Source organism: Zea mays, chromosome 1 (genome assembly GCF_902167145.1).
Source record: "Zea mays cultivar B73 chromosome 1, Zm-B73-REFERENCE-NAM-5.0, whole genome shotgun sequence".
Classification (NCBI taxonomy): domain Eukaryota; kingdom Viridiplantae; phylum Streptophyta; class Magnoliopsida; order Poales; family Poaceae; genus Zea; species Zea mays.
In genome coordinates this window covers 303,972,876-304,043,630 of record NC_050096.1, presented here as the reverse complement: position 1 = coordinate 304,043,630, position 70,755 = coordinate 303,972,876, and the positions used below count along the sequence as shown (strand labels likewise).

Here is a 70,755-nt window from a genome sequence, read left to right as displayed (position 1 = left end):
AAAATGATGAATTTTTCAATTGATATCTTATTGTATTCAAAAGGGGAAGAAAGTAGTATTCTCAAAATTGGTATCTTAAAACCCTCTTGAACCTAAGAGGACGATTTTATTAAGGGGGAGTTTTGTTAAGTCAAAGGAAAAGCATTTGAAACAGGGGGAGAAAATTTCAAATCTTGAAAATGTTTCTCAAAATCTTATTCATTTACCTTTGACTACTTGTAAAAGGACTTTGAAAAGAATTTACAAAAGATTTTGCAAAAACAAAACATGTGGTGCAAGTGTGGTCCAAAATGTTAAAAATAAAGAAACAGTCCATGCATATCTTATGAAAATATTTATTGGTTCAATTCTAAGTAACCTTTGCACTTACATTACGCAAACTAGTTCAATTATGCACTTCTATACTTGCTTTGGTTTGTGTTGGCATCAATCACCAAAAAGGGGGAGATTGAAAGGGAATTAGGCTTTCACATATTTCCTAATTGATTTTGGTGGTTGAATTGCCCAACACAAATAATTGGACTAACTAGTTTGCTCTAGTCTATAAGTTCTACAGGTGCCAAAGGTTCACAATAAACCAATAAAAAGACTAAGAAAGGGTTCAAACAAAGAGAGCAAAAGACATCCCAAAAGGCACCCTGGTCTGGCGCATCAGACTGTCTGGTGTGCCACCGGACTGTGTCCGGTGCACCAGGGCACTCGACGCTGAACTTGCCACCTTCGGGAAAATAGGAGGCGGCTCCGCTATAATTCACCGGACTGTCCGGTGAAGCACCAGACAGTGTCCGGTGTGCCAGCGGAGCAACGGCTACTTCGCGCGCAACAGTCGACTGCAACCACATTCAATGCGCTACAGTGCGCGCCAGAGTCAGAGCACGCGCAGTTGGCGCACCGGACAGTCTACAGGACCTATCTGGTGCACCACCGGACAGCCTAGAGGCCCCACCTGTCAGAGCTCCAACGGTCGAACCCCAACGGTCTGCTGATGTGGCTGGCGCACCGGACAGTGTCCGGTGGCGCACCGGACTGTCCGGTGCGCCATGCGACAGCAGCCTTCCAACGGCCATAATTTGGTGGTTGGGGCTATAAATACCCCAACCACCCCACATTCAATGGCATCCAAGTTTTCCACCTCCAACACATTACAAGAGCTATAGCATTCAATTCTAGACACTCCAAAGAGATCAAATCCTCTCCCAAGTCCGGAATCACTCCAAATCAAACAGTGACTAGAGAGAGTGACATTTGTGTTCATTTGAGCTCTTGCGCTTGGATTGCTTCTTTTCTTTCTCATTCTTCTTGTGACAAACTCAATTGTAACCAAGGCAAGAGACACCAATTGTGTGGTGGTCCTTGCGGGGAGTTTGTGTCCCGTTTGATTGAAAAGAGAAGCTCACTCGGTCTAAGTGACCGTTTGAGAGAGGGAAAGGGTTGAAAGAGACCGGTCTTTGTGACCACCTCAACGGGGAGTAGGTTTGCAAGAACCGAACCTCGGTAAAACAAATCTTCGTGTCTCGCTCTTTATTTGCTCACGATTTGTTTTGCGCCCTCTCTCTCGGACTCATTCTTATTTCTAACACTAACCCGGCTTATAGATTGTGCTTAAGTTTATAAATTTCAGATTCGCCCTATTCACCCCCCTCTAGGCGACTTTCAATTACCCGGGGTAATATAAGTAGATTTGACACCAGTCTTGTCGCTCCTGTAGTTATCCTGTTCGTCGGCGTGACCCTTGGAAGAGAAGGCGGCACCATATTTCCCTGTCGGGACGGTCGACCGAGGCTGTCTCGGGTGTGGTGGATATTTCTCCCGAGGCCGAGGCCGAGGTAACTACAATTGTTATCCACGTTTGAGTGGTTGACACAGTGGTTGGAATGGGAGAATAGTGTCGGTATTCACGCCTTATTTGTCAGAACGGGCAATAAAAGTAGATTCGACCGGGGTCGCGTCGTACTTTGTTGACCTTGGTGCCCGCGGCAGGGTAAGTCGACAGGATAAGCGGTCATGCAACCTGCATTAAATGCGCACGTAATGCGGTCGGGGTGAGGCAGTTGGTCGAGGCAGGTACGCAGCAGAACTGCGCCCGAGCTGCCCTCGGGCGAGGCAGAAATGTGTTCCCCGCCCGAGGGTGGCCTCGGGCGAGTCACAAATCCGCGCAGGACCACTGTTTGCCCGAGGCTGGGCTCGGGCGAGACGTGGTCATGCATCTGGCATACGGGGCCTCGGGCGAACCGCAGTTCTAGCCCTGTACGACTTAAGGAAAGTTGTCAGCGCACTGGTTTTGTGTCAAAAGGCATTTTAGGTGTAATTAGGTACGTACTCTGGGTACCCCTAATTATGGTACCCGACAGTAGCACCCGAGCCTTCAAGGGAGTGCATGCACTCTCTTGGAGGTTCTGCTAGAGCTTTGCCGGGTAACAGAGAATTAGTAGAGTTATTCCGATGGGTGCGCACGAGCGCACCCGTCGGGTGTAGCCCCCGAGGCCTCAGAGGAGTGGTTTACTTCTTCGAGGTCTTAATGCTTTTCTTGTGGACTCTTGTTGGTCTTGTTGTCTCTTCGTGCAACCTGGCTGCAGCCTAGGCACATGGCAGCCCCCGAGTCTTCGTTGGTTTTGTTGATGCTATCAACAATTTAGCCACAGCCTGGGTGCAAGAGCAGCCCCCGAGACTCTGCACAAGGCGAGAGGATGATCAGGGGCTGTCCTGACTTTTTATAATACATCCCTTCGTCGCCTTTCCGCAAGGAGGAAAGGGGGGAAAGCGACATGCTACCCTCGGTGGGCAACGAGCATGACATTTCCGGTGAGCTGTTAACGGGTAATCCGAGTGGAGGCCTGAGCCTCATTCGATAAGGGTCGACTAGTGGCCTAGAGGCGCGCCCCAAAGTACCTGCAGGTGATTCGCTGGACCCGGACCCATTCGATAGGGTCCGAGGGCTCGGTGCCTCCCTCCGGTGGCATTCCATACGAATTGTTCCCACTGGTCTCGGAAATGTCATAGGGTACATCAGGATTGTAGCCCGAGCCTCAGCCATGTAACAGATGTACCCAGGGTCATCCCTGACTCTATGCTCTAGGGCGGTTGTTGAACCCTGCCGAGGGGGCAGCCTTCGAACCCCTGATCAGTAAAGGGCTCGGAGCCCGAGTGCTCTGGGGCGGTTGTTGAACCCTATCGAGGGGCTAGCCTTCGAACCCCTGATTAGTAGAGGGCTCGGAGCCCGAGTGCTATGGGGCGGTTGCCGAACCCCATGGGGCCAACCTTCGAACCCCTGATCAGTAAAAGGGCTCGGGGTCCGCTTCCTTTGTTAGGAAGGAACTCCAAAATATCCCCTTTCCACTCCTACAGTGAGAGGGGGCGAAGGAGAGAGAGAAAGAAATAAAGAAATATTGGCTTACCTTTTTAGGCACTCATCATGGGGGAGACGAAACGACGCACGTTGGTGAGCCGGATGGGACGCGTGGCCTGCAAGCGGAATTAATGCGATGGGACAGGAAGCCCGCAGGCTATCCGTTACGGCGCGCGTGCGTGGGAGTTTCGAGAAACAGAAATCCGTTTTAGATTTGATTTTTGAATGCACGGGGGCTCGGATAAAATCTCGGTGGACTCACTGGCGCCCTTTATATATTTGGGGAGGGGAGGACATCCTGGGTTCTGAAAGGGAATTAGGCTTTCACCTATTTCCTAATTGATTTTGGTGGTTGAATTGCCCAACACAAATAATAGGACTAACTAGTTTGCTCTAGTCTATAAGTTCTACAGGTGCCAAAGGTTCACAATAAACCAATAAAAAGACCAAGAAAGGGTTCAAACAAAGAGAGCAAAAGACATCCCAAAAGTCACCCTGGTCTCGCGCACCAGACTATCCGGTGTGCCACCGGACAGTGTCCGGTGCACCAGGGCACTCGACGCTGAACTTGCCACCTTCGGGAAAATAGGAGGCGGCTCCGCTATAATTCACCGGAAGCACCGGACAGTGTCCGGTGTCACACCGGACTGTCCGGTGTGCCAGCGGAGCAACGACTACTTCGCGCGCAACGGTCGACTACAACCGCATTCAATGCGCTACAGTGCGCGCCAGAGTCAGAGCACACGCAGTTGGCGCACCGGATAGTCTACAGGACCTGTCCCGTGCACCACCGGACAGCCCAGAGGCCCCACCTGTCAGAGCTCCAACGGTCGAACCCCAACGGTCTGCTGACGTGGCTGGCGCACTGGACAGTGTCCGGTGGCGCACCGGACTGTCCGGTGCGCCATGCGACAGCAGCCTTCCAACGACCATAATTTGGTGGTTGGGGCTATAAATACCCCTGAAAGGGAATTAGGCTTACACCTAGTCCCTAATTAATTTTGGTGGTTGAATTGCCCAACACAAATTATTGGACTAACTAGTTTGCCCAAGTGTATAGATTATACAGGTGTAAAAGGTTCACACTCAGCCAATAAAAAGATCAAGTTTTGGATTCAACAAAGGAGCAAGGGCTAACCGAAGGCACCTCTGGTCTGGCGCACCGGACTGTCCGATGTGCCACCGGACAGTGTCCGGTGCACCACCGGACATGTCCGGTGCACCAGAGGACTCCAACGCAAACTCGCCACCTTCGGGAATTTCCAGAGGCACTCGCGCTATAATTCACCGGACTGTCCGGTGTACACCGGACAGTGTCCGGTGCGCCAAGAAGAAGCGGCCTCAGGAACTCGCCAGCTTCGGGAAACTCCAACGGCTAGTCCGCTATAATTCACCGGACATGTCCGGTGTGCACCGGACTGTCCGGTGCAACTCCGGAGCAACGGCTATCCGGCGCCAACGGCTACCTGCGATGCATTTATTGCGCGCGCAGCGCGCGCAGAAGTCAGGCGCGCCCATACTGGCGCACCGGACAAGGAACAGTAGGTGTACGGTGTGCACCGGACACCCAGGCGGGCCCACAAGTCAGAAGCTCCAACGGTCAGAATCCAACGACAGTGATGACGTGGCGGGGGCACCGGACATGTCCGGTGTGCACCGGACTGTCCGGTGTGCACCGGACTGTCCGGTGTGCACCGGACTGTCCGGTGCGCCATCGAACACTTTTGGTGCCTCCCAACGGCCACTTTTGGTGGTTGGGGCTATAAATACCCCAACCACCCCACCATTCATTGCATCCAAGTTTTCCACTTCCCAACTACTACAAGAGCTCTAGTATTCAATTCTAGACACACCAAATAGATCAAATCCTCTCCAAATTCCACACAACGCCATAGTGACTAGAGAGAGTGATTTGCTTGTGTTCTTTCGAGCTCTTGCGCTTGGATTGCTTTCTTTGTTCTTGATTCTTTCATTGCGATCAACTCACTTGTAATTGAGGCAAGAGACACCAAACTTGTGGTAGTCCTTGTAGGAACTTTGTGTTCCAAGTGATTGAAAAGAGAAAGCTCACTCGGTCCGTGGGATCGTTTGAGAGATGGAAGGGTTGAAAGAGACCCGGCCTTTGTGGCCTCCTCAACGGGGAGTAGGTTTGCAAGAACCGAACCTCGGTAAAACAAATCCGCGTGTCACACTCTTCATTTGCTTGCGATTTGTTTTGCACCCTCTCTCGCGGACTCGTTTCTTTATTACTAACGCTAACTCGGCTTGCAGTTGTGTTTATATTTGTAAATTTCAGTTTCGCCCTATTCACCCCCCTCTAGGCGACTATCAATTGGTATCAGAGCCCGGTGCTTCATTAGAGCCTAACCGCTCGAAGTGATGTCGGGAGATCACGCCAAGAAGGAGATGGAGACCGGGGAAAAGCCCACTACAAGCCACGGGAGCACTTCATCGGAAGAGTCCCGCACCAAGAGGAGGGAGAAGAAGAAGAGCTCCTCCAACAAAGGGAAGGAGAAGAAATCTTCTTCTCACCACAAAGAGAAGAAAGAAAAATCTTCTTCCCACAAGCCGCATCGGAGTGGTGACAAGCAAAAGAGGATGAGGAAAGTGGTCTACTACGAGACCGACACTTCATCAACATCGACCTCCGGTTCCGATGCGCCCTCCGTAACTTCTAAACGCCAAGAGCGTAAGAAGTTTAGTAAGATCCCCCTACACTATTCTCGCATTTCTAAACATGCACCTCTACTTTCCGTCCCATTAGGCAAACCACCAACTTTTGATGGTGAAGATTATGCTAGGTGGAGTGATTTAATGCGATTTCATCTAACCTCACTCCACAAAAGTATATGGGATGTCGTTGAGTTTGGTGCACAGGTACCATCCGTAGGGGATAAGGATTATGAAGAGGATGAGGTGGCCCAAATCGAGCACTTCAACTCTCAAGCAACAACGATACTCCTCGCCTCTTTAAGTAGAGAGGAGTATAACAAGGTTCAAGGGTTGAAGAGCGCCAAGGAGGTTTGGGATGTGCTCAAAACCGCGCACGAGGGAGATGAGCTCACAAAGATCACCAAGCGGGAAACGATCGAGGGGGAGCTCGGTCGGTTCCGGCTTCGCAAAGGGGAGGAGCCACAACACATGTACAACCGGCTCAAGACCTTGGTGAACCAAGTGCGCAACCTCGGGAGCGTAAAGTGGGATGACCATGAGGTGGTTAAGGTTATTCTAAGATCTCTTATTTTCCTTAACCCTACTCAAGTTTAATTAATTCGTGGTAATCCTAGATATACTAAAATGACCCCCGAGGAAGTAATCGGGCATTTTGTAAGTTTTGAGTGCATGATCGAAGGCTCGAGGAAGATCAACGAGCTTGATGATCCATCCACATCCGAAGCTCAACCCGTCGCATTCAAGGCGACGGAGGAGAAGAAGGAGGAGGCTACACCAACTCGACAACCAATAGACGCCTCCAAGCTCGACAATGAGGAAATGGCGCTCGTCATCAAGAGCTTCCGCCAAATCCTCAAGCAAAGGAGAGGGAAAGACTACAAGTCCCGCTCCAAGAAGGTTTGCTAAAAGTGTGGTAAGCCCGGTCACTTCATAGCTAAATGTCCATTATCAAGTGACAGTGACAGGGGCGACGACAAGAAGGGGAGAAGAAAGGAGAAGAAGAGATACAACAAGAAGAAGGGCGGCGATGTCCATGTTTGTCGGGAGTGGGACTCCGACGAAAGCTCAAGCGACTCCTCCGACGACGAGGACGCCGCCAACATCGCCGTCACCAAAGGACTCCTCTTCCCAAACGTCGGCCACAAGTGTCTCATGGCAAAGGACGGCAAAAAGAAGGTTAAATCTAAATCCTCCACTAAATATGAATCCTCTAGTGATGATAATGCTAGTGATGAGGAAGATAATTTGCGTACTCTTTTTGCCAACCTCAACATGCAACAAAAGGAGAAACTTAATGAATTGATTGGTGCTATTCATGAAAAGGATGACCTTTTGGACACTCAAGAGGACTTCCTTATTAAAGAAAATAAGAAGCATGTTAAGGTTAAAAATGCTTATGCTCTAGAAATTGAGAAATGTCAAAAATTATCTAGTGAGCTAAGCACTTGCCATGAAACAATAGACAACCTTAGAAATGAAAATGCTAATTTGTTAGCTAAGGTTGATTCTCATGTTTGCAATGTTTCAATTCCCAACCCTAGAGATAATAATGATGATTTGCTTGCTAGGATTGAAGAATTGAACATTTCTCTTGCTAGCCTTAGAACTGAGAATGAAAATTTACTTGCTAAGGCTAAAGATTTTGATGTTTGCAATGCTACCATTTCTGACCTTAGAACTAAGAATGATATCTTGCATGCTAAGGTTGTAGAGTTAGAATCTTGCAAACCCTCTACATCTACCATTGAGCATGTCACTATTTGTACTAGATGTAGAGATGTTGATATCAATGCTATTCATGATCATATGGCTTTAATTAAACAACAAAGATCATATAGCAAAATTAGATGCTAAAATTGCCGAGCATAACTTAGATAATGAAAAATTTAAATTTGCTAGAAGTATGCTCTATAATGGGAGACGCCCTGGCATCAAGGATGGCATTGGCTTCCAAAGGGGAGACAATGTCAAACTTAATGCCCCTCCTAAGAAATTGTCTAACTTTGTTAAGGGCAAGGCTCCCATGCCTCAGGATAACGAGGATTACATTTTGTACCCTGCCGGTTATCCTGAGAGCAAAATTAGGAAAATTCATTCTAGGAAGTCTCACTCTGGCCCTAATCATGCGTTCATTTATAAGGGTGAGACATCTAGCTCTAGGCAACCAATCCGTGCTAAGTTGCCTAGAAAGAAAACTCCTAGTGCATCAAATGATCATGACATTTCATTTAAAACTTTTGATGCATCTTATGTTTTAACTAACAAATTCGGCAAAGTAGTTGCCAAGTATGTTGGGGGCAAGCACAAGGGCTCCAAGACTTGTGTTTGGGTACCCAAAGTTCTTGTGTCTAATGCCAAAGGACCCAAAACCATTTGGGTACCTAAAGTCAAGAACTAAACTTGTTTTGTAGGTTTATGCATCCGGGGGCTCAAGTTGGATACTCGACAGCGGGTGCACAAACCACATGACAGGGGAGAAAAAGATGTTCTCCTCATATGAGAAAAAACCAAGATCCCCAACGAGCTATCACATTCGGGGATGGAAATCAAGGCTTGGTCAAAGGTTTGGGTAAAATTGCTATATCACCTGACCATTCCATTTCAAATGTTTTTCTTGTTGATTCATTAGATTACAATTTGCTTTCTGTATCTCAATTATGCAAAATGGGTTACAACTGTCTTTTCACTAATATAGGTGTCACTGTCTTTAGAAGAAGTGATGATTCAATAGCATTTAAAGGTGTGTTAGAGGGTCAGCTATACTTAGTAGATTTTGATAGAGCTGAACTTGACACATGCTTAATTGCTAAGACTAACATGGGTTGGCTCTGGCACCGCCGACTAGCCCATGTTGGGATGAAGAATCTTCATAAGCTTCTAAAGGGAGAGCACATTTTAGGACTAACCAATGTTCATTTTGAGAAAGACAGGATTTGTAGCGCATGTCAAGCAGGGAAGCAAGTTGGCACCCATCATCCACACAAGAACATCATGACGACCGATAGACCACTAGAGCTCCTACACATGGACCTATTTGGCCCGATTGCTTACATAAGCATCGGCGGGAGTAAGTACTGTTTAGTCATTGTGGATGATTATTCTCGCTTCACTTGGGTATTCTTTTTACAGGAAAAATCTCAAACCCAAGAGACATTAAAGGGATTCTTGAGACGGGCTCAAAATGAGTTTAGCTTAAGGATCAAGAAAATAAGAAGCGACAACGGGACGGAGTTCAAGAACTCACAAATTGAAGGCTTCCTTGAGGAGGAGGGCATCAAGCATGAGTTCTCTTCTCCCTACACTCCACAACAAAATGGTGTAGTGGAGAGGAAGAATAGAAATCTATTGGACATGGCAAGGACCATGCTTGATGAGTACAAGACTTCGGATCGGTTTTGGGCCGAGGCGGTCAACACCGCTTGCTACGCCATCAACCGGTTATATCTACACCGAATCCTCAAGAAGACATCTTATGAACTCCTAACCGGTAAAAAGCCCAACATTTCATATTTTAGAGTTTTTGGTAGCAAATGCTTTATTCTTGTTAAAAGAGGTAGAAAATCTAAATTTGCTCCTAAGACTGTAGAAGGCTTTTTACTTGGTTATGACTCAAACACAAGGGCATATAGGGTCTTTAACAAGTCCACTGGACTAGTTGAAGTCTCATGTGACGTTGTGTTTGATGAAACTAACGGCTCTCAAGTAGAGCAAGTTGATCTTGATGAGATAGGTATTGAAGAGGCTCCGTGCATCGCGCTAAGGAACATGTCCATTGGGGATGTGTGTCCTAAGGAATCCGAAGAGTCTCCAAGAACACAAGATCAACCATCCTCCTCCACGCAAGCATCTCCACCAACTCAAAATGAGGATGAGGCTCAAGTTGATGAAGAAGAAGATCAATCAAATGAGTCACCTCAAGATAGTGGCAATGATCAAGGGGGAGATGCAAATGATCAAGAAAAGGAGGATGAGCAAGAACCAAGACTGCCACACCCAAGAGTCCACCAAGCAATCCAACGAGATCACCCCGTCGACACCATCCTCGGCGACATTCATAAGGGGGTAACCACTAGATCTCGTGTTGCTCATTTTTGTGAACATTACTCTTTTGTTTCCTCTATTGAGCCACACAGGGTAGAGGAAGCACTACAAGATTCGGATTGGGTGATGGCGATGCAAGAGGAGCTCAACAACTTCACTAGAAATGAGGTATGGCATTTAGTTCCACGTCCTAACCAAAATGTTGTAGGAACCAAATGGGTCTTCCGCAACAAGCAAGATGAGCATGGTGTGGTGACAAGGAACAAAGCTCGACTTGTGGCCAAAGGATACTCCCAAGTCAAAGGTTTGGATTTCGGTGAAACCTATGCACCTGTAGCTAGGCTTGAGTCAATTCGCATATTATTAGCCTATGCTACTTACCATGGCTTTAAGCTTTATCAAATGGACATGAAAAGTGCCTTCCTCAATGGACCAATCAAGGAAGAGGTCTATGTTGAGCAACCTCCCGGCTTTGAAGATAGTGAGTACCCTAACCATGTCTATAAGCTCTCTAAGGCGCTTTATGGGCTCAAGCAAGCCCCAAGAGCATGGTATGAATGCCTTAGAGATTTTCTTATTGCAAATGGATTCAAAGTCGGAAAAGCCGATCCTACGCTCTTTACCAAAACACTTGAAAATGACTTATTTGTATGCCAAATTTATGTTGATGATATTATATTTGGGTCTACTAACGAGTCTACATGTGAAGAGTTTAGTAGGATCATGACACAGAAATTCGAGATGTCTATGATGGGGGAGTTGAAGTACTTTTTGGGATTTCAAGTGAAGCAACTCCAAGAAGGCACCTTCATTAGCCAAACGAAGTACACTCAAGACATTCTAAACAAGTTTGGGATGAAGGATGCCAAGCCCATCAAGACACCCATGGGAACTAATGGACATCTCGACCTCGACACGGGAGGTAAGTCCGTGGATCAAAAGGTATACCGGTCGATGATAGGTTCTTTACTATATTTATGTGCATCTCGACCGGACATTATGCTTTCCATATGCATGTGTGCAAGATTCCAAGCCGACCCTAAGGAAGCTCACCTTACGGCCGTAAAACGAATCTTGAGATATTTGGCTTATACTCCTAAGTTTGGGCTTTGGTATCCTAGGGGATCCACATTTGATTTGATTGGTTATTCAGATGCCGATTGGGCGGGGTGCAAAATCAATAGGAAGAGCACATCGGGGACTTGCCAGTTCTTGGGAAGATCCTTGGTGTCTTGGGCTTCAAAGAAGCAAAATTCGGTCGCTCTTTCCACCGCCGAAGCCGAGTACATTGCAGCAGGCCATTGTTGCGCGCAATTACTTTGGATGAGGCAAACCCTGCGGGACTACGGTTACAAATTAACCAAGGTCCCTTTGCTATGTGATAATGAGAGTGCAATCAAAATGGCCGACAATCCCGTCGAGCATAGCCGCACTAAACACATAGCCATTCGGTATCACTTTTTAAGGGATCACCAACAAAAGGGAGATATCGAGATTTCTTACATTAATACTAAAGATCAATTAGCCGATATCTTTACCAAGCCTCTTGATGAACAATCTTTTAACAAACTTAGGCATGAGCTCAATATTCTTGATTCTAGGAACTTCTTTTGTTAAAATTGCACACATAGCTCATTTATATACCTTTGATCATACCTCTTCATATGCTATGACTAATGTGTCTTCAAGTCTATTTCAAACCAAGTCATAGGTGTATTGAAAGAGAATTGGAGTCTTCGGCGAAGACAAAGGCTTCCACTACGTAACTCATCCTTCGTCGTCGCTCCAAGAGACTCTCCATTCTTGGGGGAGAAAAAGCATGAGCATCAAAGAAGAGGACTTCGTCTTTGGGGGAGAGAGTAAGAGCCCAAAGCAAAAGGACCGAACTTCGTCTTTGGTATAATCTCAACTCATTTATTTATGACCAAAGGGGAAGAAAGCAATTCCAGGGCTCTAATGACTCCGTTTTTGGCGATTCATGCCAAAGGGGGAGAAAGTATTAGCCCAAAGCAACAGGACCGCACCACCACCAATTTCAAAAAAAAACTTTGTGTTTTAAAGAATATTATCAATTGGTTTTCCTATTGTGTTCAAAAAGGGAGAGAAAGTAGTATTTCAAAATGATATATCAAAACCCTCTTGAACACTAAGAGGAGGATCTCATTTAGGGGGAGTTTTGTTTAGTCAAAGGAGAAGCATTTGAAACAGGGGGAGAAAATTTCAAATCTTGAAAATGCTTTGCAAAATCTTATTCATTTACCTTTGACTATTTGCAAAAGAACTTTGAAAAGGATTTACAAAATAGTTTGCAAAAACAAAACATATGGTGCAAGCATGGCCCAAAATGTTATATAAGAAAGAAACAATCCATGCATATCTTGTAAGTATTTATATTGGCTCAATTCCAAGCAACCTTTACACTTATATTATGCAAACTAGTTCAATTTTGCACTTCTATATTTGCTTTGGTTTGTGTTGGCATCAATCACCAAAAAGGGGGAGATTGAAAGGGAATTAGGCTTACACCTAGTCCCTAATTAATTTTGGTGGTTGAATTGCCCAACACAAATTATTAGACTAACTAGTTTGCCCAAGTGTATAGATTATACAGGTGTAAAAGGTTCACACTCAGCCAACAAAAAGATCAAGTTTTGGATTCAACAAAGGAGCAAGGGCTAACCGAAGGCACCTCTGGTCTGGCGCACCGGACTGTCCGGTGTGCCACCGGACATGTCCGGTGCACCAGAGGACTCCAACGCAAACTCGCCACCTTCGGGAATTTCCAGAGGCACTCGCGCTATAATTCACCGGACTGTCCGGTGTACACCGGACTGTCCGGTGTACACCGGACAGTGTCCGGTGCACCAAGAAGAAGCGGCCTCAGGAACTCGCCAGCTTCGGGAAACTCCAAAGGCTAGTCCGCTATAATTCACCGGACATGTCCGGTGTGCACCGGACTGTCCGGTGCAACTCCGGAGCAACGGCTATCCGGCGCCAACGGCTACCTGCGATGCATTTATTGCGCGCGCAGCGCGCGCAGAAGTCAGGCGCGCCCATACTGGCGCACCGGACAAGGAACAGTAGGTGTCCGGTGTGCACCGGACACCCAGGCGGGCCCACAAGTCAGAAGCTCCAACGGTCAGAATCCAACGGCAGTGATGACGTGGCGGGGGCACCGGACATGTCCGGTGTGCACCGGACTGTCCGGTGCGCCATCGAACAGACAGCCTCCCAACGGCCACTTTTGGTGGTTGGGGCTATAAATACCCCAACCACCCCACCATTCATTGCATCCAAGTTTTCCACTTCCCAACTACTACAAGAGCTCTAGTATTCAATTCTAGACACACCAAATAGATCAAATCCTCTCCAAATTCCACACAACGCCATAGTGACTAGAGAGAGTGATTTGCTTGTGTTCTTTCGAGCTCTTGCGCTTGGATTGCTTTCTTTGTTCTTGATTCTTTCATTGCAATCAACTCACTTGTAATTGAGGCAAGAGACACCAAACTTGTGGTGGTCCTTGTAGGAACTTTGTGTTCCAAGTGATTGAAAAGAGAAAGCTCACTCGGTCCGTGGGATCGTTTGAGAGAGGGAAGGGTTGAAAGAGACCCGGCCTTTGTGGCCTCCTCAACGGGGAGTAGGTTTGCAAGAACCGAACCTCGGTAAAACAAATCCGCGTGTCACACTCTTCATTTGCTTGCGATTTGTTTTGCACCCTCTCTCGCGGACTTGTTTCTTTATTACTAACGCTAACCCGGCTTGCAGTTGTGTTTATATTTGTAAATTTCAGTTTCGCCCTATTCACCCCCCCCCCTCTAGGCGACTATCAACCCCAACCACCCCACATTCAATGGCATCCAAGTTTTCCATCTTCAACACATTAGAAGAGATATAGCATTCAATTCTAGACACTCCAAAGAGATCAAATCCTCTCCCAAGTCCAAAGACAACTCCAATCAATAGTGGCTAGTGAGAGAGTGATATTTGTGTTCATTTGAGCTCTTGCGCTTGGATTGCTTCTTTTCTTTCTCATTCTTCTTGTGAACAAACTCAATTGTAACCAAGGCAAGAGACACCAATTGTGTGGTGATCCTTGCGGGAACTTCGTGTTCCGTTTGATTGAGAAGAGAAGCTCACTCGGTCTAAGCGATCGTTTGAGAGAGGGAAAGGGTTGAAAGAGACCCGGTCTTTGTGACCACCTCAACGGGGAGTAGGTTTGCAAGAACCGAACCTAGGTAAAACAAATCTTCGTGTCTCGCTCTTTATTTGCTCACGATTTGTTTTGCACCCTCTCTCTCGGACTCATTCTTATTTCTAACGCTAACCCGGCTTATAGATTGTGCTTAAGTTTATAAATTTTAGATTCGCCCTATTCACCCCCCCCCTCTAGGCGACTTTCAATTGGTATCAGAGCCCCGTGCTTCATTAGAGCTTAACCGCTCGAAGTGATGTCGAGAGTATCCGCCAAGAGGGAGTTCGGGACCGGCGAGAAGCCCGCCACAAGCCATGGGAAGGCTCCATCCGGGGAGTCCGCCAACAAGGTGAAGAGATCACCTTCACACAACAAGTCGCGTCGGAGCGGTGACAAGAACAAGAAGATGAGGAAGGTGGTCTACTACGAGACCGACTCTTCGTCGTCATCCACCTCCGGCTCCGACATGCCGTCCGTAACTTCTAAGCGCCATGAGCGCAAGAAGTTCAGTAAGATTCCCCTACGCTACCCTCGCATTCCAAAACGTACTCCATTACTTTCCATTCCATTAGGCAAACCACCCATGTTTGATGGTGAAGATTATAATATGTGGAGTGATAAAATGAGGCATCATCTAACCTCACTCCACACTAGCATTTGGGATGTTGTTGAGATTGGAGTACAGGTACCATCACCGGGGGATGAAGACTATGATTCGGATGAGGTCGCCCAAATCCGGCACTTCAACTCCCAAGCCACCACTATACTCCTCGCCTCTCTAAGTCGAGAGGAGTATAACAAGGTGCAAGGATTAAAGAGCGCCAAAGAGATTTGGGACGTACTCAAGACCGCGCACGAAGGAGATGAGGTGACCAAAATCACCAAGCGGGAGACGATCGAGGGGGAGCTCGGTCGCTTCCGGCTTCGCCAAGGGGAGGAGCCACAAGACATGTACAACCGCTTGAAGACCTTGGTGAACCAAGTGCGCAACCTCGGGAGCACAAAATGGGATGACCATGAGATGGTCAAGGTTATTCTAAGATCCCTCGTTTTCCTTAACCCTACGCAAGTTCAATTAATTCGAGGTAATCCTAGATATACACTAATGTCTCCCAAGGAAGTAATAGGGAATTTTGTGAGCTTTGAGTTGATGATAAAAGGCTCAAAGAAAATCATCGAGCTAGATGGACCCTCCGCGCCCCAAGCGCAACCGGTTGCATTCAAGGCAACGGAGGAGAAAAAGGAGGAGTCTACATCAAGTAGACAACCCATAGACGCCTCTAAGCTCGACAACGAGGAGATGACACTCATCATCAAGAGTTTCTGCCAAATCCTCAAGCAAAGGAGGGGGAAGGATTACAAGCCTCGCTCCAAGAAAGTATGCTACAAGTGTGGTAAGCCCGATCATTTTATTGTAAAATGTCTATTATCTAGTGAAAGTGACAGGGGCGACGACAAGAAGGGCAAGAGGAGAGAAAAGAAGAGGTACCACAAGAAAAGGGGCGGCGATGCCCATGTGTGCCGCGAGTGGGACTCCGAGGAGAGCTCCACCGACTCCTCCTCCGATGAGGACGCCGCCAACATCGCCGTCACCAAGGGCCTCCTCTTCCCCAACGTCGACCACAAGTGTCTCATGGCAAAGGACGGCAAAAAGAAGAAGGTGAAATCTAAATCCTCCACTAAATATGCATCCTCTAGTGATGAAGATAATGCTAGTGATGAGGAGGATAATTTGCGCATCCTTTTTGCCAACCTAAACATGCAACAAAAAGAAAAATTAAATGAACTAATTAGTGCTATTCATGAGAAGGATGAACTCTTAGACTCCCAAGAGGACTTCCTAATTAAGGAAAATAAGAAGCATGTTAAGGTTAAAAATGCTTATGCTCTAGAAGTAGAAAAATGTGAAAATTTATCTAATGAGCTAAGCACTTGCCATGATACTATTGCCAACCTCAGAAATGAAAATGCTAAACTAATTGCTAAGGTTGATTCTAATATTTGTGATGTTTCAATTCCCAATCTTAGAGATGATAATGTTAACTTGCTTACTAAGATTGAAGAATTAAATGATTCTCTTGCTAGCCTTAGGATTAAAAATGAAAAATTGACTGCTAAGGCTAAAGAGTTAGATGTTTGCAATGTTTCTATTTCCGATCTTAGAGATAACAATGATATTTTGCGTGCTAAGATTGTTGAACTTAATTCTTGCAAACCCTCTACATCTACCATTGAGCATGTCACTATTTGCACTAGATGTAGAGATATTAACATTGATGCTATTCATGATCATATGGCCTTAATTAAACAACAAAATGATCATATAGCAAAATTAGATGCTAAAATTTCCGAGCATGACTTAGAAAATGAAAATTTTAAATTTGCTAGAAGCATGCTCTATAGTGGGAGACGCCCTGGCATTAAGGATGGCATTGGCTTTCAAAAGGGGGACAATGTCAAACTTAATGCCCCTCCTAAAAGATTGTCAAACTTTGTTAAGGGCAAGGCTCCCATGCCTCAGGATAACGAGGGTTACATTTTGTACCCTATCGGTTATCCCGAGAGCAAAATTAGGAGAATTCATTCTAGGAAGTCTCACTCTGGCCCTAATCATGCTTTTATGTATAAGGGTGAGACATCTAGTTCTAGGCAATCAACCCATGCAAAATTGCCTAAGAAGAAAACTCCTACAACATCAAATGATCATAACATTTCATTTAAAACTTTTGATGCATCTTATGTGCTAACCAACAAATCAGGCAAGGTAGTTGCCAAGTATGTTGGGGACAAACACAAGGGCACCAAGACCTGTGTTTGGGTACCCAAAGTTCTTGTATCTAATGCCAAAGGACCCAAAACCGTTTGGGTACCTAAAATCAAGAACTAAACTTGTTTTGTAGGTTTATGCATCCGGGGGCTCAAGTTGGATCATCAATAGCGGGTGCACAAACCATATGACAGAGGAGAAGAAGATGTTCTCCTCCTACGAGAAAAACCAAGATTCCCAACGAGCTATCACATTCGGGGATGGAAATCAAGGTTTGGTCAAAGGATTGGGTAAAATTGCTATATCTCCTGATCATTCCATTTCCAATGTTTTTCTTGTAGATTCTTTAGATTACAATTCGCTTTCAGTTTCTCAATTATGCAAAATGGGCTACAACTGCCTTTTACAGATACATGTGTTACTGTCTTTAGAAGAAGTGATGATTCAATAACATTTAAGGGAGTGTTAGAGGGTCAGCTATACTTAGTAGATTTTGATACAGCTGAACTCGACACTTGCTTAATTGCTAAGACTAACATGGGTTGGCTCTGGCATCGCCGACTAGCACATGTTGGAATGAAGAATCTTCACAAGCTTCTAAAGGGAGAACACATTTTGGGACTAACAGATGTTCATTTTGAGAAAGACATGGTTTGTAGCGCATGTCGGGTAGGGAAGAAAGTTGGTGTTCATCATCCACACAAGAACATCATGACGACTGACATGCCACTCGAGCTCCTACATATGGACTTATTCGGCCCGATAGCTTACATAAGCATCGGTGGGAGTAAGTACTGTCTAGTTATTGTGGATGACTATTCTCGCTTCACTTGGGTGTTCTTTTTGCAGGAAAAATCTCATACCCAAGAAACCTTAAAGGGATTCTTGAGACGGGCTCAAAACGAGTTCGGCTTAAGGATCAAGAAGATTATAAGCGACAACGGGACGGAGTTCAAGAACTCTCAAATTGAAGGCTTCCTTGAGGAGGAGGGCATCAAGCATGAGTTCTCTTCTCCCTACACGCCACAACAAAATGGTGTAGTGGAGAGGAAGAATCGAACTCTATTGGACATGGCAAGAACCATGCTTGATGAGTACAAGACTTCGGATCGGTTTTGGGCCGAGGCGGTCAACACCGCCTGCTACGCCATCAACCGGTTGTATCTACACCGAATCCTCAAGAAGACATCGTATGAACTCCTAACCGGTAAAAAGCCCAATGTTTCATATTTTAGAGTCTTTGGTAGCAAATGCTTTATTCTTGTTAAAAGAGGTAGAAACTCAAAATTTGCTTCTAAGGTTGTAGAAGGATTTTTACTAGGATATGATTCAAACACAAGGGCATATAGAGTCTTTAACAAGTCCTCTGGACAAGTTGAAGTTTCTTGTGACATTGTGTTTGATGAGACTAACGGCTCTCAAGTAGAGCAAGTTGATCTTGATGAGATAGGTGATGAAGAGGCTCAGTGCTTCACACTAAGGAACATGTCCATTGGGGATGTGTGTCCTAAGGAATCCGAAGAGTCTCCAAATGCACAAGATTAACCATCTTCCTCAATGCAAGCATCTCCATCAACTCAAGATGAGGATGAGGCTCAAAATGATGAAGGAGAAGATCAAGGAGTTGAGCCTCCTCAAGAGGAGAGCAATGATCAAGGGGGAGATGCCCATGATCAAGATGAGGAAGATGAACAAGTTCCAAGACCACCACACCCAAGAGTCCACCAAGCAATCCAACGAGATCACCCCGTGAACACCATCCTCGGCGATATTCAAAAGGGGGTAACTACTTGATCTCGTGTTGCTCATTTTTGTGAATATTATTCTTTTGTTTCCTCTATTGAGCCACACAGGGTAGAGGAAGCACTACAAGATTCGGATTGGGTGGTGGCAATGCAAGAGGAGCTCAACAACTTCACTAGGAACGAGGTATAGCATTTAGTTCCACGTCCTAACCAAAATGTTGTAGGAACCAAGTGGGTCTTCCGCAACAAGCAAGACGAGCATGGTGTGGTGACAAGGAACAAAGCCCGACTTGTGGCCATGGGGTATTCACAAGTCGAAGGTTTGGATTTCAGTGTAACCTATGCACCCGTAGCTAGGCTTGAGTCAATTCGCATATTACTTGCCTATGCTACTTACCATGGCTTTAAGCTTTATCAAATGGACATGAAAAGTGCCTTCCTCAATGGACCAATCAAGGAAGAGGTCTATGTTGAGCAACCTCCCGGCTTTGAATATAGTGAGTACCCTAACCATGTTTACAAACTCTCTAAGGCGCTTTATGGGCTCAAGCAAGCCCCAAGAGCATGGTATGAATGCCTAAGAGATTTTCTTATCACTAATGGCTTCAAAGTCGGAAAGGCCGATCCTACTTTATTTACTAAAACTCTTGACAATGATTTGTTTGTATGCCAAATTTATGTTGATGATATTATATTTGGGTCTACTAACGAATCTACATGTGAGGAATTTAGTAGGATCATGACACAAAAATTCAAGATGTCAATGATGGGGGAGTTGAAGTACTTCTTGGGATTTCAAGTGAAGCAACTCCAAGAGGGCACCTTCATTAGCCAAACCAAATACATTCAAGACATTCTAAACAAGTTTGGGATGAAGGATGCCAAGCCCATCAAGACACCCATGGGAACCAATGGGCATCTCGACCTCGACACGGGAGGTAAATCCGTCGATCAAAAGGTATACCGGTCGATGATAGGCTCTTTACTCTATTTATGTGCATCTCGACCGGATATTATGCTTTCCGTATGCATGTGTGCAAGATTCCAAGCCGACCCTAAGGAAGCTCACCTTACGGCCGTAAAACGAATCTTGAGATATTTAGTTCATACTCCTAAGCTTGGGCTTTGGTATCCTCGGGGATCCACATTTGATTTAATTGGTTATTCAGATGCCGATTGGGCGGGGTGTAAAATTAATAGAAAGAGCACATCGGGGACTTGCCAGTTCCTGGAAAGATCTCTGGTGTCTTGGGCTTCAAAGAAGCAAAATTCCGTAGCTCTTTCTACCACCGAAGCCGAGTATATTGCCGCAGGTCATTGTTGCGCGCAACTACTTTGGATGAGGCAAACCCTTAGGGACTATGATTACAAATTAACCAAAGTTCCTCTTCTATGTGATAATGAGAGTGCAATCCGCATGACGGATAATCCCATTGAGCATAGCCGCACTAAACACATAGCCATTCGGTATCATTTTCTAAGGGATCACCAACAAAAGGGGGATATCGAGATTGCATATATTAACACTAAGGAACAATTAGCCGATATCTTTACCAAGCCACTAGATGAACAAACTTTTAACAAACTTAGGCATGAGCTAAATATTCTTTATTCTAGGAATTTCTTTTGATGTTTTGCACATAGCTCATGAATATACCTTTGATCATATCTCTTTTATATGCTATGACTAATGTGTTTTCAAGTATATTTCAAACCAAGTCATAGGTGCATTGAAAAGGAATTGGAATCTTCGGCGAAGACAAAGGCTTCCACTCCACTCCATAAACTCATCCTTTGCCGTCGCTCCGAGCAACTCTCCAACTTTGGTATAATCTTCACTCATATTGTTCGCCAAAGGGGGAGAAAGTAGTTAAAAGGGCTTATATTTCACTCAAAGTATTAGCCCAAAGCAAAAGGACCGCACCACCACCAATTTTCAACCAATGTTCAAAATTGAAGTTAAGAAAAGGTTTTAAAATGATGAATTTTTCAATTGATATCTTATTGTATTCAAAAGGGGGAGAAAGTAGTATTCTCAAAATTGGTATCTTAAAACCCTCTTGAACCTAAGAGGAGGATTTTTATTAAGGGGGAGTTTTGTTAAGTCAAAGGAAAAGCATTTGAAACAGGGGGAGAAAATTTCAAATCTTGAAAATGCTTCTCAAAATCTTATTCATTTACCTTTGACTATTTGTAAAAGGACTTTGAAAAGAATTTACAAAAGATTTTGCAAAAACAAAACATGTGGTGCAAGCGTGGTCCAAAATGTTAAAAATAAAGAAACAATCCATGCATATCTTATGAAAATATTTATTGGTTCAATTCTAAGTAACCTTTGCACTTACATTACGCAAACTAGTTCAATTATGCACTTCTATACTTGCTTTGGTTTGTGTTGGCATCAATCACCAAAAAGGGGGAGATTGAAAGGGAATTAGGCTTTCACCTATTTCCTAATTGATTTTGGTGGTTGAATTGTCCAACACAAATAATTGGACTAACTAGTTTGCTCTAGTCTATAAGTTCTACAGGTGCCAAAGGTTCACAATAAACCAATAAAAATACTAGGAAAGGGTTCAAACAAAGAGAGCAAAAGACATCCCAAAAGGCACCCTGGTCTGGCGCACCAGACAGTGTCCGGTGCACCAGGGCACTCGACAACTTGCCACCTTCGGGAAAATAGGAGGCGGCTCTGCTATAATTCACCGGACTGTCTGGTGAAGCACCGGATAGTGTCCGGTGAAGCACCTGACTGTCTGGTGTGCCAGCGAAGCAATGGCTACTTCGCGCGCAATGGTCGACTGCAACCGCATTGAATGCGCTACAGTGCGCGCCAGAGTCAGAGCACGCGCATTGGCGCACCGGACAGTCTACAGGACCTGTCCGGTGCGCCACCGGACAGCCCAGAGGCCCCACCTGTCAGAGCTCCAATGGTCGAACCCCAACGGTCTGCTGACGTGGCTGGCGCACCGGACAGTGTCCGGTGGCGCACCGGACTGTCCGGTGCGCCATGCGACAGCAGCCTTCCAACGGCCATAATTTGGTGGTTGGGGCTATAAATACCCCAACCACCCCACATTCAATGGCATCCAAGTTTTCCATCTTCAACACATTACAAGAGCTATATCATTCAATTCTAGACACTCCAAAGAGATCAAATCCTCTCCCAAGTCCAAAGACAACTCCAATCAATAGTGGCTAGTGAGAGAGTGATATTTGTGTTCATTTGAGCTCTTGCGCTTGGATTGCTTCTTTTCTTTCTCATTCTTCTTGTGATCAAACTCAATTGTAACCAAGGCAAGAGACACCAATTGTGTGATGATCCTTGCGGGAACTTCGTGTTCCGTTTGATTGAGAAGAGAAGCTCACTCGGTCTAAGTGACCGTTTGAAAGAGGGAAATGGTTGAAAGAGACCCGGTCTTTGTGACCACCTCAACGGGGAGTAGGTTTGCAAGAACCGAACCTCGGTAAAACAAATTTTCGTGTCTCGCTCTTTATTTGCTCACGATTTGTTTTGCGCCCTCTCTCTCGGACTCATTCTTATTTCTAACGCTAACCAGGCTTATAGATTGTGCTTAAGTTTATAAATTTCAGATTCGCCCTATTCACCCCCCCTCTAGGCGAATTTCAGGTTCTTACCTTGCTCTCGCATTCTAGCCTTAGCCTCCCCTGCTTTTTTGGCCGCGGACAAAGACTGAGATAGGAGTAAGAACTTCACGTACCTCGCCGTCGCCGCCGCTGTCCCCTTGCTTCGTCATGGCCGAGAGGGTGACCGTCCTTCCACTGTGCAACCCGTGGCCTTTCTCCACCGTGACCGTGGAGGAGCTGCAGTAACTCATCTCTGAAGGCCTGCTTCGCCCCTGCTCCATCGGTCCACGCCCCAAATGGATTGCACCTGGGGATGAGGATGAGCCGACCCCGCCCGCGGGTTATATTGTCAGCTTCATCCCGTTCCACGAGCACGGGTTCGGGGTGCCTGCGAGCCACTTCATGCGAGCGCTCCCGCACTACTACGAGGTGGAGTTGCACAACTCCAACCCCAACTCCATCACACAGGTGGTGATCTTTACGGCGATCTGCAAGGGGTACCTCGAGATCAACCCCCACTAGGATCTGTAGCTCCACCTCTTCCGCACAGAGCCATTCTCCGCGTCGACGGAGGTGAAGAGGGTCGGCACTGCGGTGCGGGCCAGTGGCTGTACGCTCCAGCTGTGGTCAGACTGGGTGCATCAGTACATCTCAGCGACCCTGACTTCTTCGAACAAGGGATGGCAGAGCCGTTGGTTCTACCTCCGCAATGATGACGAGAGGTTGCCCCCGTATACCAAGCGGGTTGTGATCGCCGCAGGGGACAACTGGTGCTGGGGGGCTATGCGTGAGAGTCAGTCCAAGATACAGCCCCTCCTTAATGCCCTGGAGAAGCTCCGGGACTGTTCTCATCGCTGCCGGGGTTGTCGCCGCCTTCCACCGCCGGAGGGTGCTGCCTTTGGTGGAGCGGCGGCTGCGGCTGCACGAGATGATGCCGGAGGCCGAGGTGGAGAGCTCGCGGATGCCCTCGGCCACCCTTCCCACTGATGACCTCCTCAAGCAGGTCACGGTTACGGTAGGGAAGGCTGACCTCTGCATCCTCTCCCAGGCCCCGATGCGCCCCGATCAGGGGTATGTGTCTCTGGTAAGTCGTCGAGCCTTCTCCTGTCCAATACTTGTTTTTTGCATTTTGGTCTGACCATCTGGGCTTCCTACTTGTCCTCAGGAGCTGAGGAATTACAATACTTCCTTGCCTCCGATCCCAGAGGACATGGCAGATCGGGCGGCATGCAGGCTTGCCACGAAGCCAAAGAAGCAGAAGAAGGATGCAGAGAAGAGGCGAGCCCACGACAACAGGCGGGCTCGTGATGAGCTGGAGAAGCGTCGCCGGATTCAGGAGAGGGAGGGACTGCCATGGGAGGTGTCCCCGGACTCGTCTGCCGTTGACAACGACGATGATGGTGATGACGAGGGGATGGAGGCCTGGCTTGGCTTCAGCCCCAAGGTGGGGACTCGGCCGGAGCCGTCCTCTGCGGGGGCATCGAGCCAGCCCCCCTATGGGCTGGAGGCGCTGGCGCCCGAGTCTGAGGCGTCGGGGCCTCGGCCTGAGGTGCAGACGTTGACAGAGGGGGTACTTGACCCCCTCGGCCATGGCCGGTGGGGCGCTGCCAGGGCAAGCCACCCCACTGGCTCCCCGTGTGTCCGAGGCGGAGGTGCCAGTGCTAGCCGAGCGGGTGGTGGACCCCTCGACCGACGTTGGTGGGGCAACATTAGGGCAGATGACCTTGTTGGCTCCCCGCGCCTTAGAGGTAGAGGTGGCGCTGAAGCAGGCCACTGACCAACCCCTGGCGCCATCCACGGGATCCAGGGGCCCGAGGGGTTCCGCGCCGAAGCGGAAGATCGTGCCTCGGTCTGGGTAAGTGTCACGGGTGACGTAGAAACTGGTTTTCTTCGAATTCTGCGTGATTTTTGTTTTTGTATGTCCCTTTCCTCAGTAAGAAGCATAAGGCGGGCGCACCTGGCCTGGCACCAACAAAGGCCCTCAAGACGGGCGCGGCCTCGACGGCCGGAGCCACGGCTCAGCAGACCTCATGGGTCGATGCCGCACGGGGTGCTCTCCAACGGGGAGCCGAGGTGGCCATGGCTGAGGTGCCGCCAGCTCCGACATCCTCAGTCATCGTCATCCCCGATTCCCCAAGCATGGACCGGGGTAAGGGGGTGGTTGGCGACGAGGGAGCCGGTGCCGTGGAGCAACCCGAGGCCCCAACCGTGGAGCGCGCCGAGCCCCAGCTCGGCGAGGGGAGGAGCACCATCGTCCCCACGCACCGTAACCCCAACGAGTGGGGAGGCCCGCGGCTTATGTGGTGAGCTCCCGCCGCCTCGGAGCCTGCGTTCACCCTCGACGACGACGAGGAGATGGGGCTGTGGCAGGTCTTCAATGACCTTGGCCAGGCGGTGGAGAAGTTGCTCCTGACGGCGACGCACACCCTCACCCAGAACATGGCCGCAATTTCCAAGGTAAGGGCTCCTGGTCCTTGTCCTGCGCTGTCAAGTGATTGAGGGTGTGTTGGTGACATTTTCCCCTTTTTCAGGAGCTCGTAGCGAAGAGCACGGCTAAGTCCATGTTTCTTCACCGTGAGAGCGGCCTCTGGGAGTCGCTGCGGCACTAGAAGGGTTTGCTTGCCTAGGCCAACGAGCGCCTCGCTCAGCAGAGCACCGAGGCGGCGGACCTTCGGACGCTCTGCGCGGAGCTGAGGGCGGACGCTGCCTCGACATGGGCAGAAGTGGCTCCCTTGACCGTGAGGGTGCAGCAGCTGAAGGAGGAGCTCGACAGGGTCACCGACGAGTGGGACCAACTCTAGGATCAGGCCGTGGAGGTCTCTTCCCAAGCCGAGACCTTGGCCGGGCAACTAGCCGAAGCTACTGCCAAGGCCGGGACCCTTGCCGCGGGTCTGGTTGTGGCCATGGAGGCGGCTCAGTCGTCCCAGGCTGAGGCCTCGAAGCAGAAGGCTCGGCCGGACGGTATGTTCTCGCTTGACCGTGTCTTACTTGTCAGGACTTCTCCTCAACTGTGCTTATGTGTTGTTTGATTGTTTTCAGAGTTCGGGAAGGACCTTGATGAGTCCATCAAGAACTCCGAGACGCTCGTCTGGGCCGTCGGTCAAAAGGATGTCGAGTGCACCACCATGTCCAAAGCAATCTTTGCCTTCTGCGGACCTTCGGATTCGAAGACATCCCCTCGGGCAGCTTCCCACGGAGCCGCATGCGCCCTGAGTGGCCACGTGCGGAGTGAACTCCGTGGGGTGCTGCACATCGGTGTGAAGTGGGCGTTGGCCGTCGTCTCCTCTCACTATGAGGTCTACCTCGAGCAAGTGAGCGATGGCTACGTCCTGCCCGAAGACTAGGATGTTGTCGAGGCAGAGGTCCAGCGGCTCGAGGATATTGCCGAGGGGCCGGGTGCGATGCTGGCGTCACATTTTGATGAGGAGGTGGTTCCACCCATGTCTCCGCCTGACGCTGGATCTCATTCTGAGGCCACTCCTGCCAGCGAGGCTACCTCGGCCGCGGCGGGTGGACCTGACTCTGAGGATGCTGCTTCTCATCTCGATGCCTGAGTGGCTGGCCCTACGGGTCTGTAAAAAACTTTTTAAGTATTTTTGAAAGGGAAATGTTCCTTTGGGCCATTTCTAAGTATTTTGGTGATTGAGTGCAAACACAAGTGCTTAAATGTGAAAATGTGCCCATGGTTGAACAAAGTGCAAATCACAAGTAAAGGTATGTTTCTAAGCCTTAGTACATTGGTTTTGTGTACTAATATCTTGTCTAAGTGTTAGAAACAGGAAGAAGCAGAAAAGAAAAGAAGTGGAAGAGTGGCTGTGTACAGCCAAAGGCTGTTTCGGGCTGGGGCACCGGACTGTCCGGTGTGCACCGGACAGTGTCCGGTGCGCCAGACCAGCGCGGGGCAAACCAGCCGCTCTCGGGTTTTTCTCCGGCGACTTCGGCTAAAATTCACCGGACTGTCCGGTGTGCACCGGACTGTCCGGTGAACCAACGGTCGGCCGGGCCAACGGTCGGCCGCGCGATCGGCGCGCGACACGTGGCCGAGCCAACGGTCGGAAAGGTACACCGGACTGTCCGGTGTGCACCGGACATGTCCGGTGCGCCAATTGTGCGCAGATCTGCATCAGAAAGCAACGGTCGGATGAGTTTTTTATGGAAACAAATCGGGCACCGGACAGTGTCCGGTGTGCACCGGACTGTCCGGTGCGCCACGAGACAGAAGGCAAAGATGGCCTTCCAGATTTGTTCCCAACGGCTCCTAGCTGCCTTGGGGCTATAAAAGGGACCCCTTGGCGCATGGAGGAGATAGCTAAGCAACCTTAGAGCATCTTGATCATCCACACTCAGTCTTTGCGCATTTGTTTGTCATTCTAAGTGATTCGAGCTCCGTTCTAGTGAGAATTTGGAGACAGTCTTTTGAGCTCGATTCTTGGCCGTGTGTGTGCGAAATTTGCTGTGGATTTGTGTGTGTTGCTAATCCCTCCCTTGCTCCATGATTCTCTGTGAACATCTTTTGTAAGGGCGAGAGGCTCCAAGTTGTGGAGATTCCTCGCAAACGGGATTGAGAAAAGAAAAGCAAGAACACCGTGGTATTCAAGTTGATCATTGGATCACTTGAGAGGAGTTGAGTGCAACTCTCGTCCATTGGGACGCCACAACGTGGAGTAGGCAAGTTTTGTACTTGGCCGAACCACGAGATAACCACCGTGTCATCTCTGTGATTGATTTCTTGTGGTTATTATGTTTTGACTCCTCTCTAGCCACTTGGCCATAATTGTGCTAACACTTAACAAGTTTTTGTGGCTTAAGTTTTGAAGTTTTACAGGATCACCTATTCACCCCCCCCTCTAGGTGCTCTCAATTGGTATCGGAGCCATTCTCTTCAAGAAAGGGACTAACCGCCCGAAGAGATGGATCCTAAGGGGAAGGGAATTGTGATCAACGACAAGGAGAAGGAGTCCCTCGTCAACGAGCCAAGGGATGACAAGTCCAATGACTCGGGCTCGGGCCACAAGCGAAAAGATGGGAAGAAGAAGAAGACAAGACGCATCAAGGAGATCGTCTACTACGACAGCGATGAGTCCTCTTCTTCCCAAAAGGACGACGACCACGACAAACAAAAGACGGTTAACTCAAACTTTTCTTTTGATTATTCGCGCATTCCATATAGCTCAAATGCTCATTTGCTCCCCATTCCACTTGGCAAGCCTCCTCACTTTGATGGAGAGGACTACGGATTTTGGAGTCACAAAATGCGTACTCACCTATTTTCTCTCCATCCAAGCATTTGGGAGATTGTGGAAAGTGGAATGAAATTTGATAGCTCGGATAGCCCTTCATTCATTAATGAGCAAATCCATAAGAATGCACAAGCTACCACTGTTCTTCTAGCTTCATTGTGCAGGGATGAATATAACAAAGTGAGCGGCTTGGATAACGCCAAGCAGATCTGGGACACCCTCAAGATCTCTCATGAAGGGAATGACGTTACCTTGCTCACCAAAACGGAGTTGGTGGAAGGCGAGCTTGGACGGTTCGCGATGATAAGGGGCGAGGAGCCAACTCAGACATACAACCGGCTCAAGACCCTTATCAACAAAATAAGGAGCTACGGAAGCACGCGATGGACGGACCACGACGTCGTCCGACTAATGCTCAGGTCCTTTACCGTTCTTGATCCTCATTTGGTGAATAATATTCGTGAGAATCCTAGGTACACCAAAATGTCGCCCGAAGAAGTCCTAGGAAAATTCGTCAGCGGGCGAATGATGATCAAGGAGGCAAGGTATGTGGACGACGCCTTGAATGGACCGATCAACGAGCCGCAACCTTTTGCTCTCAAAGCCACAAGGAACAAGGAGGCGCTACCCGGCAAGGTGGCGCAAATTGAGGCAGCCGGTCTTAATGATGAAGAAATGGCCCTCATTATCAAGAGATTCAAGACGGTGCTAAAGGGTCGCAATGGACAGCCGAGCAAGACTAAGACCAAGGGGAAGCGATCATGCTTCAAATGCGGTAAGCTTGGTCATTTTATTGCTAACTGTCCTGATAATGAAAGTGACCAGGAAAAGGGGAACAAAAGGGAGAAGAAGAAGCACTACAAGAAAGCCAAGGGCGAGGCGCATATAGGCAAGGAGTGGGATTCGGATTGCTCCTCCTCCGACTCGGACAATGAGGGACTCGCCGCCACCGCCTTCAACAAATCGGCCCTCTTCCCCAACGAGCGTCACACGTGTCTCATGGCTAAGGAGAAGAAAGTAAGTACTCGAAACTCTACTTATGCTTCTTCAAGTGATGATGATTCTAGTGACGATGATGAAATAGACTATTCTAGTTTATTTAAAGGTCTAGATAGAATTACGATTGGCAAAATTAATGAATTAATTGATGCATTGAATGAGAAGGATAAACTCTTAGAGAAACAAGAGGATTTATTGTATGAAGAGCATGATAAATTTTTAGAAGCTCAAAAATCTCATGCTCTAGAAGTTAAAAGAAATGAAATGCTTACTTGTGAATTATCTTCATGCCATGAGACAATTTCAAAATTAAAGAGCATTAACGATGAGTTGAATGCTAAGATAGAAATAACTAGTAAATCAACAACTTGTGTAGAAAATGTTGTTATTTGCAATAGATGTAAAGACTTTAATATTGATGCGTGTAGTGAACACATAGCTTCTATTGCAAAGTTAAATAATGAAGTGGCTAGTCTTAATGCCCAACTTAAGACTAGCAAAAGTGAATTTGAAAAACTAAAATTTGCAAGGGATGCCTACACTATTGGTAGACACCCCTCAATTAAGGATGGGCTTGGCTTCAAGAGGGAAGCCAAGAACTTAACAAGCCATAAGACTACCATCTCCACCAAGGAGAAAGGGAAGGCTCCTATGGCTAATAGTGTTAAGAAGAATCATGCTTTCATGTACTATGATAGGAGATATTCTAGAAATGCTTTTAGAGGTCATGATGTTTTTGATTCACATGCTTATGACTCTTATGCTATGACTGCTTCTAGTTCTCATGTTATGCATGGTAGAAATGTGCCTAGGAGAAATGTTGTTCATAATGCTCCTAGGAAAGTAGTGAATGAACCTTCTACAATTTATTGTGCTTTAAATGCTTCCTTTGCTATTTGTAGAAAGGATAAGAAAATTGTTGCTAGGAAGTTAGGGGCAAAATGCAAGGGAGACAAAACTTGCATTTGGGTCCCTAAGGATATTTGCACTAACCTTGTAGGACCCAACATGAGTTGGGTACCTAAGACCCAAGCCTAAATTTGCCTTGCAGGTTTATGCATCCGGGGGTTCAAGCTGGATTATCGACAGCGGATGCACAAACCATATGACGGGGGAGAAGAAGATGTTCACCTCCTACGTCAAAAATAAGGATTCCCAAGATTCAATTGTATTCGGTGATGGGAATCAAGGCAAGGTAAAAGGGTTAGGTAAAATTGCAATTTCAAATGAGCACTCAATTTCTAATGTGTTTCTAGTAGAGTCTCTTGGATATAATTTGCTATCTGTTAGTCAATTGTGCAACATGGGGTATAACTGTCTATTTACAAATGTAGATGTGTCTGTCTTTAGAAGAAGTGATGGTTCACTAGCTTTTAAGGGTGTTTTAGACGGCAAACTTTATTTAGTTGATTTTGCAAAAGAAGAGGCCGGTCTAGATGCATGCCTAATAGCTAAGACTAGCATGGGCTGGCTGTGGCATCGCCGCTTAGCACATGTGGGGATGAAGAACCTTCACAAGCTTCTAAAGGGAGAACACGTGATAGGTTTGACTAACGTTCAATTCGAAAAAGATAGACCTTGTGCAGCTTGTCAAGCAGGTAAACAAGTGGGAGGAGCGCATCACAGCAAGAATGTGATGACCACCTCAAGACCTCTGGAGCTGCTGCATATGGACCTCTTCGGACCCGTCGCCTATCTGAGCATAGGAGGGAGTAAGTATGGTCTAGTTATTGTTGATGACTTTTCCCGCTTCACTTGGGTGTTCTTTTTGCAGGATAAGTCTGAAACCCAAGGGACCCTCAAGCGCTTCCTCAGGAGAGCTCAAAATGAGTTTGAGCTCAAGGTAAAGAAGATAAGGAGCGACAACGGGTCCGAGTTCAAGAACCTTCAAGTGGAGGAGTTCCTTGAAGAGGAAGGGATCAAGCACGAGTTCTCCGCTCCCTACACACCACAGCAAAATGGTGTGGTAGAGAGGAAGAACAGGACGCTCATCGACATGGCAAGGACGATGCTAGGAGAGTTCAAGACCCCCGAGTACTTTTGGACGGAAGCCGTGAACACGGCTTGCCACGCCATCAACAGGGTCTACCTTCATCGCCTCCTCAAGAAGACGTCGTATGAGCTACTAACCGGTAACAAACCCAATGTATCTTACTTTCGTGTATTTGGGAGCAAGTGCTACATTCTAGTGAAGAAGGGTAGAAATTCTAAGTTTGCTCCCAAAGCTGTAGAAGGGTTTTTGTTAGGTTATGACTCAAATACAAAGGCGTATAGAGTCTTCAACAAATCATCGGGTTTGGTTGAAGTCTCTAGCGACGTTGTATTTGATGAGACTAATGGCTCTCCAAGAGAGCAAGTTGTTGATCTTGATGATATAGATGAAGAAGATGTTCCAACGGCCGCTATGCGCACCATGGCGATTGGTGATGTGCGACCACAGGAACACTTGGAGCAAGATCAACCTTCTTCCTCAACTATGGTGCATTCCCCAACTCAAGACGATGAACAGGTTCATCAACAGGAGGCGTGTGATCAAGGGGGAGCACAAGATGATCATTTGATGGAGGAAGAAGTGCAACCGGCACCTCCAACCCAAGTTCGAGCGATGATCCAAAGGGATCATCCCGTCGACCAAATTCTGGGTGACATTAGCAAGGGAGTAACTACTCGGTCTCGATTAGTTAATTTTTGTGAACATTACTCCTTTGTCTCTTCTATTGAGCCTTTCAGGGTAGAAGAGGCCTTGCTAGATCCGGACTGGGTGTTGGCCATGCAAGAGGAGCTCAATAACTTCAAGAGGAATGAAGTTTGGACGCTGGTGCCTCGTCCTAAGCAAAATGTTGTGGGAACCAAGTGGGTGTTCCGCAACAAACAAGACGAGCACGGAGTGGTGACGAGAAACAAGGCTCGACTTGTGGCAAAAGGTTATGCCCAAGTCGCAGGTTTGGATTTCGAGGAGACTTTTGCTCCTGTGGCTAGGCTAGAATCAATTCGTATCTTGCTAGCATATGCCGCTCATCATTCTTTCAGGTTGTACCAAATGGATGTGAAGAGCGCTTTCCTCAACGGGCCAATCAAGGAGGAGGTGTATGTGGAGCAACCCCCTGGCTTCGAGGATGAACGGTACCCCGACCACGTGTGTAAGCTCTCTAAGGCGCTCTATGGACTTAAGCAAGCCCCAAGAGCATGGTATGAATGCCTTAGAGATTTCTTAATTGTTAATGCTTTCAAGGTTGGGAAAGCCGATCCAACTCTTTTTACAAAGACATGTGATGGCGATTTGTTTGTGTGCCAAATTTATGTCGATGACATAATATTTGGTTCTACTAACCAAAAGTCTTGTGAAGAGTTTAGCAGGGTGATGACGCAGAAATTCGAGATGTCGATGATGGGCGAGCTGAACTACTTCCTTGGGTTCCAAGTGAAGCAACTCAAGGACGGCACCTTCATCTCCCAAACGAAGTACACGCAAGATCTGCTAAAGCGGTTTGGGATGAAGGATGTCAAGCCCGCAAAGACTCCGATGGGAACCGACGGACACACCGACCTCAACAAAGGAGGTAAGTCCGTTGATCAAAAAGCATACCGGTCAATGATAGGGTCTTTACTTTATTTATGTGCTAGTAGACCGGATATTATGCTTAGCGTATGCATGTGTGCTAGATTTCAATCCGATCCTAAGGAATGTCACTTAGTGGCGGTGAAGCGAATCCTTAGATATTTAGTTGCTACGCCTTGCTTCGGGCTCTGGTATCCAAAGGGGTCTACCTTTGACTTGGTTGGATACTCGGATTCCGACTATGCTGGATGTAAGGTCGATAGGAAGAGTACATCGGGGACGTGCCAATTCTTAGGAAGGTCCCTAGTGTCATGGAACTCTAAGAAACAAACCTCCGTTGCCCTATCCACCGCTGAGGCCGAGTATGTTGCCGCAGGACAGTGTTGCGCGCAACTACTTTGGATGAGGCAAACCCTCAGGGACTTTGGCTACAATCTGAGCAAAGTCCCACTCCTATGTGATAATGAGAGTGCTATCCGCATGGCAGAAAATCCTGTTGAACACAGCCGCACAAAGCACATAGACATCCGGCATCACTTTTTGAGAGACCACCAGCAAAAGGGGGATATCGAAGTGTTTCATGTTAGCACCGAGAACCAGCTAGCCGATATCTTTACCAAGCCTCTAGATGAGAAGACCTTTTGCAGGCTGCGTAGTGAGCTAAATGTCTTAGATTCGCGGAACTTGGATTGAATTGTAGCATACATGTGTTTATGCCTTTGATCATGTTCATTCTGCATTTTGTTGCTTATTGTGGTGCTCAAGTTGTACAAATACTCCCTGGACCTCACAAGTCCGTTGCACAATGATGCACATGTTTAGGGGGAGATGTGTTACAACTTGACCCTTTGAGACTAACCATATGCTTGAGTGTGCTTGCTTTAGTCTCGAAGGAGAATTGAAATGGAAAAGGTGGACTTGGACCATGAAAGACTTCCACTGCACTCCGATGAGAGGGTAACTTATTCCAAGTTCATCTCATGAACTCTTATTGCCATTTGCTCTTAATTGAAGATTTTGGTGAGGCAATGGGGTTAAGGGGCCAAGATTGATCCCGTTTTGGTGCTTGATGCCAAAGGGGGAGAAAATAAAGGCCAAAGCAATAAATGGATCAGCTACCACTTGAGAGATTTTGAAAATAGTAGAATAGAGTTTTTGTTTTGTCAAAACTCTCTTAGTGTCTCTTTTGTCAAAAGTTGGTTTCTTGTGGAGAAGTATTGATTATGGGACTTAGGGGGAGTTTTTGAAATCTTTGATCAATCTCTTTTGAAATGACTCTCTTTATGCTTCAACATGTGTGTTTGACTTAGAGATAGAGATTTGAGTTTGATTTCAAAAACAAACCAAGTGGTGGCAAAAGATGATCCATATATGCCAAAATTGGATAAAACTCAAAGTTAGTTCTTATTTGAAGTGATTTTGCACTTGTTCTAGTTGCCTAATGTTGTGTTGGCATAAATCACCAAAAAGGGGGAGATTGAAAGGGAAATGTTCCTTTGGGCCATTTCTAAGTATTTTGGTGATTGAGTGCAAACACAAGTGCTTAAATGTGAAAATGTGCCCATGGTTGAACAAAGTGCAAATCACAAGTAAAGGTATGTTTCTAAGCCTTAGTACATTGGTTTTGTGTACTAATATCTTGTCTAAGTGTTAGAAACAGGAAGAAGCAGAAAAGAAAAGAAGTGGAAGAGTGGCTGTGTACAGCCAAAGGCTGTTTCGGGCTGGGGCACCGGACTGTCCGGTGTGCACCGGACAGTGTCCGGTGCGCCAGACCAGCGCGGGGCAAACCAGCCGCTCTCGGGTTTTTCTCCGGCGACTTCGGCTAAAATTCACCGGACTGTCCGGTGTGCACCGGACTGTCCGGTGAACCAACGGTCGGCCGGGCCAACGGTCGGCCGCGCGATCGGCGCGCGACACGTGGCCGAGCCAACGGTCGGAAAGGTACACCGGACTGTCCGGTGTGCACCGGACATGTCCGGTGCGCCAACTGTGCGCAGATCTGCATCAGAAAGCAACGGTCGGATGAGTTTTTTATGGAAACAAATCGGGCACCGGACAGTGTCCGGTGTGCACCGGACTGTCCGGTGCGCCACGAGACAGAAGGCAAAGATGGCCTTCCAGATTTGTTCCCAACGGCTCCTAGCTGCCTTGGGGCTATAAAAGGGACCCCTTGGCGCATGGAGGAGATAGCTAAGCAACCTTAGAGCATCTTGATCATCCACACTCAGTCTTTGCGCATTTGTTTGTCATTCTAAGTGATTCGAGCTCCGTTCTAGTGAGAATTTGGAGACAGTCTTTTGAGCTCGATTCTTGGCCGTGTGTGTGCGAAATTTGCTGTGGATTTGTGTGTGTTGCTAATCCCTCCCTTGCTCCGTGATTCTCTGTGAACATCTTTTGTAAGGGCGAGAGGCTCCAAGTTGTGGAGATTCCTCGCAAACGGGATTGAGAAAAGAAAAGCAAGAACACCGTGGTATTCAAGTTGATCATTGGATCACTTGAGAGGAGTTGAGTGCAACTCTCGTCCATTGGGACGCCACAACGTGGAGTAGGCAAGTTTTGTACTTGGCCGAACCACGGGATAACCACTGTGTCATCTCTGTGATTGATTTCTTGTGGTTATTATGTTTTGACTCCTCTCTAGCCACTTGGCCATAATTGTGCTAACACTTAACAAGTTTTTGTGGCTTAAGTTTTGAAGTTTTACAGGATCACCTATTCACCCCCCCTCTAGGTGCTCTCAATTTTGCGGATGGTGATGTTCCAAGGGCCTTGAGGCCCGAAACATTTTATTGTTTGTATAAAGGCTGCGTCTTTTTTCTCTTGTTTTCGTGTTTTTATCTTGTCTTTTCACGGGATCGCTGTCAGAACGTGAGTTACCCTTTAGGCGAAAGGTGGTGAGTGGGGTATCTGTATCCTGGAGGCGTAGGAGTCCCCGCGGCTCGGCCGGTCTTGTCATTCGGGATGTCTCTTAGTCATTTAGGATTCCGTTTTTGACAGGGACGAAGACATGAAAGTCGTTTTTTCGGAAAAAAAACTTTTATGAGAAAAAGTGACGCAGAGGGGGTTCCCCCCTTCTAGACCCCGAGGGAGGTTCGGTCTGCTGCGGCAGGGCCGAACCTCACTTGAAGGTTAGACTTTATTTATATTTGAAAACAGAAGTACATAAATGACTTGGAATTCTAAGGGTAAAAGCGACGTAGTTGTTCGATGTTCCAAGCATTGTTGTAGACTTTGCCTCGGCTATTGTATAGCTTGTAGGTTCCTAGTTTCAGCACCTTGGTGATGATGAATGGCCCTTCCTAGGGAGGGGTAATCTTGTGGTGCCCTCGGTTATCTTGTCATAGCCGAAGCACCATGTCACCAACCTGGAAGCCTCGGGGTCGGACTCGTCATGCATGGTAGCGCCGCAGCGACTGCTAGTACCTGGCGGAATGCAGCAGTGCAACGTCCCGAGCTTCTTCCAGTTGGTCGAGTGAATCTTCTCGGCTGACTTAGTTGCTTTGGTCGTTATACACTTTGAGCCTCGGGGAGCCATATTCCAAGTCCGTGGGTAGGATAGCCTCAGCCCCATAGACTTGGAAGAATGGCGTGAACCCCGTGGCTCGGCTTGGTATTGTCCTTAGACTCCAAACCACCGAGGGGAGTTCTTTGATCCAGTGTTTGCCAAACTAGTTCAAGTCATTGTAGATCCTCGGCTTCAGGCCTTGCAGAATCATGCCATTAGCACGCTCCACTTGGCCATTTGTCCTCGGATGAGCCACGACCGACCAGTCCACATGGATGTGGTGGTCATTACAGAAGTCCAAGAACTTTCTCCCTATGAACTGCGTGTCGTGGTCGGTGATGATGGAGTTCAGGACCTCGAAGCGATGGACAATGTCGGTGAAGAATGACACTGTCTGCTCGGACCTAATGCTGGTGAGGGTTCGGACCTCGATCCACTTGGAGAATTTGTCGATGGCGACCAGCAGGTGCGTAAAGCCCCCGGGTGCCTTTTGGAAAGGACCAACGAGGTCTAACCCCCACATAGCAAACACCTAGGTGATGGGAATGGTCTACAGGGCCTGAGCTGGCAGGTGTGCCTGTCTGGCGTAGAATTGGCACCCTTTGTAGGAGCGCACAATCTTTGTAGCATCGGCCACCGCAGTCGGCCAGTAGAAGCCTTGTCTGAAGGCATTTCCGACGAGAGTCCAAGGGGCAGCGTGGTGCCCACAATCCCCCGAGTGGATTTTGCCTAGCAGTTATCAGCCTTGGTCGATAGGAATGCACCATTGGGGGACTCCCGAGGGGCTGCGGTGGTACAACTCCTTTTTCTCCCCCATTAGTACAAATGTCTTAGCGCACCGAGCTAGTCGCCGAGCATCGGCCTTGTCGAGGGGCAGCTCTCCTTGGAGGAGATATTGGAGGTACGGGGCCTGCCAGTCCGAGACTGGTGTGGCCCTGTTCCGCTCTTCCTCGATGTGCATGGCCCCGGGCTTGGTGACCGAGGGAGCCTCGGGCTCGGGCATTTCGTCGAGCTTCATGGATGGTTTGTGGATGTCCCTGGAAAAGACGTTCGAGAGAACCGCGGTTTGCCCCGAAGCTATCTTTGCCAGTTCGTCAGCGGTTTCGCTGTACCGTCACGTGATGTAGTTGAGTTCCAGCCCATAAAACTTGTCCTCCAAGTGTCGGACTTCTTCACAGTAGGCCTCCATCTTTGGGTCGTGGCAGCTCAAGTTTTTCATGACCTAGTCAATGACGAGTTGCAAGTCGCCCCGAGTGTCGAGGCGCCGGACCCCTAGCTCGATGGCAATGCACAACCCATTAACCAGGGCTTCGTACTCGGCTACGTTGTTGGACGCAGCAAAGTGGAGGTGTATCACATAGCGTATGTGTACTCCGAGGGTTGAGATGAAGAGCAAGCCCATGCCCGCTCCAGTTTTCATTAGCGACCCATCGAAGTACATGGTCCATAGCTCGGCTTGGATTGGGGCTGTTGGAAGTTGAGTGTCGGTCCACTCAGCTAGGAAATCTACCAAGACTTGGGACTTGATGGCCTTCCGAGGGGCAAATGAGAGTGCTTCTCCCATGAGCTCCACCGCCCACTTGGCTATTCTACCTGAGGCTTCTCGGCTCTGAATGATCTCCCCTAGAGGGAAGGATGACACCACAGTCATCGGGTGAGACTCGAAATAGTGTCGTAGCTTGCACCGAGTTAGAACTACTATGTACAGCAATTTCTGGACTTGTGGGTAGCGGATTTTGGTCTCGGATAGTACTTCGCTAATGAAGTAGGCCAACCTCTGGACGAGCAAAGCATGCTCTTCTTCACGCCTTTCGACTACGATCGTGGCACTGACCACCTGAGTGGTTGCAACGACGTAGAGTAAAAGAGCCTCGCCCATGGTGGGAGGCACCAAGATGGGTGTGTTGGTAAGGAGTGTCTTGAGATTGCCGAGGGCTTCCTCGGCCTCAGGGGTCCAAGTGAAGCGCTCGGTCCTTCTCAGGAGATGGTACAGGGGTAAACCTTTCTCGCCGAGGCACGAGATGAAGCGGCTCAGGGCCGCAAGGCACCCCATGACCCTTTGCACTCCCTTCAGGTCATTGATTGGTCCCATGTTGGTGATGGCCGGAATTTTCTCTGGGTTGGCCTCGATGCCTCGCTCGGAGACGATGAATCCTAGGAGCATGCCTCGGGGGATGCTGAAGACACACTTCTCAGGGTTCAACTTGACATTTTTGGCCCACAGGTAGCTGAATGCAATTTCCAAGTCAGAGATGAGGTCTTGGGCTTTTCTTGTCTTGACCATGATGTCATCGACATAAGCCTCGACCGTGTTGCCGATGTGCTCTCCGAACACGTGGTTCATGCACCGCTGGTACGTGGCGCCTGCGTTCCTCAGACCAAATGGCATAGTGGTATAATAATACATCCCATATGGTGTGATGAAAGAAGTCGCGAGCTGGTTGGACTCTTTCATCTTGATTTGGTGGTAGCCAGAGTAGGCGTTGAGGAAAGACAGGGTTTTGCACCCTGCAGTGGAATCCACGATCTGATCGATCCGAGGCAGAAGATAGGGAACTTTTGGACATGTTTTATTTAAACCAGTGTAGTCTACACACATCCTCCATTTTCCCCCTTTTCTTGACAAGTACAGGGTTAGCTAATCATTCGGGATGGAATACTTCTATGATGAACCCTGTTGTCAGCAGCTTGTGGACCTCCTCCCCGATGATCCTGCGCTTTTCTTCGTCGAAACGGTATAGGTGCTGCTTCACTGGCCTGGAGCCAGCTCGAATGTCCAAGGATTGCTCAGCGACTTCCCTCGGTATGCTAGGCATGTCCGAGGGACTCCTTGCGAATACCTCAGCATTCATGCGGAGGAAGTCGATAAGCACTGCTTCCTATTTGGGGTCGAGCTCGGAGCCGACCTTCAGCATCTTGGTGTCGTAGCCGCTGGGATCGAGGGGGATAGACTTGACTACTTCAACCTGCTCGAAGTTGCCAGCGTGCCTCTTTAGGTCGGGTACCTCCTCGGTGAGGTTCTTCAGGTCGACGATGAGGGCCTCGGACTCGACGAGAGCCTCGGCGTACTCCACGCACTCAACGTCACACTCGTAAGCGTGGCGATGAGTGGGGCCAACGGTGATGACTCCCTTTGGGCTCGGCATCTTGAGTTTGAGGTAGGTGTAGTTTGGGATATCCATGAACTTGGCGTAGTATGGCCTCCCCAATACTGCATGGTAGGTGCCTCGGAACCCCACCACCTCGAAGGTGAGGTTTCTCTCCTGAAGTTGAAGGGGGTCCCGAAGCAAACGGGTAAATCAATCTGCCCGAGAGGTTGAACTCGCTTACCAGGGGTGATGCTGTGAAATGGTGCAGCGTCGGCTCGGATATGGGACTTGTCCATTCCCAGGAGCCCCAGGGTCTCGGCATAGATAATGTTGAGGTTGTTGCCTCCATCCATGAAGACCTTGGAGAGCCTGGTGTTGCCGATGATGGGGTCGACAACCAGCGGGTACTTCCCTGGGTTCGGGACATAGTCTGGGTGGTCATCTCGATCGAAGGTGATGGCCTTGTCCGACCAGTTTAGGTAGACCGACGTCGCCACCTCAACCAAGAAGACCTCCTGACGCTCCTGTTTCCGCTGCCGCGCCGAGAGGTTCACCATTGGTCCACCGTAGATCATGAAATAGTTGTAGACTTCTGGGAACTCCTCGTCTTTGTCGCCACCCTTATCACCAGTGCCCTTGTTTTTGTCGTCGTCCGCCGAGGGTCTGGGCTTATTGAAGTAGCGCTGGAGCATGTTGCATTCCTCAAGGGTGTGCTTGACGGGGTCCTTGTGATAGGGGCATGACTCCTTGAGCATCTTGTCGAACACATTAGGGCCCCGAGGGGTCTCCGGGGTTTCTGCGATCTGTAGCAGTGACAAGATCAGCCTCGGTGGCATTGCGCTTCCCTTGCTGCGCCTTCTTCTTGTTGTTTTCAGGGGGTTGCATTGGGTGTTCGCCTTGGGGGCGTCCTCCTTCTACTTCCCCTTGCCTTTGTCCTCGGGGAAGAAGGCCTCGATGGCCTCCTACCCCGAGGCGAACTTGGTGTCCACGTCCATCAGCTCGCTTGCCTTGGTGGGGGTCTTGCGACCCAACTTGCTCACCAGATCACGGCAGGAGGTGCCGGCGAGGAACGCTCCGATGACATCTGAGTCGGTGATGTTGGGCAACTCGGTGCGCTGCTTCGAGAACCGTCGGATGTACTCACACAGAGTCTCGTTCGGCCTCTATCAGTAGCTCTGAAGGTCCCAAGAGTTTCCGGGGTGCACGTATGTGCCCTGGAAGTTTCCCCCAAACACCCATACCAGGTCCTCCCACTCGTGGATCTGTGCAAGCGGAAGGTGCTCGAGCGGCATCGAAGAGAAACAGAGGTAAGTTATGAATGATAAGCTTATCGTCGTTCGTACCTCCCAATTGACAGGCCAGGCGGTAGTCAGCGAGCCATAACTTCGGTTTCGTCTCCCCTGAGTACTTGGTGATGGTAGTCGGGGCTCGAAACCGGGCCGAGAACGGCGCCCGGCGTATAGCTCGGCTGAAGACCAGCGGGCCCGGTGGTTCAGGTGAGGGGCTTTGGTCCTCCTCACTGTCGTATCGCCCACCCTGCCGAGGGTGGTAGCCTCGGCGTAGCTGCTCATCGAGGTGGGCTCGGACATCGTGGTGGTGTCGGATGTCGCCGAGGCGGTCTCGGACCGTGGGAGCCTTGTCCTTCGCGGGCTCAGTGTGGAACGAGACCTCCCGCTCCTGTCGGGAGGGCCCAGCTCGGTGCTCCGAGGCGGGCTCTCGATGTCGGGAGGCTGAGCTCTTGGCCTGCTGGACTGCGGCGCATTTCAGGAGACCTTTGAGCTCGCCCTGGACTCGGTGCCCCTCGGTGGTGGATGGATCTGGCATTGCCCGGAGCAAGATTGCCGCCACGGCAAGGTTTTGACTAGCCCTATTGAAGACTAGGGGCTGTTCTGCCCCCGCCTCGTTAACGATGCGGTGGTGTACGTCGTGTGCTTTGAGGCACGTCCCTCCGGCGGGGCTCGACCCGCCCTCTCCTGCTCGAGGGCTTGTTGAAGTTATCGAAGTCGCTCCCGCTCCTCATCGAGCTTGGCCTGTATTTTGCGGGGTTGCTTGAGTTGTGTGTCCTGACTCCCCGCAGGGGTCTGGACCACAACTTGCTCCCGTGGGATCTCGATGCGTGGTGCTGGCGCTGGGGCGGTGTTGTTTCTCGGCATGCCGAGCTGGTTATCTCCTTCGTGCTCCTCGTGCTCGATGTGGAAGCATTCCCGAGTCGGGCCATAACCCTCGTCGTCGGAATTGTAGTCATTGGACCTGTCGGAGAGGTAGTAGTCGCATGCAGATAGGAAATGTTGCATGGCCCCGGGGTCGCGGAGCCTAGAGAAATCCAATCTAGAATCTGGGTCATCTCCTTCCTCGGTGCCCATGGGTTTCGAGGTTGGAGAGGTTGCCAGCAGGTCCAATGTAGACTGCAGATGGTGATCTAGAAGTTCAGTATATGTACTTGTGTAGGTACTCACCGAAGAGGGGTAGTCTGGAGAATCGAAGTTGAACCTAAAGGGAATAGGGTGAAACATTGTTCCCACCTCCTGGACCATGGGAGGAGGGTCGGTGGAGTTGTCGTGGGTGCAACTCGTGTTGCGATTGTCGACGTTCCGGGTGCGAAGCTAACACTAGACATATCCCTGGCAAGGGTTTCTACGTTGCCGGCCTACCCAGAAGTACCAGCTCGGCGGGAAGCACGCGTAGCCGTTGTTGTTTCTAGTGCGAGGCTAACGACCGACAGGTCCCTCGCAAGGGAGCCTGCATCATCAGCCTGCCCAGAAGCGCCAGCTGGGCGGGAAGCGTCGCCCGTCATCGTCCCTGGAGCGAGGCGAACGGCCGACAGGTCCCTCACAAGGGAGCCTGCATCGTCAGCCTGCTTCGGAGCGATAGCCAGGGAAGTGCTACTCGTGGCGTGGTCGTGGTTGCTCCATCTCCGTCTCCTCCAGCGAGAAGGATAGCGGCGGAGATCTGAGTGCCCCTCCTCTGGCCTGGGGAGCAGACGTGGACGTGCTCCCCCTGCTGGGTGAGACGGTGGTCGGTGTCGGTGCGGTGTCGGGGTGGGAGGAGTACCATGTCGTAGTTGACGCCAAAGGACATGAACTCAAGACTCCCAAAATGGATCACCGTCCCAAGTTGGAGAGGTTGTAGAGGACTGTCCATCCGGAACCCTAGAGGGACAGTGTCGTCAACACATAGCGAACCCCTACCTTGCGCACCAACTGTCGGCGTTTTGGACCGAGGGGCCCTCAACCGACGAGTGAATTAGTGTTGCGTGCCCCTATCCGGATGGGTTGATGCAAGAAGACACAAGATTTATCCTGGTACGGGCTAGAGAAGGCCCTACTTCCAGCAGAGGGAGGATGAGACTTATATTATCTTGCACCTATGTGCTTGTAGTAGGGGGTACAAGCTGGTCGAGAGAGGGAGCGGGTCCTAAGTCTCTTGATAATGATGGGTGTTGTGATACACGGGTGTGTTTGAACTTGTGTTGTCGTGAACTTGTGTAAGTCGTGTGTATCACATCCTGCCTTGCCTTAGGAAGGCCCTGGGCTCCCCCTTTTATAGTCGCAAGGAGGAGGCCCAGTTGTACAGGAGGTGTAGCCATACACTGTCGTGGACGGTGGAGGCGTGTCCGAGCCCTGTAGCAGCGTGGCCAGCGGTGCAGCCCTTGAGGTCGAGCCATGTAGCGCAGTGGCCGGCGGGACGACCCTTGAGGCGGCGTGGCCGACGGGATAGCCTTGGAGTCCGAGCCCTGGAGCTTATCTTTGACTTTGCTAAGAGCCGAGGGTCGGTTGGCAGCATGCGTGCATGTCCGAGCTCACATTACTCGGGGTGGAGTAAGTAGATTTGACACCAGTCTTGTCGCTCCTGTAGTTATCCTGTTCTTCGGCGTGGCCCTTGGAAGAGAAGACGGCGCCGTATTTTCCTGTCGGGACGGTCTGCCGAGGCTAGCTCGGACGTGGCGGATATTTCTCCCGAGGCTGAGGCGGGGGGTAAATACTATTGTTAGTCACACTTGGGTGGTTGACACAGTGGTCGGAACGAGAGAATAGTGCCGGTATTCGCGCCTTATATGTCAAAACGGGCAGTAAAAGTAGATTGGACCGAGGTCGCGTCGTACTTTGTTGACCTTGGTGCCCGCAACAGGATAAGTCGATAGGATAAGCGGTCGTGCAACCTGCATTAAATGCACACATGATGCAGTCGGGGTGAGGCGGTTGGCCGAGGCAGGTACGCGACAGAACTGCGCCCGAGCTGCCCTCAGGCAAGGCGGAAATGCGTTCCCCGCCCGAGGGTGGCCTCGGGCGAGTTGAAAATCCGCGCAGGACCACTGTTCGCCTGAGGCTGGGCTCGGGCGAGACGTAGCCGTGCATCTGGCATACGGTGCCTCAGGCGAACCGCAGTTCCGGCCCTGTGCGACTTAAGGAAAGTTGCCAACGCACCGGTTTTGTGTCAAAAGGCGTTTTAATTGTAATTAGGTACGTACTCTGGGTACCCCTAATTATGGTACCCGACAACCGTGGAACAATTAGATTAACTTGATGGGGCCTAATAGGTTACCTAGTCTTGTTTACCCTATACCTTGCATACAAATGAATTATTGGGTAGTCTTGCTAGTGCTCTACCTGGTTTTTGGATTAATGCTACTTATGATTCATGACCATGTTCTATTATGATTTATTATTGTTGGTTATTTATTATTGTGCATGATAAGATCATTTTGTTAATTAGAACATGGAGCTTAACCTGAGAAAACAGTGCTACCAGAAAGGTGGAATGGGACGCCCTTGGCCAATTAATTAGAAAAGCTAGTGTGGGATAATCTTTTTCCGAAAGGGGCAAGCGGGGAGGCGTTGCTGCAGAGTATAGTGTTGGCTGTAATTATTGCGATGGGGTTACAAACCGTGGAAAAAGGCATATGCTTTCTTCGTCCTGAAACTGTAGCATGTTTTCTCATGCTAGTGGAACTTTATAAAGGCCTCGCGGTGTGCCCTCGCCAACTCACCTTGGAAGTGTTTAAGGGTCCGATCAATCCGAGGCGAAAAAGGGAACATGTCTTGTGGGTAAAGATACACAACCTCTGCAGAGTGTAAAACTGATATATCAATTGTGCTCACGGTAAAGAGTGGCTCAGGACTCTCGCATGATTAAATGATGGAACTAAACTTAAACCTGACATGCATTGCATTACATTGTGGGATTTTGTTCATCTATGATCTCTTACTTAATTGGTATGGTATTTACTTATACTTAGTAATTACAAATAAAATTTTGACCAACAAAATTAAAAGCAATGCTTAGCCTTAACCATTATCCTTGATAAGCCTTACACTACACTTTTCCCCACACTTGTTGAGCGATGACCGTATGGGAGCTCACCCTTGCTATAATCATCACACCAGGTCAAGAACAGGTGCCAACGGAGGAGCATGAAGGATACTACGATGAGTTCGGAGAGGTCTAGGTCATCGTCTCCCAGTCAACTATGATTGTGGAGGATCGTTGTCATCGTATGATGTATTTTATTTAGCTATTTTGTACAAAATTTATATTAAGTAATAAAGATGTGACATTGTTTTATGTAACATGAGTTATCATATGTGTGAGACTTGATCCTAGTACACATTTGAGACCACCCAGGTTTGCCCTTAAATCCGGGCGTGTCAGGAACCATCTAGTGCACACTTTTGCAGCTTATATCCTAATGGGTCTTCCATCCTTTCTCGGCGTCGTAGACTCTGACGCGCTTCTGTTATCATCACATTTTTCACATAGAAGAATCGTCAACAACTACACAACCTCTATGTACGTAACTTCTCATGAGCAGAAAGCGAACACCTACCCAAAATCCAGCGATGAACAACGAGCCATCGACGAAGAACTGCGAGACGTAGGCCTCGCTGTCCACGTCGTCGATGCCCACGACCCCTTTGGTGGGGATGTGCTGCCTGCCGAGGTAGGATCGATCGGCCGCGGGGAACCCGATGCCGCCCGCACCGACACGAGCTTGAAGGTCGAGAAGGGCATCCATCTCCTGTTGCTGGCAGCTGGAACACGAGGCCGCGAGCACCGAGCGAAGGGCCGAGGCTGCGCCATGCGCGCAGGCGACGGGGGGCGACGCGTCGACGGTGCTAGATCTGGCTCGCCGCTCGCGGGGCACAATGGTGGACAGTGGCCTGCTAGGTCGAGGCCCTCGAGGGAGAGGCGGATGCGGCGCTGTCGAATTGGATAAGCTCAGAGCGGAAATGAATAAAGGCTTCGGGTTCGAGCCACGCATCGACGGGCAGTGCTCGGAAGTCCCGCGAAGTCGGAGAACGCTCCAATTCCCAGTGGCTTTTACGAGAATAATGTGCAAATAATGTGCAGTTCTCCTGCACGTTCGAGAAAAAAATTGGGTACTCTACTGTTCTTCCTTATTGCCATTTGTCCCTGTGTGTAGGATGTCAAGTGCCAGGGCTGTTTCAACATATAAGTTTTCTTTCTCCTTGCTCCTTTTTTTTGTCTTTGTTTACTACAATTACAATATGTATTAACATTGTACCATTCCATTTATACGTTGCTAATTGCTTGCGTTATCTGCGAATCTCGTGTTGTTTGTTTTCCATTAACAGTTTAGCATGCTCAGTTTACTAGCAGGATTGTGAGTGAGCTTCCATGCTGCGCCAGTGCCACCACTGACCCCGCTGTGTAGAAGCAAGGTGCCAGTGGTGATAAATCAAGAGAGACAGGGCTTTGTACTCCTCCCTAAATTTAAACAGGCAGTGCTGGTCCGTGGAAATGGCTGTGCATAAGACAACACCTTCGAACAGAAAGATGATGACGCAGACAACACACCCTTCTCCTTGTTCCAATTCAACCTGCTGATTGCCCTCTCACCCTGGAACATCCAAAGAAGAGCAAAGTGGAGCGATGCTATCAATGGCACCGCCACCAGCTCAGATAACTTGAGCCCAGGCGTGCTCGAGGGAGGAGACCAATGTCAAGGAGTACAACATTTTCTTCGGGTGTAACAGGGTGATGTTTTAGCTCAACTAGAGACTAAGAAAAGTGGACAGCTATTCAATATAAGTGATACATGGTGCGTGATTTGTATTATCGTAAAACAGAACATCTGTGTTGCCCTCAAATATTTATTTCTTTTTTCCATTCTGATTTGTTGTGCTTCCCCTCCCCGTTTTGTGCGTATGGAATGGAAAACTGAAAATATAGTGAGTGATATAGATTGTGCAGTTTTGACACATGATTCCTAAAGAACACGATTTCTTTTTCCAGCAGTGCTGACCCCAGTGGTAAACTACCTGACGCAGCTTCTGTAAAGACATTATTCAGCAAGAAGGGCTTCTCGTGAACTGTCATATTTTTCTCAAATTATATATACTCCATGCATTCCAGTTAGTTTTGGTCTCTTGTGTGCACCTCATCTCGTGAAGATTGGCAATATCCGAGAAGATTCAGTACAATTATTGTTGAATGCAAACAAAACACTAAGAAATCTGTATAAGTAAATCTATTCTTTTTAAGATCCGTTGGGTTCAACTATGCTCTACATTTTGGAGCAAAGCTGTGATGATTGATTGTTATATGTTGTAGGTTAAGATCATGAACATATCGAATGCAAACCACGTTTTGGTGCAAATCCCATACAAACCTACTAAAAAAGTCAAAAAATTCTGAAAAAAAACATGAATGTACATATGAGCTTACCTCATCTATATACAAAACTTCATAGTCAAATTCATCTTACTCTAGCAGTTACAAAAAAGACAAATTTTGGTGCATTTGATCTATTACTGTTTATCAGAAAACTTGTTTTTTTTAACTGCTAGAGTAAGATGAATTTGACCATGAAATTTTGTGCATATATGAGGGAAGATCAGATGTACATTCATGTTTTTTCAGAATTTTTTGAAACTTTTTTAGTAGGTTTGCACGGGGTTTGTATCAAAACGTGGTTTGCATTCGATATATTCCCTATATAGAAATCGTAGTAATGCACGAGCATATACCTATATCTAGAATAAAATAACAAAATTTATGTATGGCTAGGATCACAAATGGATTATGAAACCTTTTCTTATAACAGTATAACACACATTTATACATAAGTTATCGTGGTATTATATGTTTCCGTTGCAACGTACGGACATTTACCTAGTATAAACATAAATTGAGAATAAAGTGTTGTGGAGAAGGAGCTTCAAATTCAAATACTCGGTTTATCGATGCTGTTGCGAGGACTTTACAAGCCTTCCACTATAATTATCTCTTCGTCTTTTGTGTACCGCCGTAACGCACGAGCATTATACTGCCATAAATTTCTTAGAGCTGATAAAATACATACTGCGCGTTGCAAGCTCCCACTTCCTGAGGAACAGGAACTCCATGAGATCCGCGGCATCCGCCGTCCCGTTCATCTGCACAAAAAGACCGTAATCCTTCTTTTTCCTCTCCTCCCCATCCGCGGAGTGTAAATCGTCTCTCGCTAGCGCGTTCAGTAGAAACCCTAAACCCCGCCTCCTCCCCTCGCCGGGGTAGGGGCTACGGGTGTCAACGCCCGCCATGGACGCATTCCGGAAGCAACTGGATGTGCTCATGGGCGCTAACCGCAACGGCGACGTCGAGGAGGTGAGCCGCAACTACTACGACCGCGACGTCTGCCGGCTCTTCCTCGCCGGCCTTTGCCCCCACGACCTCTTCCAGCTCACGGTATCCTCGTTTACCCCCTGATGTTTGGTTTGTGAATTTTAGTTAGGTTTCCGTTTTGGGAATAGGATATCATTATCTCATGGATGAACGGAATGTTGGGTTGGCAATGTTTGCATGTGGTATAGTACATGGTACCAGCTCTTATGAGGAAAATAAAACCAGATGTGGTTCTCTTTGAGCCGCTGTCTAAAAACCTATTTATCTGGTGATTGCAGAAAATGGATCTTGGTCCTTGTTCTAAGATTCACTCGCTTCAACTGCGGAAAGAGTATCCTTCATTTTACCTCATTATCTTTGTTTTTCCTTCTCTTAATTGTTTTTTTGGATTTCTTGTGCAAAATACTGTATACACATGTTTTCCTGAGCTATTGGTAGTTATGAAGAAGCGAAAGCAAAGGGAACAGAGAATTTTGACAGAGAACTCGAGGATATGATAGAAAGGCTCATTGTGGAGTGCGACAGGAAAATTCAGAGGGCCCTGAAACGACTTGCGGATGACGATGCCAAGGCTGCTATTGCGATATCCGTCTCGGAGGTTACTCTGGTATCTGCTAGGACTCATATATCAATTGCAAAAGTTTATTTGTAACGGCAACTCTTGATTTGAGCTGTATATTGATTCTATCGTCAATGCTCACAGACGGATGACATACTGCAGCTGTCAAAACAGATCAAGGAAAAAATGGTAGAAGTTGATGCCTTTGGTAATTACCCTACATTTATATTCTGTTTTTTTTTGCCCACTCTTCTCTTTATTATGTTTTCAAAAGATTAAAATGCATCAGTGGTTCTCGAACTTAGAATGCTATGTCACTTGGGTCTCTGAACTCTCAAAACCAGGAGAAAAAACAGGTGATGGAACTTGGTGGTCCATTCAAAACCGTCCAAAACCGGGTTTGCTCAAACCGGATGCCGATGTGACATGCCACGTTGGAGTCACTTGAGTCCTCGAACTTGGCATGATGTGTCACTTGGATCCTCAAACTTAGCAGGTTGTGTCACTTGGGACCCTGAACTTATTAGAGTGCTCCAATGTGGTACGCCACGTCGGCATCCGGTTTGAGCAAACCTGGTTTTGCACGGGCCGACCAGGTTATAGGATCCGTTTTTCTAGTTTTATGAGTTTAGAAACCTAAGTGACACAATGTGCCAAGTTTGAGGACCACTACTGCATTTTACTATTTTCAAAATAATAGATTGAGACAGGTTCAATAACAAGTACAATTATTTTGGGAGGATTCATAGTTTCTAGGGATTAGGTACAATCGTGTTGTTAGGCTGTCTCCAGTAGCTTACCCATCTTATCTCCTATTCCATCCCCTATTTCAAACTTCACTCTGTGAACAGTGCAGTCTATAGTGCAAAACAATATTTTGCACGACCTGCTGGAGATAGTCTTACACAATAGGGAGTTAGCCAATGCGTTAACACCAATTTATGTCTGATTAGTGAAATATAGATATTGCAATTTGGCCTCAAGTTTAAGCTGCAAATTGCCGAATTGATTATCATCAAATTCTCATTGAAATGTACTGACAGATTTTGAAGGGAGAACTGATGATAAAATAAAGGCCCAGGAAGTAGTGGAAGAACTCAGAACTAAAAGAGCTGATATGCAGGTATTAATTTGATTCTTTGAGAAGTATGTTTTTTCATTTCTTATATTGATCTTATTGTTCCAGCACAAATTATTCAAATTGTAGTACTTTAGTTTTGATTTGGTAATTGTTTTTCCTATTTTGCTCCAGGCTACCCTCTTGCTTGATGCTTTTAACAAGGACAGAGCTTCATTAACTCAGCCTGCTCAACCTCCTCAAGTGGCGGCAGCGCCACCACCAGCTCCACCCGATGCTCGTACTCAAGAAATGATCAATGAAAAGCTTAAGAAAGCTGAAGAGCTTGGTATGGAAAGCAATGTGTTGAATTTCTTTGCAAAGTAGCATGGATTAGTGGTTTGTTTCGTATACAGGCGTATCTTTATTTCTTAACTGGGGCTAAGTTTGGGCAGACTTTTTCTCCTAGTATGTCTGTATCATGAAGTCAAGTAGTCAACCACTCAGGTAGGTAATATAAAGTCAAATAGACTAACAATATGCACTAGTGAGGTTTTTGGCAAAAGTGAGAAGCTGAGAAGATAGCTTTCATGAGAATTTTTAAATGACATAAGGCTATAGTTGGTATATATAGCACATTTTGATTTCTAGACTTCCTCTAGAACATAAGCAAGTTTTCTGTAACTGTATAGGATTGCTCTTATATAGTGTTATTGTATTTTAATGGTTGTCATTTTGGTAGGGGAACAAGGCATGGTTGATGAAGCTCAGAAAGCTTTGGAAGAGGCAGAAGCTCTGAAAAAGGTAGCCAAATAGCCATTACTATGTGCACCTTAAGCTAGTATTTTAAAGTTCCTTTTAACAGCCAGTTTCAGTAGTTTTTTATCTTGCTGTGATCTGTCTCAGACAAGGGTTTATGACACTGGCATTATTACGTTTATCCTGTTTAATGAACTCTGACTGATGGAACCTGTTTTTGACTCTTATTATTAGCTGGCGCGACGTCCGGAGCCACCTTCAGACCCTTCTAAATATACTGCCGCTGATGTTTGGATTGTGAGATTCCATATAACCAATAATTATTTCGAATTAAGTTGTCATTGTTTGGTAGCGTTAGTTTGCATAGTATTGTCGTCTATCTTTTCTGTAGCATCATTTGATGATAGCTTTTGTGGCTTATTATGACGTAACCCTGGTACAAAGGCCTGTTCAAATCTGTGTCTTATATGCTGCCGACAATATGACATAATTCTTGGATTACTTTTTTTAATAGATTGTCAGATTCAATGTATATGTTTCTGTAGCCTAATCATCTAACGGGGAAACTGATTTTAAACATAAGTCAATCGTGTGTTGAAAGTAAATTAACTTGCCTAGTTCATATTTCTTGAATGTTCTGATCAGATATTGTTGTAGAATCCTTTCTCTGTCAGTTTAGCTTTTAAGTGCACAGTTCAATCTTTGTACACTGGAAAATTGTTCCTGTCATGTATGTACCAGCACATTTACTCGACAATATGATTTTCTTTACAGCGCGTGAATTACACATCTAGGGTTTCAATGTTTGTAAGGCACTTATTCAGCATCAACCCTTTGTGCCTCATGTTTTCAAATGACCCTGTTGTTATGTGCCTCATGTTTACATCATACATTGATATGGATTTCTTGGTAGGAATGGTTTGCACATGTAATTGAATTTACTCTTTAGAGGTTCTTGTGGTCTACACTGCCTTTTTATGGTTTAATGGAATAATGGTTGGCACTATTTTGTTACAGATTTTTCATCTTATTATCTGTGTCTATTCATCATGATGCAATGCTAGATACATACTGATGATTCTTTGTTTAATTTGTAGACCGATCAAAAGTTGCGCCTCTGTGATATATGTGGAGCATTTCTGAGTGTATATGACAAGTAATGCTTCTAGCTCTTTGCATTCCCAAAAATATCTGAAGCTGTCAAATTGAATATTTATCCTAAGCTGAAAATATTGGGTTTTTATTGGGTTTAAAAATTGCACCTTGATAAATCAACCTTGACTTGTGGGTTCCATCGGGCTTTTATCCCTAGCCTACCCCAACTTGATTAGGATAAAAGGCTTTGTTGTTGTTGATCCTAAGCTGAAAATATCTCAACAGTGATCGACGTCTTGCTGACCATTTTGGAGGGAAACTGCATCTAGGCTACATGCTGATTCGTGACAAACAGAAAGAACTTCAGGTAAATTCCTGCATGCCTATGCCCAAAGTAGAAGTTAAACACTGGAGATTTATGAAACAGATTAATACTTCCAAGGTTTCCAAACCTTAAAGACAAATAAAACAAAATTTACATTCTGTTTGGCCATCATCAGAATACGATAATCTTGGTTTATTCACTTATCCTCAATCTAAATCTATAAAGGTGCAATTTATCAGGTGCTGAGTGTAATGTACCGTTTTCTGCTTTAAAGAGTTACTCTGTTTTGGGCCTTTTGGCATCTGTGAGTTTTCTTATCTCAAGAGCCTCAAGGTTCTCACCTTCCCTCTATATATTATTTGATTCTCACATTGCCGGGCACTATGGTTATTACGATAGTCATTACAGGAATTAGTCCATGTCGCGTGATTGGAATCTCATGCGATGATCTTCATACCTATGGCTACAACAGTCACTGTCTGTTGACAAATGTAAGCATAGGAGCGTGCGGACCATGGTATGAAAAAAATCATGTTTACTTAATTGTGACAAACTGCTCATGTGTCTGCTTAGTATCGATTGTTGGGCAGAAGCTGGAGGTTGCCTTTTTACTGCCTGAGCCATATTATGTAGACCAGGTGACAAATAATACTGGTTAAGTTATCCTGAAAGCACACTTCTTTTGCCAACATTTTGCTGTAAGTGACAACTTGTTCTGTTTTCTATCTGCTACCTCCTCCATAAGTTTGCAAGTTACATTTTGCTGAAGCAACCTTGCCTGTAAAGTATCGCCCGCCCTATCTTTTGGAACGTTGTCTCTGATTTTAAATATGCCAAAATATCATTATCTGTACTGTCAATAAACAAAATACACTGTGGCATCTTGCAGGAGCAGAGAAACAAAAGGAGGACAGGCAAAACTGAAGATGATAGGCGGTATGGTATTCTGTATTCCGCATCCTCATTGTTTTAGTCAGCAATCAGCATCATGGTCATCTTATCTGAAAGCATGCCCATTTGGCTCTTTTAGATCTAGAGAGCAGAGCAAGGATCGAAACGGCCCGCCGTCCAGGGATAGAGATTCAGAAAGGAGAGACAGGGTTGAGTCTCGAGATGGAAGAAGAGATTATGATAGGGAACGCGATAGGCGTCACGATAGGGACCGTCGCCATGACCGCGACCGGGATAGGGATTATGACCGCTCCCGCGGATATGACTCAAGGAGAAGAGAGCGTTCACGCTCCAGGGAGCGCAGCAGGTATTGCTGAATAATAGGCACACTTTTTTATTTGAAACCCTTGTGCCTCACATCGTTGACTGACCCAGGTATTTGTTTATGATTTCAGGCGCCATGAGAGATACTAAATGTTACTCCATGGCTGACAGATTTTGGATTGCTGGCGTCTGTTCTGGTTTGTGTTGTGCTTTGTGTCTTATCTTCCGAAGTTTCCTGTTCCTGCTCGAGAAATCCGAAAGCCAATCTGCGTTCTGCATCATGTCATGTCCTAGTGTCGTACTGTTTAGTTATATGCCGAGAACATCTCTTTCATCAAATGAATATTTGGAAACACCAACGCACTTGACGCTAAATGGGAATGAAGTGTGGAGTATTTAAACGCCTCTGAAATCAAATGAAAGTTGTACTTGTACGAATCTCTTCCACAAATTGCACTGTATATGCTTGTACTGTTGCAGATTTACGATGGGTTTGGACTGTTCTCCATCCCCGGAGCGCGCTCAGGCTCGACGCTACCTAGCTACGGACCTTTATTTTTGGTACCTGATGAAACATGATGGTTTTAGGAGGCGCGGTGTTTCTCTGGCGAACGATGGCCGGACGTCCATTTTCGAGAACCACAAGACAAGAAACATATTCAAAAAAAAAAAACTCAACAATCATGGCAAAGGTGGATTCTTGTACAGCAGATTTCTTGTAGTATGGTATGTGAACAAAACAGTGTTCAGGGCCTGAAGGCGGAGGAGGCAACCCGTCTAACTAGACGGCCTTCCGCTGGCGGACCTTGAAGCTGGTGGAGCGGATGACGTCGTCGTCGGCGTTGAGCTTAAGCTGCAGGGCGTCCATGGACTCCGGCTTGGTGAAGTAGGTGATGAGGAGGTAGATGCCGTCGTAGTAGGTGGACGGCAGCCCGGTGCGGCTGTTCCTCTTCCTGATGCTGTATGCCAGCGGGATGACACCGCGGTTGAAGACCTCCACGTACATGGCGCCGCCGGCGACGAGCAGCTGCAGCACAGGAAAACACCAAGCTGAGCTGGATTGGAATGGTACGCAGATGGCATGTGACTGATAACAGCGATTAAGGGCCCGTTTGGAACTAACAAATTGTTAGCTAGGTTAAACCAGCTAATGGACTGATTGTTAACTCACAAATTAGCTGAGTTATTAGGTAGGGGGTGTTCAAACCTCTACTGCTATATATTCAAGCTGTTCACCTGTCTTTAATCCGAAACGGTTTCTTGTCTCTATATATTACCGCCGCAGCATCTGACTTCAATGTGAACAAACTGATTAGCTCTAGACTAGAGTGAGTTTCTAACAGAAACAGTGCCTAACATACATGGTGAATTCAGGATAGGATGGCAATTAACTATGGCGGATCCACTTTTATACGTTTAGAAATCCTAATATTTATTGGATGAAATTCGAAACACTCGGAACCCTTTTAACATTCGTCTCGCATTGCTCAAGTATGATACCAGCCTGTCCAGAAATTATCATCTGTCTGCTCTCTCTGCCATCGGAACAGCAAATGGTAGCGAGATATGCAAGAGGCAGAGGTGAGCCGATCGAGCCGTGCCCGTGTTACGCTGCTCCATCCATCCAGTTAGCTATAGTGGCAGCCAAACGGAGCGGAGGCAAACGCAAATTACCTCCTCGTAGCGCTGGATGAAGGCGAGGCGCTCCTCCTCGGACATGTCGGGGCGGAGCACGACCATGGTCTCGTACTGGCGGAGGCCGGGTGGGCAGGGCGGCATCTCGCGCTCCTCCAGCGCCAGCGCGGCTTCCGCGGCCGACATCCCGAGGCCGCCGCCGCCCAGCCCTAGCCCCGGGCCGAACCCCGACTCGTAGCCGACCTCCTCCTCCTCGTCCGCGCCGCCGGCCGCGGACATCGCCGAGCCGCCGTAGAAGGACGCCGCGTACCCAGTGGAGACCGCGCGGGGGCGGGCGAAATGGGAGGGGGCGGGGGAGGGGAGGCGAAGCAGCATCGCAGCGGGCGGGCAGGAGCGGAAGGGCGGCAGCGCGGCGGACGCGGATGCGGAGGAGAGCGGCAGCAGTGCCATGGGTGGCGGCATTGGAGGGGCCAAGGGGAGCCGAGCGGCAGGGGGGCGACGAGCGCGAGCAGGACAGGAGCCGGAGAGCGGGAGGAGGCGCTGACGCTGTTGGCGTCGCGTCCACTCGATAGATAAGGATAGGACGCCACGCCCTGTTTGGAGTTTGCACGGATTTTCATATTGGTGGAAAAACGGCCGGGTTGCCAGTTAAACCAAAATTGTTTACAACGTTAACTTTGTGTGTATTTCAACTATATGTAGTTATGCATTTCTTCTATGTTTTATGTGTATGATTCTTTTGTTGTCATATACGCAGCATGTATGTTTTCCTTTATTTACCCATAGAAAAAGTATAAATTATTCTTTTAATTATACTAATTGATTATCTAAGTTTGCTGTCCAAAGATTTAGGCAGCTAAAATACAATATCAACAGCGGACCTATATTTTTTTAAAAAAATCTCGAACAGTTGAATTGACTAAATATAGAGTAGACCTAATCTTCTCTGTATACGAGATATAAGGGGCCTGTTTGGTTCAGTTTTTTTCTGACCAGCTTTTCTGAAAATCTGGCTGTAAGGAGAATCTGGCTGTGGGGAGAATCTGAGTATCATTACGATTACGTGTGGAGGAAAATAAAGTTGTTCATAGGACTCAGGATCTAGAAAGTGATGAATTCATACTATTACAACGACTTAACCGATTATGTGTTTATATTGATTTTGGATGGTTTTTGTCCCAACGAATTTTATAGAAGCTGGCTGAAAAGCTGAGCGTTTGGCAATCCGCAGCAGCTTTTGGTGGCCAGAAGCTGCTAGAATCCGAAACAAACAGGACCAAGATAAAAGATCTAGTGAATTTGAACACCGAAAAACTTTGTGTGAAGGTCTGAAGACATTCTATTGTAGGTCAATTTGACAGGACTTCGACTCTACTTTCTCACGACTTCTTAAAGGGGCCAATAGCCGAAAACAACTCCTTGTAGAGCTCAAAAAGTCAAAGTCATTTTTTATAAAAGAGACACGATGCTGAAATATGGCTTTTATTTTTGGATTTTTTAAGCTTTTGCTCCAAGTTTTGCTGGTGTTCTCATTTTTACCCTTAGTCGTGTTTTTTTACTTAGTTTTGTCCTTCTAGTGTTATAGAGTAGTAGGGCAAAACTAAGAAAAAACACGACCAAGGTTAAAAATAAGGAATGAAGCAAAACTAAGGGTACAAATTTAAATAGCCCATTTTTTTACTTACAAAAACTTCAGCTTCATAGAAGGTACTCTACTGACAATAAAATAAGGAGCTAGAGCCCTTCTAAAAGGAGCCATATCAAATGAAACAACAGTATGAGTTTATTTGAGATTCACTAAAAATAATTTAAATTTTTGAAAAACTTTGTCAAACGATCTAGATCCACTAAATTTATATTTACCAAAATGGGGGATCTAAAGGCTAGATCCACTCTCTTGGTGAAGCTTCTCAATGGAAGCTCCAACAACATAAGTTTGATAGAGTTGAGAAAAGTTATCGACCACTACCATCGATTACAGTCCAATTCTTTCTAATTTTTCCACCTCTCTTCTTCTCCCGTCACACATCTTCTCTCTTCTAGCGTCGCTTTCTTCACCATGACATCTCCTCCCATGGCGAGCCCCTCCCTCGTTGTCTACTCGTGCCCGCACCATCGCTGGTCGGACCATGACCGTGAGGTCAATAGTGTGTGCCCTCGTTGGCTGGCAGCGCGAGCTTCTAGACTAGTGATGCACACTCCTTGACCGACTGGCCACCCCACCCCGTTTGGTTGTTTAGGTCAATCTTTGGATTATGCTGATGAGAGCACCTAGAGGGGGGTGAATAGGTGATCCTGTGAAACTTGAAAACTTAAGCCACAAAAACTTGGTTAATCGTTAGTACAATAATTGCCAAGTGGCTAGAGAGGAGTCAAAACACAATAACCACAAGAAATCAATCACAGAGATGACACGGTGGTTATCCCGTGGTTCGGCCAAGTACAAAACTTGCCTACTCCACGTTGTGGCGTCCCAACGGACGAGAGTTGCACTCAACTCCTCTCAAGTGATCCAATGATCAACTTGAATACCACGGTGTTCTTCTTTACTTTAATCTTTTCCCGTTTGTGAGGAATCTCCACAACTTGGAGTCTCTCGCCCTTACAATTGAATTTCACAAAGAAGCACAGAGTAAGGGAGGGAAGCAACACACACAAATCCACAGCAAGATGCGCAACACACGGTCAAGAATCGAGCTCAAAAGACTATCTCAAAGTTCTCACTAGAACGGAGCTCGAATCACTGAGAATGACAAACGAATGTGCAAAGACTGAGTGTGGATGATCAAGAATGCTCTAAGGTTGCTTGGATGTCTCCTCCATGCGCCTAGGGGTCCCTTTTATAGCCCCAAGGCAGCTAGGAGCCGTTGAGAGCAAATCTGGAAGGCCAATCTTGCCTTCTGTCGTCGGGTGCACCGGACAGTCCGGTGCACACCGGATACTGTCCGGTGCCCGATCTCCTTCCTAAAATGGCGCAGCCGACCGTTGCGGATCTGGGAGCCGTTGGCGCACCGGACATGTCCGGTGCACACCGGACAGTCCGGTGCCCCCTTCCGACCGTTGGCCCGGCCACGTGTCGCGCGCAGATTCCGCTGCCGACCGTTGGCTCACCGGACAGTCCGGTGCACACCGGACAGTCCGGTGAATTTTAGCCGTACGCCGTCGGTGAATTCCCGAGAGCGACCTCTTCACGCCGAGTCAGCCTGGCGCACCGGACACTGTCCGGTGCACCACCGGACAGTCCGGTGTGCCAGACTGAGCTGAGTCTTGGCTGTACACAGCCAAGCCTTTTCCACATCTTTTCTTTTCTTCTTCTTTCTGTTTCTAACACTTAGACAAGTATATTAGTACACAAAACCAATGTACTAAGGCTTAGAAACATACCTTTACTCTTGATTTGCACTTTGTCCATCCATGAGCATAACTTCACATTTAAGCACTTGTGTTGGCACTCAATCACCAAAATACTTAGAAATGGCCCAAGGGCACATTTCCCTTTCAGCTGAACATGTGCAACCCCTCCCTCTAGCCAGGCTTGGGAACAATGGTCGAAAATGAGAGCGCTCCCAAGCCTGGCCTAACTCAGCTCCCGCGCGACCAGGGCATATAACCATGCATCTCACTAGGGTTCCCCTCCCGCACTCGACGATGTGGCTCGCGCCTCTCCTCACCACTCCACACCCTCTTCTCATTGTTATCTCCTCTCCTATCCATCATGTCCCCCTCACTTGTGCTCCTTACTGGTGCATCGACTTAAGTAGCTATTGCTACTAGACTCTGTGTCGGTGATTTGGCACATCCCTCTCCTCTAATTTTATCAATTTCATGCCTTTTGGAATATGCTGACTTCGATTCACTTCTGTTCTTGTGTAGATCCTTCGTTCCCTCTCTTCTCTTGAATGCCTACTCTCGGAGGATCCGACTACCTCCATAGTTAGGCATACCCCTCCCCTATTCTCTCATTACGCTGATTGTAAGCTTTATTGCGTGTTTCCCGTATTTTTATACTCTAGATCCCCATGTATTACAGTATGTTTTGTGTTCAATATGGTGTTTTTGCTTGTCGTAATGCTTATTTAGTTATTTAGGACATCTTGCTTGGTTGGTTATTGTATAATTGTATCTCTTCTTGTACCGTTATACTCTAGATCCAGTCATTCACTTGCTTGCTTGTTATCTTTGCTACTGATATTTTGAGCACACTAACCTATGTTCCTTCTGCACATGATTATGCCTATTTGGTTGGAACATTTTCTGAGCAACATATCTTGGTCAATGATCACATAACAGGCATATTTTACCACTGGAGGATCATCTCACGATGCAACAACATGTGGTACTAATAACATAAAATGCACCTAATTGAAGAGCAAGACCATGTTATTAACACAACTATTTTGCTACCTTCTGATAGACCATGGAGAATGATTTTGGCAGTCGTCGTCGAGCAACATCCCTAGCTGTAGTTGTTGTGTGCTGCTTCCTTTGGTTTAGACAACAGAAGGATGGAGCCTAGCATATGCCCCTCTATTGGATAGATATGCGAGGTAAAATGACCTACAGTTCATATACAAATCTAATGACATCCAATGTGTTAACTTGTTGATGTGATGCAACAGGCGGATTACACTCTTGGTTTGAGGTTGAGCCCGCGAGGCCGTGAGCTTCTGGAATCTGGATGGATAAAGCCTTTCAGTAAAGCTTATTTCAGGATCATTGGCAGGCAGCATCTATTCCAAACAGACCCACAAAAGAACCAGGGCGGGTTGGAATTTTATTCTTCATCCAGTTCCAACCGCAAAGTTTGAAAGAATTCAGATGGACAACACAGGAAACCTCAAACTGAACGTACACTCAGGAAGTGAGAGGATGTTCAGACAATGCAAAACAACAGAGCACCATAAGCTAAAGGCAAGAGCTTAACCAGCGCTAAGGGTGTGGGTATCAGGTCGACGACGATCCCCGCATCTTCTGCTTCGCTGCGTTTCGTGAAAGGTAACAGCAGCGCCCCCCAGCAGTCCTGCAACAATGGTAGGGTGGTTCAGAAACAGAGTTCAGCAAACACACCCAATGTTTTTCCCACGAGCAATTGACAGACACAGCAACTGCCTGCAGTCCTGCACTGCAAAGGTCTCTTCAATTTTCACATGGGATTGTGTTCCGAATTTTACAGCCTAGTCCAGATGGTGGCATGCTTTGAGCTAAACATCGTCTGAAGCGGAATGGTGAAACGTTCGATCTCTGCTTGAATCAAACTGTACGTGTGTGTAGTGTGAGCATTTGGACAAGAGTATAAAACCTAGTATTACTGACATGCACTGGATATTTATCTGTCTCACACATATTCTAGAACGTCGTCAAGCATAGACAAGTTCAGACAAGTGCTTGCAAAATCTCTCCGATTAATAAGGCCATAGTTGACTAGGCTTTTCGAGACTACAGAGTTCCAGAATGACAAACTTGTAACGCCTATTTCTAGCGCCAATCCCAAATTCTGGATTTCTGGAGACTCAAAGGCCTAGCAATTTCGGATATTGCATTTAGCCAACACACCTTATATCAACTAAAAAAGGGTTCATGCTTATGCTAAAGCTGTCTCTTTTCCGCTAGTATTCTAGTTAGCCGAAGAGTGCTACAGATAATAACAAGTACTAAACTTATGAATCATCATACGGATGAACGAATTGGCAACATGGAAGAACAAAGATGGTACTGGATCGACAAGCAACAGATAGTACTAGTGTATCACAGTTGCCATCGCCTAGCATAACGAGTTCAGATAAGTACTTGCAAAAATCTCTATGACTAGTGAGGTCATAGTAGACTAAGCTTTTCAGTATAGTTGATCCATGGAGAGTGTACAGCTATAAAATGGTCAGGTTTTTGGAACTTAAGCCTACCAAGTTCAGCTATTGCATCGTGTAGCAGTACTGAACTTATCCTGTCAACACACCTAAAATCAAACTAGAAAGATTCATGCTCATGATAAAGCATTATATCTTTTCCACTGGCATTCTCGTTAGTCAAAAAGACCAGTTACTTACTGAACTGGTGAATACTCCATAATGAAGAATTGGAAACATCTTGCAAGAAGAAGAAAAGAGTGCTGACTAGTACATAGTAGTAGTACCTCACTTCAGTAGTATGGCATTAGATCAACAGAGGCAGCAGATAGTACATAGTAGTAGTACCTCACTTCAGTTGTCATCGTCGTCGTCCTCCTCCTCCTCCTTCTTGAGGCGGGTGGTTCCACCCTCTTTGCTTATGGGCAGCTTCATGTTGCCGAAGGGAGTGTCGACATCGATCTTTCCCTTGATGGTGTATCCCGTGCCCCTCCCCCTGATCATGTCCCAGACAGCGGATCCGAAGTCCTTGGGCCTGAAGCTGAAGGGCACCTGCATCCTGGTGATCCCCTGCTTCTCGATCTTGGCGGTCTGTGTGAGCTCGGCGGAGGCGATGCTGTCGTCGCCGAGCCACATCTCGTACTCGAGCAGGTTGAGGCCGAGGTCGAAGTCGTTCTTGTTCTCGAGCTTGAGGTGGAGCGTGGCGGTGGTCTCCTCGAAGGAGAAGTGGTGGAACTTGATCTTCTCCACGTCGACGTCGGGCTTGTAAGGGATGGGGATCTCGCCGTCCTTCTGGATCGGGATCTTGACGCGGCCGATGATGGGGACGTCGACGAGGAGCACGACGCGGACGAGGTAGGGGATGATGCTGCCCGGCTGGATGTCCTTGTAGGTGCTCTTGATGTCGTCGAAGACGAGCGACACCGGGATCTTGACGGTCTCCTGGCCGTGCGCGTGGATGGTGCCGGCGTCCGGGATGAGGCCCGACACCAGCTTGCGGCCGTCGCTGTCGATGAGGTAGTCGATGTCCACGAGCGGGATCGGGACCGGGTTCGGGTTCTTGATGAGCACGTCCACGACGAGGTCGGCGCGGTGGAGGCTGATGTGCGGGATGTGGATGCCGCACACGTCGGCCGTGGGCTTGCCGAACCCGACGACCTCCTCGATCTTCTCGCCGATGTCGTGGATGAAGTCCTTCACCTTGTCGATGAAGCCGCCGCCGCCCTGCTCCTTGTCGCCGCCGTCCTCGTGCTTGTCCTTGCCTCCGCGCTCGGTCACCGTCACCGTGGGGTCGTTCTCCGCCGACGACGACATGCTTGCTCTGCTAGACTGTTACTCTGCTAGAGAGAGGTGGGAGCAAAGCCAAGAACGCGAGCAAGCGTGCGTGAGATACATACAGATCGGGAGGGAATTCCAGTTCCAGATCGGTGGGCGAGATCTGAAGCGCGAGATGCTGAGAGGAGCAGAGGGGAGGAGTGGTGGTTGACCTGAGGGCGATCCGAACGCGGACGAAGCGAGTGGAAACCGCGTGCCGTGCACCCGTGCCTGCGGGAAAGGAGGCCGGTGGTCGGTGGGGGACTGGGGGAGGTCGAGGTTGAGGCTGGCACTGCCCACAGCCTTGTAGGCTCGCAGCTCACTGGAGAGTTGATGGCTGACAGAGACAACAAGCACGCGTACGAATGTGGGTGGACCGACCCTTGTGTGATTGTGTCGGCCCAGCTGAGCTTGAGCGATGGCCATCGTCGATCGGAGGAGCGGAGAACGGGAGAAGGAAGTCGGCACTGTAGGTGTACATTTGGTCCGGGTTTAATAGGCTGACACGAAGCACGAAAAAAAAACACGATCCAAACACGATACGACATAAAATTATTTTGGGTCGGATCGGCCTGGTCTGATGTATCGGGCCATGCTTGGGCCGAGGCCGAGGCTCACGGGCGGGCACGAGCCCGGCCCGTTTAAGCAGGCCTGAAATGGCCCGTTAACCGGCACGTAAAGGCCCGAACCGAGCGGCAGCGCACCACTTGGCGAGTCGGTGGTCCTCAGGCAGTCAGGCTCAGCTCAGGCAGCGGCAGCGCATAAGTTGTCCACGAGCCTAAGGCGAAGGCGAGGCCCATTTCCATTTAGCTTTGTCTTGCCCTGTTGCTCAAAAAACCTAAAATGCCGAGTCGCTCTTACTCCCGTGTCCCGTCCGACCGCCGTCCCAGCCTCCTAGGCCCCCAGTTCTAGGCTCCAGCGCGAGACAGCGAGAGTGTGCGACGCGCCCTGCGTGGCTGCGCGGCCTACGCCCTGCGCCCCTGCCGCCCTTCCTCCCACGAGCTCCAGGTTCCAGCGCGTGCGCCGCCTGCGTGGCATGCGCCCTGCGCCCGTGCCACCCTTCCTCCCACGAGCTCCAGCGTATGCGCCGCCGCCACCTTACGCTCGTGCCTAGCAACCCAGCTGCTGGTCATACCTGCCGCCGTCGTGAGGGCAGGGTTATCCGGCACGGAGACTATATGCCACAAGCGCAGCCACAAGAGCACAGCTCTAATAATATTAAGTTTGTTTTGGTCAAAAATTGTTTGTCTTCTCTTTTGTTGGTTTGCTGATTATATTTGATTGTATGTTTCCAATTTTAGGCTTTTGTGTATTTCGGGCTCGATTCTGTATTCTGGGCTCAATTATGTATTATAGGCTCGATTTTGTTTTTGGGCCCAAATTTGTATTTCGGGCCTTTACTATTTTTGGGCCGCCCGTTTAAAGCCCGGCACGTTTAGCTGAATATGGGCCGGACCGTGGGCCGAGGGGTCAACTCGTGGGTCGGCACGGCATGACCCAAATTTAATATTGGGCCAGGCCAGACCCAAAATTAAACGTGTCGGGCCTGTAGGAGGTGGAGTTTGAATCCACACCCTAAAAGAAGGGTAGAAGACACTGAACAAAGCTATCTAACCAGTACAACATCATGTTCAGATATTTATAATATTAAATATAAATTGTACATATGTATATATGATTTTTTTAAAATAAAAAATAATGTGTCGGGCCGGGCCAGCACTACGGGCCGAGGTACGGCCCAAGCACCACACGACACTTATGACGGGTTGGCCTAAACACTATTAAATGGGTCGTGCCTCGGGTCGGCTCGCTAGACATGGCTATAGGTGTACATTCGGGCCGCCCGGCCCGGCCCGACTCAAGCCCGAAAAGGCTCGACACGTTTAATTTCGGGCCGGCTCGGCCCAATATTAAATTCGGGTCGTGCCGTACCGACCCACGGGCTGACCCCTTGGCCCGGTCCGGCCCGTATTCAGCTAAATGTGTCGGGCTTTAAACGGGCGGCCCGAAAATAGTAAAGGCCCGAAATACAAATTTGGCCCGAAATACAATTTTGGGCTCAAAAAACAAAATCGAGCCTAGAATACATAATTGAACTCAGAATACAGAATCGAGTCCGAAATACACAAAAGCCTAAAATTGGAAAAATACAATCAAATATGACCAGCAAACCAACAAAAGAGAAGACAAACAATTTTTGACCAAAACAAACTTAATATTATTAGAGTTGTGCTCTTGCGGCCGCACTTGTGGCATATAGTCTCCGTGCCGGATAACCCTGCCCTCACGGCGGCGGTAGGTAGGACCAGCAGCTGGGTCGCTGGGCACGGGCGTAAGGTGGCGGCGGTGCACGCGCTGGAGCTCGTGGGAGGAAGGGCGGCAGGGGCGCAGGGCACAGGCCGCGTAGGCGGCGCACGCGCTGGAGCTCGTGGGAGGAAGGGCGACAAGGGCGCAGGCCGCGCAGCCGCGCAGGGCGCGTCGCGCACTCTTGAAAGGGAAATAGGGTCAAACTTTTTCCTATATGAATTTTGGTGGTTGAATTGACCAACACAAACAATTGGACTAACTAGTTTGCTCTAGATTATGAGTTCTACAGGTGCCAAAGGTTCAACACAAACCAATGCAAAGTCAAAGAAAGGGTTCAAATAAAAAGAGCAAAAGACAACCGAAGGCTGTCCTGGTCTGACGCATCGGACTGTCCGGTGAGCCACCGGATAGTGTCCGGTGCACCACCGGACAGTGTCCGGTACACCAGGGAGGATCCACTCTGAACTTGCCAGCTTCGGAAATTTGGGGAGCCACTCCGCTATAATTCACCGGACTGTCCGGTGTAACACCGGACTGTCCGGTGTGCCAGCAGAGCAACGGCTACTTCACGCCAACGGTCGTCTACAAAGGAACAGTGAAAGTGAACAGTGCACGCCTGCGCACGCAGAAGTCAGAGCAGGCGCCAGAAGACGCACCAGACAGTGAACAGGACCTGTCCGGTGCACCATCGGACTGTCCAGTGGCTCCACTTGTCAGAGCTCCAACGGTCGAACCCTAACTGTTGGGTGACGTGGCTGGCGCACCGGACAGTGTCCAGTGGAGCACCGGACTGTCCGGTGCGCCATACGACAGCAGCCCCTCCCAACGGCCACTTTGGTGGTTGGGGCTATAAATACCCCCAACCACCAACACTTCAAGGCATCCAAGTTTTCAGCCAACGCATTCAATACAAGAGCTCTAGCATTCAATTCAAGACACAAACAAGAGATCAAATTCTCTCCCAAGTCCAAAGATCAATCCAATCAAATAGTGACTAGTGAGAGAGTTTTGCCGTGTTCATTTGAGCTCCTGCGCTTGGATCGCTTTTCTTCTTCTCTCTTTCTTGTTCCCAACTCAATTGTAATCAAGGCAAGAGATACCAATTGTGTGGTGGTCCTTGTGGGGACTTAGTGTCCCGATTGATTGAGAAGAGAAGCTCACTCGGTCTAGGTGACCGTTTGAGAGAGGGAAAGGGTTGAAAGAGACCCGGTCTTTGTGACCACCTCAACGTGGAGTAGGTTTGCAAAAACTGAACCTCGGTAAAACAAATCACCGCGTCTCACTCTTCATTTGCTTGTGATTTGTTTTCGCCCTCTCTTTTGGACTCGATTATATTTCTAACGCTAACCCCGGCTTGTAGTTGTGCTTAAGTTTATAATTTTTAGATTCTGCCTATTCACCCCCCTCTAAGCGACTTTCAATTGGTATCGGAGCCTAGTGCTTCATTAGAGCCTAACCGCTCGAAGTGATGTCGAGAGAACACGCCAAGAAGGAGATGGTGACCGGCGAGAAGCCCGCCACAAGCCACGGGAAGGCTCCATCAGGAGAGTCCCGCAACAAGAAGAAGGAGGAATCACCTCCTCACAAGTCGCATCGGAGTGGCGACAAGAAAAAGAAGATGAAGAAGGTGGTCTACTATGAGACCGATTCTTCGTCGCCATCCACCTCCAGCTCCGACGCGCCGTCCGTAACTTCTAAGCGCCATGAGCGCAAGAAGTTTAGTAAGATCCCCCTTCGCTACCCTCGCGTTTCTAAACGTACTCTATTACTTTCTGTTCCATTAGGCAAACCACCGGTTTTTGACGGTGAAGATTATAATATGTGGAGTGAAAAAATGAGGCACCATCTAACCTCACTCCACACTAGCATTTGGGATGTTGTTGAGATTGGAGTACAAGTGCCATCACCGGGGGATGAAGACTATGATTCGAACGAGGTTGTCCAAATCCGGCACTTCAACTACCAAGCCACCACTATACTCCTCGCCTCTCTAAGTCGAGAGGAGTATAACAAGGTGCAAGGGTTGAAGAGCGCCAAGGAAATTTGGGACGTGCTCAAGACCGCGCACGAAGGAGACGAGGTGTAGGGGTGGGCACATTTTTACCATAAACCAAAAACCGAACCGAACCGAAATTTCGGTTTTTTTGGTAGTTCGGTTCGGTTTCGGTTTTTGTATCTAAGAAGTTCGGTTTTCGGTATCGTAATCGGTTTTCACCGTATACCGAACCGAAAAAACCGAATACCAAACTTTATCAATTCTCAAATTTGACTATTCGATTATGTAAACTAATTGTGTGATACAATTAAATTGTTATTCACTTATTTGTATGTGATGTATGATGTATATCTAAATATTTGTACCTATATAATTTTTACTTTTTAAAATTATGTGTAATCTATCATGTAAACTTGTTGTATGTATTGTATTGATTATAAGTTTGGTATTCGGTTTTTACCGAAAAACGGAAGTAAAAACCCGAAACCGAACTTCTCGATTTTTCATTTTCTAGAAAACCGATCGGTTCTAATGTTTGAAAAACCAAAGTTTTTTAAAACCGAAAAACCGAACCGAAGTTTAGAAAAAAAACCGAATGCCCAGCCCTAACGAGGTGACCAAGATCACCAAGAGGGAAATGATCGAGGGGGAGCTCGGTCGTTTCATGCTCAACCAAGGAGAAGACCCACAAGCCATGTACAACCGGCTAAAAACCTTGGTGAACCAAGTGCGCAACCTTGGGAGCACCGAATGGGATGACCATGAAATGGTCAAGGTTATTCTCAGATCACTCGTATTTCTTAACCCCACTCAAGTTCAATTAATTCGTGGTGATCCTAGATACAAACTAATGTCTCCCGAGGAAGTAATAGGAAAATTTGTGAGCTTTGAACTAATGATCAAAGGCTCCAAGAAGATCATCGAGCAAGGCGCCTCCTCCGTAACCGAGGCACAACCCGTTGCATTTAAGGCAACGGATGAGAAGAAAGAAGACTCTACACCAAGTAGGGTCCCCATTGACGTCTCCAAGCTCGACAACGAGGAAATGGCGCTCATCATCAAGAGCTTTCGCCAAACCCTCAAGCAAAGGAAGGGGAAAGACTACAAGCCCCGTTCCAAGAAGGTTTGCTACAAATGTGGTAAGCCCAGTCATTTTATCGCTAAATGTCCTTTATCTAGTGATAGTGACAGGGATAACGACAAGAGGGGGGAAGAAGAAGGAGAAGAGGTATTACAAGAAGAAGGGTGGCGATGCCCATGTTTGCCGGGAGTGGGACTCCGACGAGAGCTCCACCGACTCCTCCTCCGACGAGGACGCCGCCAACATCGCCATCAACAAAGGGCTCCTTTTCCCCAACATCGGCCACAAGTGCCTCATGGCAAAGGATGGCAAGAAGAAGAAGGTAAAATCAAGATCCTCCACTAAGTATGCAACTTCTAGTGATGAGGATAATTCTAGTGATGATGAGGATAACTTGCTTACTCTTTTTGTCAATCTTAACATGCAATAAAAAGAGAAATTGAATGAATTGATTAGTGCTATTCATGAGAAGGATGAACTCTTGGATAGCTAAGAGGACTTCCTTATTAAGGAAAACAAAAAGCATGTTAAGACTAAAAATGCTTATGCTCAGGAGGTAGAGAAAAATGAAAAATTAACTAGTGAGCTTAGCACTTGCCATGACACCATTTCTAACCTTAGAATTGAGAATGCTAATTTAATTGCTAAGGTTGAGAAATCTAATGTATGTGATGATTCAATTACCAATCTTAGAAATGATAATGTTAGTTTGATTGCTAAGATTGATAAATTGAATGCCTCTCTTGCTAGCCTTAAGAGTGAGAATGAAAAATTAATTGCTAAGGCTAAGAAATTAGATGTTTGCAATATTTCTATTTCCAATCTTAGAGATGAGAATGCCATTTTACATGCTAAGATTGTTGAATTAAATGATTGCAAACCCTCTACATCTACCATTGAGCATGTTTCTATTTGCACTAGATGTAGAGATGTTAATGTAGATGCTATTCATGATCACCTTGCTATGATTAAACAACAAAATGATCATATAGCTAAATTAGATGCTAAAATTGCCGAGCATGAACTAGAAAATGAGAAATTTAAATTTGCTCGTAGCATGCTTTATAGTGGGAGACGCCCTGGCATTAAGGATGACATTGGCTTCCAACAGGGAGACAATGTCAAGCTTAATGCCCCTCCTAAAAGATTGTCTAATTTTGTTAAGGGCAAGGCTCCCATGCCTCAGGATAGCGAGGGCTACATTTTATACCCTGCTGGTTATCCTGAGGATAAGATAAGGAGAATTCATGCTAAGAAGACTCATTCTGTTACTCACCATGCTTTTATTTATAAGAATGTGGCTTCTAGCTCTAGGCGTTCTACACATGTTAAAATGCCTAAGAAGAAAACTCCTATTGCATCAAATGATCATAACATTTCATTTAAGACTTTTGATGCTTTCTATGTGCTCACTAACAAATCAGGCAAAGTAGTTGCCAAATATGTTGGGGGCAAACACAAGGGGTCAAAGACTTGTGTTTGGGTACCCAAGGTGCTTGTTTCTAATGTAAAAGGACCCAAGACCGTTTGGGTACCTAAGAACAAGGCCTAAATTTGTTTTGTACGTTTATGCATCTGGGGGCTCAAGTTGGATCATCGATAGCGGGTGCACAAACCATATGACTAGGGAGAAAATGATGTTCTCCTCCTATGAGAAAAACCAAGATCTCCAAAGAACGATCACATTCGGGGATGGAAATCAAGGTTTGGTCAAAGGACTTGGTAAAATTGCTATAGCACCTGACCACTCTATTTCCAATGTTTTTCTTGTAGATTCATTAGATTATAACTTACTTTCAGTTTCACAATTATGTAAAATGGGCTACAACTATCTTTTTACGGATGTAGGTGTTACTGTCTTTAGAAGAAGTGATGATTCAATAGCTTTTAAGGGAGTGTTAGAGGGTCAGCTATACTTAGTTGATTTCAATAGAGCTGAACTCGACACTTGCTTAATTGCTAAGACTAACATGGGTTGGCTCTGGCATCGCCAACTAGCCCACGTTGGGATGAAGAATCTTCATAAGCTTCTAAAGGGAGAACACATTTTGGGACTAACCAATGTTCATTTTGAGAAAGACAGGATTTGTAGCACATGCCAAGCAGGGAAGCAAGTTAGTGTTCATCATCCACACAAGAACATCATGACGACTGACAGACCACTGGAACTACTCCACATGGACCTATTCGTCCCGATAGCTTTCATAAGCATCGGCAGGAGTAAGTACTGTCTAGTTATTGTGGATGATTATTCTCGCTTCACTTGGGTATTCTTTTTATAGGATAAATCTCAAACCCAAGAGACTTTGAAAGGATTCTTAAGACGGGCTCAAAATGAGTTCGGCTTGAGGATCAAGAAGATAAGAAGCGACAACGGAACGGAGTTCAAGAACTCTCAAATTGAAGGCTTTCTTGAGGAAGAGGGCATCAAGCATGAGTTCTCTTCTCCCTACACGCCACAACAAATGGTGTAGTGGAGAGGAAGAATAGAACTCTTTTGGATATGGCAAGGACCATGCTTGATGAGTATAAGACTTCGGATCGGTTTTAGGCCGAGGCAATCAACACCGCTTGCTACACCATCAACCGATTATATCTACACCGAATTCTCAAGAAGACATCATATGAACTCCTCACCGGTAAAAATCTCAATGTTTCATATTTTAGAGTTTTGGGTAGCAAATGTTTTATTCTCATTAAAAGAGGTAGAAAATCTAAATTTGCTCCTAAGGTTGTAGAAGGCTTTTTACTTGGTTATGATTCAAACACAAGGGCATATAGAGTCTTTAACAAGTCCACTGGACTAGTTGAAGTCTCGTGTGACATTGTGTTTGATGAGTCTAACGGCTCTCAAGTAGAGCAAGTTGATCTTGATGAGCTAGATGATGAAGAGGCTCCGTGCATCGCGCTAAAGAACATGTCCACTGAGGATGTGTGTCCTAAGGAATCCGAAGAGCCTCTGCAAGCACAAGATCAACCATCTTCCTCTATGCAAGCATCTCCACCAACCCAAGATGAGGATCAAGCTCAAGATCATGAAAATGAAGATCAAGAAGATGAGTCACCTCAAGAGGAGGACAATGAGCAAGGGGGAGATGCCAATAATCAAGACAAGGAGGATGAGCAAAATCCAAGGCCGCCACACCCAAGAGTCCACCAAGCAATCCAACGAGATCATCCCGTGAACACCATCCTCGGCGATATTCATAAGGGGGTAACCACTCGATCTCGTGTTGGTCATTTTTGTGAACATTACTCTTTTGTTTTCTCTATTGAGCCACACAGGGTAGAGGAAGCACTTCAAGATTCGGATTGGGTGTTGGCGATGCAAGAGGAGCTCAACAACTTCACGAGGAATGAGGTATGGCATTTGGTTCCACGTCCTAACCAAAATGTTGTAGGAACCAAGTGGGTCTTCCGCAACAAGCAAGATGAGCATGGTGTGGTGACAAGGAACAAAGCCCGACTTGTGGCCAAGGGGTATTCACAAGTCGAAGGTTTGGATTTTGGTGAAACCTATGCACCCGTAGCTAGGCTTGAGTCAATTCGTATACTACTTGCCTATGCTACTTACCATGGCTTTAAGCTTTATCAAATGGACATGAAGAGTGCCTTCCTCAATGGACCAATCAAGGAAGAGGTCTATGTTGAGCAACCTCCTGGCTTTGAAGATAGTGAGTATCCTAACCATGTGTATAAACTCTCTAAGGCGCTTTATAGGCTCAAGCAAGCCCCAAGAGCATGGTATGAATGCCTAAGAGATTTTCTTATCACTAATGGCTTCAAAGTCGGCAAGGCCGATCCTACTCTCTTTACTAAAACAATTGAAAATGATTTGTTTATATGCCAAATTTATGTTGATGATATCATATTTGGGTCTACTAACAAATCTATTTGTGAAGCGTTTAGTAGGATCATGGTTCAAAAATTCGAGATGTCTATGATGGGGGAGTTGAAGTATTTTCTAGGATTTCAAGTGAAGCAACTCCAAGAGGGCACCTTAATCAGCCGAACAAAATACATTCAAGATATACTCACCAAGTTTGGAATGAAGGATGCCAAGCCTATCAAGACACCCATGGGAACCAATGGGCATCTCGACCTCGACACGGGAGGTAAATCCGTAGATCAAAAGGTATACCGGTCGATGATAGGATCCTTAGTCTATTTATGTGCATCTCGACCGGACATTATGCT

The 70,755-nt window shown here is 47.4% G+C and overlaps 4 protein-coding genes across 18 annotated transcripts; 1 reads left to right on the top strand and 3 right to left on the bottom strand.

The window, feature by feature from the left end:
- Positions 1-44,304: 44,304 nt before the first annotated feature.
- On the bottom strand, positions 44,305-45,894 carry LOC103644312 (uncharacterized). Its single transcript, XM_008667514.4, has 2 exons — positions 44,572-45,894; positions 44,305-44,478 (listed from the first exon to the last, which is right to left on the bottom strand). The coding sequence occupies exons 1-2, from the start codon at positions 45,004-45,006 to the stop codon at positions 44,431-44,433; spliced, it is 483 nt and encodes a 160-aa protein (XP_008665736.1). The 5' UTR covers positions 45,007-45,894; the 3' UTR covers positions 44,305-44,430.
- A 1,128-nt stretch (positions 45,895-47,022) lies between these two features.
- Positions 47,023-53,055, top strand: LOC100282822 (uncharacterized). 14 transcript variants are annotated; one of them, XR_004857727.1, is made up of 16 exons: positions 47,023-47,435; positions 47,651-47,703; positions 47,811-47,979; positions 48,076-48,139; positions 48,975-49,054; positions 49,184-49,337; positions 49,731-49,792; positions 49,982-50,044; positions 50,845-50,903; positions 51,128-51,209; positions 51,407-51,471; positions 51,576-51,658; positions 51,741-51,865; positions 52,057-52,103; positions 52,198-52,425; positions 52,514-52,787. XR_004857727.1 is itself a non-coding variant. In NM_001155728.1 (13 exon segments), coding segments are annotated over 13 exon segments (1,227 nt in total). In that variant the 5' UTR covers positions 47,067-47,288; the 3' UTR covers positions 52,533-52,783.
- Positions 53,040-54,594, bottom strand: LOC100382451 (30S ribosomal protein S6, chloroplastic-like). The gene is made up of 2 exons (NM_001175192.1): positions 54,057-54,594; positions 53,040-53,409 (listed from the first exon to the last, which is right to left on the bottom strand). The coding sequence occupies exons 1-2, from the start codon at positions 54,477-54,479 to the stop codon at positions 53,164-53,166; spliced, it is 669 nt and encodes a 222-aa protein (NP_001168663.1). The 5' UTR covers positions 54,480-54,594; the 3' UTR covers positions 53,040-53,163.
- Positions 54,595-58,700: 4,106 nt separating this feature from the next.
- LOC100191638 (uncharacterized) lies at positions 58,701-61,599 on the bottom strand. 2 transcript variants are annotated; one of them, XM_008670872.3, is made up of 3 exons: positions 61,258-61,599; positions 60,209-61,181; positions 58,701-59,037 (listed from the first exon to the last, which is right to left on the bottom strand). In XM_008670872.3, exon 2 carries the CDS (start codon positions 61,172-61,174, stop codon positions 60,215-60,217), a length of 960 nt encoding a protein of 319 aa, XP_008669094.1. In that variant the 5' UTR covers positions 61,175-61,181; positions 61,258-61,599; the 3' UTR covers positions 58,701-59,037; positions 60,209-60,214. The 2 variants fall into 2 exon arrangements, with proteins under 2 accessions (XP_008669094.1, NP_001130539.1); NM_001137067.1 differs by having other exon boundaries at positions 58,728-59,037; positions 60,209-61,197; positions 61,348-61,410.
- Positions 61,600-70,755: the final 9,156 nt, after the last annotated feature.

Excerpts from the sequence above, each read along its gene's own strand:
- LOC103644312 (XM_008667514.4), bottom strand. The coding sequence starts at position 45,006 with ATGCGTGGCTCGAACCCGAAGCCTTTATTCATTTCCGCTCTGAGCTTA. Across the intron at positions 44,479-44,571 it reads TGTTCATCGCTGGATTTTGG|AAGCGCGTCAGAGTCTACGA; the intron begins GTAGGTGTTCGC and ends TGATGATAACAG.
- LOC100382451 (NM_001175192.1), bottom strand. The coding sequence starts at position 54,479 with ATGCCGCCACCCATGGCACTGCTGCCGCTCTCCTCCGCATCCGCGTCC. Across the intron at positions 53,410-54,056 it reads TCATCCAGCGCTACGAGGAG|CTGCTCGTCGCCGGCGGCGC; the intron begins GTAATTTGCGTT and ends CCTGTGCTGCAG.
- LOC100191638 (XM_008670872.3), bottom strand. The coding sequence starts at position 61,174 with ATGTCGTCGTCGGCGGAGAACGACCCCACGGTGACGGTGACCGAGCGC.